The sequence below is a fragment of the Lepus europaeus genome, chromosome 20 (genome assembly GCF_033115175.1).
Source record: "Lepus europaeus isolate LE1 chromosome 20, mLepTim1.pri, whole genome shotgun sequence".
NCBI classification, from domain to species: domain Eukaryota; kingdom Metazoa; phylum Chordata; class Mammalia; order Lagomorpha; family Leporidae; genus Lepus; species Lepus europaeus.
The window spans coordinates 11,087,651-11,159,739 of record NC_084846.1 but is presented as its reverse complement, the minus strand read 5'-3'; the positions used below and the strand labels follow the sequence as shown (position 1 = coordinate 11,159,739).

The 72,089-nt window shown below is 45.3% G+C and overlaps 1 protein-coding gene and 3 pseudogenes across 1 annotated transcript; 3 read left to right on the top strand and 1 right to left on the bottom strand.

Moving 5' to 3' along the window:
- Nucleotides 1-16,333: 16,333 nt before the first annotated feature.
- Nucleotides 16,334-17,278, bottom strand: LOC133749299 (olfactory receptor 7A10-like; annotated as a pseudogene).
- Nucleotides 17,279-39,040: 21,762 nt separating this feature from the next.
- Nucleotides 39,041-39,986, top strand: LOC133749298 (olfactory receptor 7A17-like; annotated as a pseudogene).
- Nucleotides 39,987-64,588: 24,602 nt separating this feature from the next.
- Nucleotides 64,589-65,706, top strand: LOC133749697 (olfactory receptor 7A10-like). Its single transcript, XM_062178992.1, has 2 exons — nt 64,589-65,067; nt 65,439-65,706. Exons 1-2 carry the CDS (start codon nt 64,589-64,591, stop codon nt 65,704-65,706), a joined length of 747 nt encoding a protein of 248 aa, XP_062034976.1.
- Nucleotides 65,707-70,951: 5,245 nt separating this feature from the next.
- On the top strand, nt 70,952-71,737 carry LOC133749297 (mRNA export factor-like; annotated as a pseudogene).
- The last annotated feature ends 352 nt before the right edge of the window (nt 71,738-72,089 follow it).

Genomic DNA, 72,089 nt, shown 5'->3' with positions numbered 1-72,089 from the left:
ACCACAGCAGCCGCAGACACACCCCTCGAACATCCGCCAGGCACCATGTTGTCAGGAACTATTTTAGGTAATGCCCAATATTTCCCCCTTTTGTTTTATATTAAAGAGAGAAAGAGGAACTGAGCAGAGATTGTGCCTGTCTTAGGTTGTCCCCTACGACTGGGATCAGCCATTTAGGGAGCATGTCTGTCTTAGGTTGTCCCCCTCTGGTGAGCTTAGCCATCTTTGACTACTACTCCAGCTGTTAGGGGCTGCCCCAGGGGATCTTACCCATAATTTGCTACCACTTCAGCAATTCAGGGTATGATATATTATACCTCTATATCTTGGCAGTGGCCATGGGTGGATGTTTAGGGTTCCCAATCTGGCGCTTAAAGTGCAGCATAACCTGGTTCTTGAAGAGTGGCATATTGTTGTTGGACCACCATTAACTGGACCACAGTAATGCGATCTTGGACAAATTTAATAACCTTATACAAGGACAATGGAGACCAAGGGGCCCACAAGGGGGAGGATATAAGGAAGCCATCCTTATAACTAATCCTTAGCTTAGTTCATTACGACATTTTTCAAGGTCTTCTTGGAGGGTCTTGATCTTGTCCTGGATGATGCCGGAGCAATTAGCATAAAGGCAGCACTCCTCCTTTAAGAATAAACAGATTCCTCCTTCCTGAGTGGTGAGCAGATCCAAACCTCCATGATTTTGGAGGACCATTATGGATATCCAGAGGAATTGTGGAAAGTGTTTAGTTCAGTAATGAGGTGTTGGACAGCAAAGCCCACGATGCAAATCAGAAGAGTGACAATAAGATATCCAGTCATGATGAGGCAGAGAGTCCAATATGGTCTTTTCATCCCTGTAAGAGAAAAGAAAAGTTACTCCTCAGGAGGGGGTCCTCCTGGGTGGTCTTCAGCAGAGGGGAGATGTTTAAGGTTTCTTGCAGGTATCTATATGGGATTAGAATTCCCCTGAGGGAAGACACATCCAAATCCTCTACCAGCACTTATCAGAGGGTCTGGTCCTCACCAGCAGCCTGTTAGTGGGTCCTTCCATTTTACTCTAACCAAAAGGTAGGGTACTTGGAGGGACCAATGTTTGTGAAAGGCTGACAAGGGCTGATGTTTTGGAAAATTTAAAATATTTAAGGTGAGCATGGCCATTCATAGCTGGTCTTGTGGGGATATGATTCCTCCTATTTGTTTTATAAGTTGGTCTTTTAAAATCTTATTTTGTCTTTTGATTATTGCTTGTCCTTGTGGGTTGTGAGTAATTCCAGTAGAGTGTTGAATATGCCATCTGTTGAAGAATTCTTGTGTTGTCTTACTAATGAAACAGGGGCCATTATCAGTCTGAACTTTTACTGGTAGCCCCCAAATAGCAAAACATTGTAGAAAATGACTAACAGCATGTTTAGCCTTTTCACCGGAGTGAGAAGTTGTCCAACATGCAGGGAAGTACATGTCAATGGACATAAAGATATATTTAAGCTTGCCAAATGGTGCATAGTGTGTAACATCAGTTTGCCATAAGTCCTCTCGGATTTACTCCAGGTGTTTGGAGAGGTGAGGCTTGTAACAGGGGAAGATATGATTTGCAGGTTTTTATAATCTGTTTAAGGTCTTTAATGGGAATAGAAGGAAATCTATGACATAACCCTCTCCAATTTAGATGTGTAAGGTCATGAAGACCTGGACTGAGCTGTAAATAAGGAATGGTTTGAATTGGGGCCATCAAGACCCCATGTGTAGCCAATTGATCTGCTGTTTTATTGCCTTATGACAAGAAACCTGGCAAATTTTGATGTCCTCTCAAATGCTGTACAAAGAGAGGTTGACTTCTTTGTCTCAATAAGAACCTTACCTGGATCATTAATGGGGTGATAGGAGTGTTATCTAACCTAATATGGGACAAAATTAGAGTGGGCAGGAGATTGACCACATAGAGACTATCTGAGAATAGATTTAGTGGCTCTCTAATATGGGACATGGCCATGGCTACAGTATACAGTTCCTTAAACTGGGCATATCCCTCAACAGACTCAAAATATAATTGAGGCGATCTTTTTAGGGCACTTGATATAGGAGGGTAAACTACTACTGCAGAACCAGCTTGTCCCCCATCTGTAAACACATTGATGGCCTCCTTTAGGAGCCTGGGAGAGAAGAGGGTAGGAGATATCCATGGCAGGAGGGAAAAGGAAGTTACCCACCTAGTTGGATCATAATGGCAGTCAATTTTTCCTAGAAAATCCTCTAGAGCTAAAGACACCCTAGGGTTGTTTCTTTGTATCCATTCAAAATCTGAGGACTGGTAGGGGACAACAAGCATCTCAAAATCTTTGCCATGATGTCTAACAGAGATATACCTCCCCTTAATGATGAGGTTTGCCAATTGGTCAAGATGTGAATACACTCTAAGGGTTCCTCCAATGGAGGTGTGTATCCATTGGAGAGGATTTCCTTTTTGGATGATTATAGCCATGAGCAGTTTGGCTCCTGAAAGGATCCAAAGGCTCACGGGACACTTAGGGTTATATCTAGCTAGTTGGACGTTATTAAGGGCCGATTGGACCTCTTGTAGTATTTTGAGGTGTGTTACATTTAGACTGATAGTCTCAGTAAGGTCCTTGTCTTTTAATAAATCAAAGAGAGGGAGGAGATCCTCAGTAGAAATATGGAGCCAGGGTATCAGCCAATTTACCTTGCCCAGCAGTTTTTGTAGTTCCACTAATGAGTATTTGGGCTGTATTGATAGCTGAGGTTTAAGGGGGAGATAGAGTCCATATTGAGATGTGTCCCCAAGATTTTGAATGGGGCATGGTCTGGACCTTATTGCTGGAAATATGGAGACAAGCTTGAGCTAAGAGTTTTTGTAACTGTCTAAAAGTGGGCCCTAATTGTTCTGGGTTAGCAGATCCAATAATAAGTGTGATCCCCTCCTGTTGTAAGGGGTGCAAAGCCTGGGAGACAAAATGTTGGCAAAAGGCAGGACTATTGGCCATTCCTTGGGGAAGAACTGCCCATTCATATCTTTCATCTGGACACTGAAAGTTTGTGGAGGGTAGGGAGAAGGCAAATTTTTCACAATCATTAGGATTTAAAGGGATAGAAAAGAAACAATCTTTGATGTCTACTACTATAAGTGCCAAATTTGAGGATATAGAAGGGATCCAAGGCAGCCCTCAGAGGGGAGTTCCCACCTGGGTTATGCAGCATTGATCTTTCTAAGGTCTTGTAGCATTCTCCATTTTTCCAGAAGTCTTTCGAACAACAAAAACAGGGCTATTCCATGGACTCATAGAGGGCCTAATATGTCCCAGTTGTAATTGTTCTAATATGATTTCTTTTAATATTGACAACTTGTTTCAAGGCAGAGGCCACTGTTCCACCTATATAGGTGGCCCTAGGAGCCATTGAATTGCAGGGACAAATAGAACAGTGGCCTCTAGGATTGGGGGTGAGGTCTGACCCAGGGGGCTGGAACACCAGTTCTAGAAGCCCCAAAGAGTCGGTCACCCCTGTAGTTGCTTAGGGAGCCTGGTAACTTAAATTGCTGTTGATGTTCTTCCTCCTCTAGGAGATCCTCATAGAATGCCTTATAATCTGTAGTAATATATACTTCAGCTTCTCCCAGTATATCTTGTCCCAACAGGTTAGAGGATAGACCAGTGGACACAAGGGGGCACACTTCCCCCTGGCTACCATCCACATCCTCCCATTTTAGGAAATCTTTGGTTCCTTCTGACCTGGTATTTCCCCCAACTCCCATCAGATGGGGCCCTGGGACTAGTTCCTCCACGGTGGAGGAAATTCTTTTCTCAAAACTGTGTGGTTGGCCTCAGTGTCGACCAGATGGTGCGATTTCTTTCTGGCTATGAAAATATCCATCTTGGGCCTAACTCCTGGAATAATGGGGACAGTCCAATGGGCATAGGGGGCACATTTGGGAGTAGACCTAGACCTTTTATCTCCTGTGGCTGGTGAGGTCAAGGTAGAGCCTGAGGAGATACCTCCTTTATGTGACAGGGCTGGAGGGTGTCCTTGTCTAGTTTAAAGGTTTCCCTTCAATATCAAATTTTGATTTACAGTCCTTTAGCCAATGGAAACATTTGTGACAGCAGGGACATGGAGTCTTAGGTTTTGTGCCTCCTTTTCCTCCAGAGGGTGGAGAACAAGGCGGTGCTTGAACAGCAGGGTGGCTATTGGGACATTCCCTCTTAAAGTGACATGACTGACCACATCCAAAACAAGTTCCCCCTTTTCTCCCAGTGGCCAGAGTGAGGGCATTAGAAAAGGCCTCAGACAGTAAGGTTGTCTGGGTCTGTAAGGCAGCCATCAAGTACTGAGATTGATGGGCTTGTGTCCCCACATCCTTGGTGGCCACAACCCATCTACCCATTGACCTGTCTTTCATACCTGCACAAGCAAGTTTATGATCTGTGGTCATGCCTTCCCATACTAACATCTTAACAAATTGATCTCTCAGGGGCCCTGGGGGGGGGGGAACTTCCTCTGGAGGCTCTTTTGAACCACTCTATAAAGGTGGCCAGGTCCTCAGATGACCTTTGAATGATCCCAGCTATGGGTGGTTCAGAGGGGCCTTCCTCCAGCTTTTTCCAGGCAGCCAGTCCTATGGCCCTTACTTGCTCCTGGTAAGGAGCAGGAATGGCAGCCTGTTGCAGGCCAGTAGCATATTGGTCACTTGATCCAGAAAGCATACCAAAAGTTACTGTTATAGGAGGATTAGCAGCCTGGTTTCCTTCCACCTGTGTATGACACTCGTCATTAAAAAAGGCACACTACTTTATGTATAGAGGACCAGGGGGTACAGCTTTAGCCAAATTTTTCCACTCTTGGGTAGTACATGATGAGTGAGACCCTGGAGAATAGTCTCAGCCCATGGAGAATTTGGCCCATCTTCAGAAACAGCCTTTTTAAATTCTTTTAGCTCATGGGCTTCCCAAGGATTCCATGGTGCAGGCCGATTGCCTCCTGGATTGATGTTACCAGAAAAGCCATGCAGGGTGAGGGTGAGACTCCACCTGGTCCATAAAATGGTGGCTGTAAGCCATTTCAGTCAGAAGGACAAGATGGTGGCAGGCGATCCAAGGGAGGAGAATGGCCATAAGGGGGTGGCCACATGGGCAGCACAAGGCCGGATGTCCCCTCTGTAATTGGAGGTGTGGTGGGTTGAGGCCGCGCTGGGCCTTTAGCAGTTACTGCCACACCTGAAGGCTCTATCTTAGTTTCAACTGCCTCTGGGGATTTATGAGCCTCCTGACATTCCTCATCAAAGGCCACCCAGCTCATCTGTTTCATATCAACTGGCTTAGGTGTGCAAGATTTTTTGTGTGGTTTTTCTTTGGTTGGGGTCAGTGGAAAGCAAGCCTTAAGGGCAGACAGGTAAGGGTAGGTCCCCAATGGAGGAACAGTCCCAAGGTTGATCTCCTATTTTTGAACCAGCTGGTCCACCCGGTCTCAGTCCCATATCGACCAGTCAAAAAGATTGGCAGCAGTGAGCCATGGTGCCGCTTCAGTAAGGGCTTCCCAAACCTTAGCGGCTTCAGAATCAGAAATTTCTAAGCTTTGAGTCTTTAGCATGTATCTCAGCACCTTAAGCACTGGGTCATCAGACTTAGCATGTGATTGCCCCATCCTTTCAGGGATACCTTACCTCAAACCTCACTTAGTTGCAACCACCGGTACTTTCACTTCGGCCAGAGTCAGTCCTTCTCTCAGGCCAGAGTCAGTCCTTCTTTAGGGTTCATTCATGTCTGTGTGTGTCTCACATTGGGCACCAGTTGTTGGGGTCTTAAGCCTGAGGCTGGCACCTGACCAGCAGGGAACAGTACAAGCATTCCCTGACAAGGCGAACAGGAATGGTAAGGTCGATGGGTCAAGAACACAGCAAGAACCCGTGAGTTCTGTCAAAGCAGGAACTACTTTATTGAGGAAGTGTACAGGCTTATAAGGCTTACAAAAGACATGTGCAGTGGGGGAGCCAATCAGCAAAAAGATCATTGCAGGCATGGGTGGACCATGCACAGGGGCATCTTAAGCAAAGTATAGGGATCATGTACTGTCCACATGTCCGGAACTAAAGTGGACCTATCCCTGCCGGTGGTCTGATCTTACCTAGCTTAACCGCGGCAGCCACAGACACACCCCTCGAACATCTGCCAGGCGCCATGTTGTCAGGAACTATTTAGGCAATGCCCAATACTGTGTATTCTTCTGATATCAAGTAAAATGAAAATAATTTTTTTTGACAGGCAGAGTGGGCAGTGAGAGAGAGAGAGACAGAGAGAAAGGTCTTCCTTTTACCATTGATTCACCCTCCAATGGCCGCCGTGGCCGGCATGCTGTGGCCGGCGCACCATGCTGATCCGAAGGCAGGAGCCAGGTGCTTCCTCCTGGTCTCCCATGCAGGTGCAGGGCCCAAGCACTTGGGCCATCCTCCACTGCACTCCCTGGCCACAGCAGAGTGCTGGCCTGGAAGAGGGGCAACTGGGACAGAATCTGGCACCATGACCAGGACTAGAACCCGGTGTGCTTGCGCCACAAGGCAGAGGATTAGCCTATTGAGCCATGGCACTGGTGAAAATATTTTTATAGCCTAAAATAAATCCCCTCACATTCTTTAAAAAAATCCCTCCACAGCTACCACCTTATTTTTCTCTTCCCTTCAATCCCAAAGACCTTTGGATCCATGTTCTTCTTTAAAAGATGATCTGGGAAAGCAGTAAAAGATGGCCCAAGTATTTGGTCTCTTGCACCCACATGAGAGACCTGAAAGAAGCTGCTGGCTCTTGGCTCCTGGCTTTGGGTTGGCTCAGTTCTGGCTGTTGCAGCCATTTGGGGAGTGAACCAGAGGGTGGAAGACAGAAGACTCTATCTCTCTCTCTGTCTCTCTCTCACTATGCTTCTCAAATAAATAAATAAATGTTAAAAAGAAAAGAGTTTACTCTCTGCTTGTCAATCCCTGCTCTGCCTTGGATTCCATTACCATCATTTCATAGCCAACAATTAGTCTCTTGTTGATGGTTTCAATGGACACTTTTGCTTTTTAAACATCACAGATAGAAATAAATAATTAAGTGTGCAAGAAAACAGTAAAATCTCTATGTGAAACCCACTGCTTTGGCCATCGGTGACTTCAAGTAAACATTCTCAGCTTCCACTCTTGCTGAATCTGTCCTGCAGTCTCCATTTTTGGTCTCACCTGAATGGGTTCTGTAGATTCAGGGTCTCCGTGTGGGAGAGCGACTCCTCCCTGGATGGCTGATGATTGAGACTGAAGCTCTGTTCCCCCAAACACAAGACAGCACTAGTTCCTGAACCAGAGCAAAGTCTGAAAGCAAATCACCATGTGCTGTCCAGGCCAAGTTTGCCCATTTGCCAAGGAATGACAGCGTGGTATTTACAGTTCCCTTTCTCTGCTCATTAGTCTCATCTTCTTGATGCTCCTGTCTCTAAGCACCTGATTCCCCTGTGCAGACACTGGTCTGGGCAGAAAAAAATTTCTGCTGATTCTCTGTTCCCAAGGGACCAGTTAGAAGTTAAATGAACTGGCCAGCACCGCGGCTCACTAGGTTAACCCTCCACCTGTGGCGCCGGTGTCCCAGTTGCTCCTCTTCCAGTCCAGCTCTCTGCTGTGGCCCAGGAAGGCAGTGGAGGATGGCCCAAGTGCTTGGGCCCTGCACCTGCATGGGAGACCAGGAGGGAGCACTTGGCTCCTGCTTCAGATCGGTGCAGCACGCCGGTCATAGCAGCCATTTTGGGGGGTGAACCAATGGAAAAGGAAGACCTTTCTCTCTGTCTCTCTCTCTCTCTCTCACTGTCTAACTCTGCCTGTCAAAAAAGAAAAGAAAAGAAAAGAAAAAAAAATAAGTTGAATGAACAAATGAACCAAGTTCTGAAGATTCCTTCTCTGTGAATTCTCCTGCCCCCAGAGGTCAAATCTTTTAGCAATTAGTCTTTGTTGAGTTAAAGATTTATCCAAAGTCTGAGACAGAAGAACGTACCTGTTCCTTAGGGTTTTCAAACCTGTGTTGGGGATGCAGCCACTGCTATTCACAAAGATTGGTAGTTCCCTCTTCAGGAAGGGGGAAGTTCTGGTGGGTATTTGGTGGAGCCATTAAGATGCTGTTGAGATGTTTGAAACCCATATCAGAGTCCCTTTGTTTAAGTCTAGATTCCACTTTCAATTCAGGTTCTGTTGATGCACATCGTGGGAGGCAGCAAATGATGGTTAAAGAAGCTGGGTTCATGCCACTTACTGGGGAGACTCAGGTTGGGTTAGTGGCTCCTGGTCAGCCTTATCCACTACTGGCTCTTGTGGGCACTTAGGAACTGCACCAGAGGGTGGAAGGATCTCTCCCTCCCTCTTCTCAGCCTTTCCCAAAAAAGTCAAGTTGACCATTCCATATTTAAAACACTTTTAGACCTCTTTAAAAAGAAAGTAAGAGGAAAAAACTTTTTCTCTCTTATAAAATGAAGGGTTCTCCATTTTTTAGCTTCAAGACACTTTTACTACAGTTAGAGAGAGAGGGAGAGAGGGAGAGAGGGAGAGAAGGGGAGAGAGAGAGAGAGAGATTTCTTCCATCTGCTGGTTCACTCCCCAAATGGCTGCAATGACCAGGGCAGTGCCAGGCCTGAAGCCAGGAGCCAAGAGCTGCTTCTGGGTCTCCCATGTGGGTGCAGGGCCTCAAGGACTAGGGCCATCTTCTGCTTTTTTTCCAGGTGCATTCGCAGGGAACTGGATTGGAAGTGGAGCTGCCAGGACTGAAACTGGCACCCATATTGCATGCTGGCACTGCAGGCCGGGGCTTTAATCCACTGTGCCATATTATTGGCCTCAAAGGTTACCTTTTCATCCTGTTGTTTCCATTGTTGTGCAAAAGTTTTTATATTTTATACAGTCTCATTTGTGTGTTTTTGCTTTTGTTGAATCTGTTTTTAGGGTCATAACTGAGAAGTAATTGATAAATCCAGCATCATAAAGCTTTTCTTCCTTGTTTTTTTTTCTCCCCCTAGGAGTATTATAGTTTTGAGTGTTAGTTTCAGTCTTTAATCCATTTTGAGTTAATTTTTGTGTATAGTGTAAGGGAAGTGTCTAGCTTCATTCTTTCTCATGTGGATAGATGTAGTTTTCATAGACCCATTTGGTGAAGACACTGTACTTTCCCCATTCAGTGTTCCTGGCACTCTTGCTGAAGATCACTTGACTGTATATGCCTGGGTTTATTTCTGAGCTGTCTACGCTACTCCACTGGTCCTTCTGTCAGAATCAATGTGAGGCCTTCAGTTTTGTTCTTATTTGAGTTTGTTTTAGCTATTTAGGGTCTCTTGAGATTCCATATAACTTTTCCAATTGATTTTTTAAAGGTTTCTACTAAAAATGTCATAGCAGTTTTGATAAGGCTTACATTTAATTTGTCAATTACCACTGAGTAGTATTGACAATCTAAGAAGATGATGTTTTCCAATATATGAATATGCCTATGTCTTTAATTTCCTTTTTAAAAAGATATATTTATTTGTTTGAAAGGCAGAGTTAGAACATGAAAGGTCTCTGTGAGTGAGACTCCAGTGGAAAGAATGGGATACCAAAGAATGCACCTTTCTCTGAAGGGAGGAGAGAACCTCCACCTTGCTTACGGCCCTACCCAAGTACTGATGGAGTCTGTGGACTCAAGAGGCCTCCACATCCCTGGCAGCTCATTTAAAGATCCTCAGGTGATCACTGACATCATACACAAGAGTGTCAATTGTTAAATTAACAACAGAAGTCACTGTGCACTTGCTCCCCATTCAGGACCCCGTCCCTAATGAGCTATATTATGAGAATTAACTGAAAAACCTGTTTCAAACAGTTTTTTATATTTTGTGTGTATGTGTGCAAACTGTTGAAATCTTTATGCAGTATAGAGTTGGTCTCTGTACATAAAGTGAATTGAAACTGAGTCTTAATGGAGAATGAGACTGGGTGGATGAATGTTTACATTATGTCATGATCAAATCATGGTGCTTAGCATATCCATCACTTTAAACACTGATCAGCTCTTTGTGTTGGGGACATTAAGGGTCCTCTCTTTGGAATTTTTTTTGAATATCCAGTACACTGTTGTTAACTACAGTGAAGTATATTCCAGACATGCTTTTGTTATCCAACTGAAACTTTTACTCATTAACCAAGCTCTTGCCGTCCTCTCCTGCCACCTACACTCCCTGGTCTTTGCTAACCACTATACCACTGTCCACATCTATGTGACCAACGTTGTAAGATTCTACCTAGGAGGCTGGTGCTGCAGCTCAATAGGCTAATCCTCTGCCTGTGGCGCTGGCACTCCGGGTTCTAGTCCTGGTTGGGGTGTCGGATTCTGTCCTGGTTGCCCCTCTTCCAGGCCAGCTCTCTGCTATGGCCCAGGAGTGCAGTGGAGGATGGCCCAAGTGCTTGGGTCTTGCACCTGCATGGGAGACCAGGAGAAGCACGTGGCTCCTGGCTTCGGATCAGCACGATGTGCCGGCCACAGCGCGCCTGCCGTGGCGGCCATTGGAGGGTGAACGAATGGCAAAAGGAAGACCTTTCTCTCTGTCTCTCTCTCTCTCTCTCACTGTCCACTCTGCCTGTCCAAAAAAAAAAGATTCTACCTAGTAGTGTCACCATGTGGTGTTTGTCTTTCTGTGCTTGGCTTATTCACGTACTATAATGAACTCTGTGTTCATCCATGTCTTCCAGAATGAGAGTCGTTTACATTGTTTTTATGGCTGAATAGTATTCATTATGTTTATGAATCACATTGAGAAGTTTATTTCTTATATTTATTTGAAAGGCAGAGAGACCAAGAAGAAGAGGCAGACAGAGAAAACAAAAGAAAGATTTCCCTTTCATTGGTTTACACTAAAATGACCACAGTGGCCAAGTCTGGGCCATGATAAAGCCAGGAGCTCAGAACACGATCCAAGTGTCCCATGAAGGCAGTAAATACCCAAGTACTTGAGCCATCACCAGCATTATCAGAAAGGTGTATCAGAAGCAGAGCAAGGACTCAAAACCAGACAGTTGGGTCTGGAATAAGGAATTCGGACTTCCCAAGCAGCATCCTTTTTTTTTAAAAACTTAATTTAATAAATATAAATTTCCAAAGTACAGCTTTTGGATTACAGTGGCTTTTTCACCCCATAACTTTCCTCCCACCTGCAACCCTCCCATCTCCCACTCCCTCTCCCATTCCATTCACATCAAGATTCATTTTCAATTCTCTTTATATACAGGAGATCAATTTAGTATATATTAAGCAAAGATTTCAACAGTTTGCACCCACACAGAAACACAAAGTGTAAAGTACTGGTTGAGTACTAGTTATAGCATTAATTCACACTGTACAACACATAAAGGACAGAAATCCTATATGGGGAGTAAGTCCACAGTGACTCCTGTTGTTGACTTAACAATTGACACTCTTGTTTATGGTGTCAGTAATCACCCGAGGCTCTTGTTATGATCTGCCAAGGCTACAGAAGCCGCTTGTGTTCACCAATTCCTATCTTATTTAGACAAGGCCACACTCAATGTGGAAGTTCTCTCCTCCCTTCAGAGAAAGGTACCTCCTTCTTTGATGGCCCATTCTTTCCACTGGGATCTCACTCGCAGAGATCTTTCATTTAGGTCCTTCTTTTTTTTTGCCAGAGTGTCTTGGCCTTCCATGCCTAAAATACTCTCATGGGCTCTTCAGCCAGTTCTGAATGCCTTAAGGGCTGATTCTGAGGCCAGAGTGCTGTTTAGGACATCTGCCATGCTATGAGTCTGCTGTGTATCCTGCTTTCCTTGTTGGATTGTTCTCTCCTTTTTAATTCTATCAGTTATTATTAGCAGACACTAGTCTGTTTATGTGATCCTTTGACTCTTAATCCTGACAGTATGATCAATTGTGAACTTTGACTAGTGAGATGGCATTGGTACATGCCACCTTGATGGGATTGAATTGGAATCCCCTGGTATGTTTCTCACTCTACCGTTTGGGTCAAGTCCAATTGAGCATGTCCCAAACTGTACATCTAAAAGGGATAAAGTATTAACTTGTTCATTGACTGTCAGGACAAGGGCTGATCAAGTCACTGTTTCTCATAGTGTCCATTTCACTTTAACAGGTTTCCTTTTTGGTGCTCTGCTAGTTGTCACTGGTCAGGGAGAACATATGATATTTGTCCATTTGGGACTGGCTTAATTCACTCAGCATGATGTTTTCCATATTCGTCTGTTTTGTTGCAAATGACCAGATTTCATTATTTTTTACCCAAGCAGCATCTTAACTGCTGTGCCCAATGCATGCCCCTTGGCATCCTTTTATGTCATCTTTTGTGTTTCCCATAAAAAATACCCAAACCCTCTGAGAAAATTTTGCATTCTTCCTTGTTTGGATGTAAATTTCACTGAAGGCTGGTATGTATGGCAGCCAGATCAGTTTTGGATCCTCCCCCTTGCAAAGGCATGGCTTGGATACAACTGTCCTTCTGTCCTTTCAAACTAGTGGACTTCACAGTGCTGCACCTGCTTTGTGGAGAAGATCATGGCCACCACTTCTTCTGGTATTGTTTGTATTTCATACATACAGGTGTACCTGTGTTACATGTTATGTCCACATGCATGTCTACATGTCCATACATGTGATTGGTTGCCATTTTCATGGCACAAGATTGATTTAGAAGCAAATGAACACTCATAACGTAAAAAATTAACCCACTTGGCCTTAAAGACCATCTGATTTGTAACAAATTGTAATTGTTAGTAATAAAACTAATTTGACAATTTTGGTTTAATGAAAAGCAGTGATGTCTTAAAATGGCAAAATACTCATGTATTTAGTTTTTGGGTTTACAAACATAATTGCTTCACTTTTGCATGCTGTTAAATTGGTTAGCAGGGAAATAACAAATATCTAGGATTGTTTAAGGCCTCTTAAGATTTCCACAAGAAATTGAAGCAGAGCTGTTAAGGACAAGTAAATTATTTGAATGTGAGGCAGGGGGAAGAATGAATGAATTAATTCTTGATTATTTCAAATCTTTTTCATGGCCTGCACTATTCAGGTCACGTTGTGTTAAATAAAGTACTAGATACTCATTAGATCTCAGCCATTTCTGGAGAAGTTAAAATAATGAACCTGAATTATGAAAGTTGAGTCTAGAGCTGATATACATAAGGTACTCCTTGTTGTACAAACAGCTTCTATTTGGATTCTTGTTAGAAATTGCAGTATGAGAAATGTGTGTGTACAGCTAGAGATGAAGAACCACTGATAGTCGCCAGAATGCTGGCTCGTAATTCTAAGTAATATATGTTTACTAAACTGGGAAATAATAAGGGAGATGATTCTGTGTGGGAGGGAAGAAAGTCATACTTATGAAGTAGATTATGGGGACTGGCACTGTGGCATAGTGGGTTAATGCCCTGGCCTGAAGCACCAGCATCCCATATGGGCACTGGTTCTAGTCCCAGATGCTCCACTTTGAATCCAGCTCTCTGCTATGGCCTGGGAAAGCAATAGAAGATGGCCCAAGTCCTTGGGCCTCTGCACCCACTTGGGATACTTGGAAGAAGCTCCTGGCTCCTGACTTTGGATCAGTGCATCTCTGGCTGTTACGGCCTTCTGGGGAGTGAACCAGTGGATAGAAGACCTCTCTTTCTGTCTCCACCTCTCTCTGCAACTCTGTCTGACAAATAAATAAAATAAATCTTCAATAAATGAAGTAGATTATGGAATGGAAGGCAAGTGTGTCTGAGCTATAAGAGAATGGTTTTGGGGATGGCACTGTGGCTTAGTGGGTAAAACCACTGCATGCCATGCCAGCATCCCATATGGGCACAGGTTTGAGTCCCAGATGCTCCACTTCTGATCCAGCTCTCTGCTATGGCCTGGGAAAGCAGTAGAAGTTGGCCCAAGTCCTTGGACCCCTGTACCCATGAGGGAGACTGGGAAGAAGCTCCTGGCTCCTGGCTTCGGATTAGAGCAGCTCCATCTGTTGCAGCTAATTAGGGAGTGAACCAGTGGTTGGAAGACTCTCTCTGCCTCTCCTCTCTCTGTAACTCTTTCAAATAAATAAATAAATAAATAAATAAATCTTTTTTTAAAAAAAGATAGGACAGCCTTCTTTTAATGTTGAGTCTAGCAGGGAGCAGCTCAGTCATAAGACTTTGGTACAGAGACAGGCAACTAAAATCCCCTGCCATGTAATTCATTGACCACTTATAAAGAGACCTTGAACTACCTAAGTCTAGAGGAGACGTTTCCTTAGTATGTGTTCAGGGTATGTATGATGTGATGATTATGTGGGTGATTGTCACTAAGAATGAATGCAAGTGCTGTGTGGTGCGCAGTTAGAAAGAAAACTATCCTGGTGCTGCAAAGAATGTGGATGGGGCTCTCAGGTACCTGCCCCATGCTGCTGCCATAGTGAGCCCAGGCCCTGTACCATGCCAGGGGCACGTGGCTGTGGGAGCCTGGGGAGGCTGGGAACAGGAGGCAGGAATGGCCATTGGCAGTGATCCAGAGTGCAAAGTTGGGGCTGGCCAGCCCCCAAACTTAAACATGGAGCACTGTGTGTGTCTTAACCTGCTTTTTATTGATACATGTCATTAGGGGCTGATGCTATGGCGCAGTGGGCTAAGGCTCCACTTGTGGTGCTGGCATGCCATATGGGCACTGGTTTGAGTCAGATGATCCACTTTTGATCCACCTTTCTGGTAATGAGCTTGGGGAAGCAGCAAAAGATGTCCCAAGGGCTAGGGCCCCTGTAGACCTGGAGGAAGCTCTTGGCTCCTGGTTTTGGATTGGCTCAGCTCTGGCCATTGTGGCCACTTGGGGAGTGAACCAGCAGATGGAAGATCTTTCTCTCTGTCTCTCTCTCTCTCTCTGTAGCTCTACTTCACAAATAAATAGATAAAATCTTTTTTTAAAAAAACCACGTCACTACTCCATGTCTACCCATAATCATGGAATTGACAAGTGTGCCTGGATATATGAATGAAGAACAGTGATCAACAAGTCCAATAAAAGAAAATGCTATTACATTAGCACCATCAAAATCAAGGGGGAAGGAATGATTTGAAAATTAATGGTGTTTTAAAATTAGTTTGAAAATTAATGGGGGTTGGCGCTGTGGCATAGCAGGTAAAGCTGTCGCCTGCAGTGCCAGCATCTCATATGAGTGCTGGTTTGAGTCCCGGCTGCTCCACTTCTGATCCAGATCTCTGCTATGGCCTGGGAAAGCAGTAGGAGATGGCCAAGCACCCACATTAGAGACCTGAAAGAAGCTCCTAACTCTTGACTTCAGATGGGTGCAGTTCCGGCCATTGTAGCCAATTGGGGAGTGAACCAGATGATGGAAGACCTCTCTCTCTCTCTCTCTCTCTCTCTCTCTCTCTCTCTCTGCCTCTTCTTCTCTCTCTGTGTAACCCTGTCTTCCAAATAAATAACAATCTTTTTAAAAAAATAGAGAAAATTAATGGGCTGTTACGATCAGGAGCAAAATAAGGTCAAATTGTTTTCTACACATGTTTCTATATGGTGGAATTTGCTTTTATGTTTAGAAGTGGAGGGGAAGTGAGAGCATAGGACTCCCCAGTGATCAGACCCCAAAGACACATTAATGTGAACAGTTGCCCATGCATGAAAATACCTTCACAGGGACTAAAGAAACTCAGCAAGAAATCCCAGCATCCAACAGGAGCACTCTGATAGTAAAAGACAGTGTTAGGGATAGCATGGGCAGTTTTTATTATGATTAATTTAAATTATTTATTTTATATTTGAAAAGCTGAGACTGAGAGATGAAGAACAAGAGATCTTCCATGCACAGATTCACTTCCCAAAAGTCACAAATGACCAGACTGGGTCAGTCCAAGCCAAGAACCAGATTCTGTCCAGTTCTCTTTACTGGGGGTGGGGGGAAGAGCCCATCTCTTCAGCTGTTCCTGTTAAGACCCAGAGTGTACATTACCAGGCAGCCAGGCTGGAAACAGTGAGGGCTCAGATGCAGGGATCTGAGATATGGGCATATCAGATGTTTTCTCACCGCTGTGCCAAGTCCCTGTCCTTATTTGTACATTTAAATTAAGCCTTAATCTGTGGAGTACATGTAGATGAGTGTGCATTTGTGGGAAATCTTAGGGGGGGACCCATGCAACCTAGACTTAATTTATTTACATATTTAGACTCAGTTTTGCCCATGGAAGTATCTGGAAAAATTACAGTAAGATAACACCAGACTTAAGAGTAAGAATTCCTTTCTCTGTGGTTTGATCCCTGCAGCCCCTGGCACATCTGTAGCCCTAAGACAATTGTGCATTCAGTTTCCCTTCCAAAGATCTCTTCAGGGCCCTCTTTATGTCTTCATTCCTCAGGCTGTAGATGAAGGGGTTCAGCATGGAGGTGACCACCATGTACATCACTGAGGCCATTGAAGTTGTGTGTGGGTTTTGGGTAACAGCAGAGCTAAGGTAGACACCTATTCCTGTGCCATAAAATATGGAGATGACAGGGAGGTGAGAGGCACAGGTGGAGAATGCTTTATGCTTCCCCTGAGCAGAGGAGAGTGCACGGTTGGAGGAGACAATCTTAGAGTAGGAGTACAGGATTCCAGCCAGGGAACCTCCACCAAGGAGCACAGATACAAAATACAAAATGAGATCATTAAGGAAGTTATCAGAGCAGGCACTGTGGATCACCTGGTTCAGTTCACAGAAAAACTGGGGGATTTCCAGGTGTGTGCAGAAGGACAGCCACAGCACCAAGTAGGCTGTGTAACAAGGCATGCAGGACACTGATGACCCAGCACACCAGGACCAGCTGCACACAGAGCAGGGGGTTCATGATGACCGTGTAGTGCAAAGGCTGAGAGATGGCCATAAACCTGTCATAGGCCATCATAACCAGAAGGAAGTTGTCCAACTCTAAAAACAGCAGAAAAAAGAACATCTGGGTGATAAGCCTGCATTGCTGATGGCTTTGCTCTGTGTCTGGATGTTCACCAGCATCTTGGGGACGGTGGTGGAGGTGAAGCAGATGTCCACCAAGGACAGGTTGGAGAGGAAGAAGTACATGGGTGTATGAAGGTGGGTGTCTGAGAGGATGGCCATGATGATTAGTAGGTTCCCATCCACAGTGAGCAGGTACATGGAGAGGAAGAGTCCAAATATGAGGGGCCGCAGTGCTGGGTCCTCTGAGAATCCCAGGAGAAGGAATTCTAAACTTTGTGTATCATTCCATGACTCCATTGGTTGAGATATCTGCAAGAAAGAGATAGATGCCATGATTAGTTTTTCACACAAAGAATCATTGCTCACATAGGTGAGATGCTACAATTTATATTTTGCAGGCAGAAATTTGGTTTCTGTGTTGCATGGATGGATCTGTTCCCACTTTGGAATTTCCTGTACTTTTTTCCTTTCCACTTAACATTTTCTTTTTCTTTTTCTTTTTTTATTAGACAGGCAGAGTTAGACAGTGAGAGAGAGAGAGACAGAGAGAAAGGTCTTTCTCCCCTTGGTTCACTCCCCAAATGTCCACTACGGCCGAAGCACTGCACTGATCCGAAGCCAGGAGCCAAGTGTTTCTTCCTGGTCTCCCATGTGGGTGCAGTGGCCCAAGCGCTTGGGCCATCCTCCACTGCCCTCCCACGCCACAGCAGAGAGCTGGACTGGAAGAGGAGCAACCGGGACTAGAATCTGGCACCCATATGGGATGCCGGTGCTGCAGGCAGAGGATTAACCAAGTGAGCCACGGCGCTGGCCCCTCCACTTAGCATTTTCATTAATGTTCATTTATACATCATATTCTTTTTTAAAAGTTGTATGTACTTATTAATTTGAAAGGCAGAGTTAGAGCAGAGACAGAGAAGCAGAGAGAGAGAGAGAGAGAGAGAGAGAGAGAGAGAGAGAGAATCTTCCATCCACCATTTCACTCCCCAAATGGCCGCAATGGCCAGAGCTGGGCTAACCTGAAGCCAGGAGCCCGGAGCTTCTTCTGGGTCTCTCACATGGGCTTAGGGGCCTAAGGACTTGGGTCATGTTCTACTGCTTTACCAGGTCATAGCAGAGAGCTGGATCAGAAGTAGAGCAGCCAGGACTCGAACTGGTGCCCATATGAGATGCTGGCACCACAGGCAGTGGCTTTACCAAACTTTTTTAATTAAGAAATTTTTAAGCAGCAGTGCAACTTTATTTCTGAGCATGTTTGAAGCCCTATGCATTTTACAAGACCCCCGTTCTTCCTAATGAAATTCCATGCATAGCAATGATGCACATGGAATATCAGGTTGAATTCTATGAATGGACAGAAAGGAGGCATAAGAGAGAATGGATGAAGAATGTTATTATCTAGTGTATGCGTAGGAGAAACTAAGGAAGCCGTGGGTCACAGACAAAGTGTCACAGGTGATTTTCAGAAGGATGGGACTTGTGAGGAGTCCACCTGTGCAAAGTCCATGGGGTAGGAGCTCTTACCTACCACCAAGACTGTAAGGAAGCGAGTGAGGTGACATCAATGAGCAGGATGGAGACTGGTTGGGATGTGGGGTCAGAGGATGACAGGGACTGAGGAGCTGCTTCTAAAACTGTGTGAGCCTTGTGCAGCTTATTAATTTTCAATCATTCTGTATGTGTATTTTGGCTTCTGTTTGCTGTTATTGAGAGACAGACAAATTGTACAGATTTGTAGGGTATCATGTGGCATGTCTGTACTTATATACATTGTGTGTGTGTCCAATTGGGTTAAATAAATGTATCTAAGTATCTGTCACTGCAAACATAGTACAGTCCTTTGAAGTAGAACCACAAAATTCTATCCTTGGGCCGGCGCTGTGGCGCAGCAGGTTAATGCCCTGGCCTGAAGCTCCAGCATCCCATATGGGCACCATTTCTAGTCCTGGCTGCTCCACTTCTGATCCAGCTCCCTGCTATGGCCTAGGAAAGCAGAATAAGATGGCCCAAGTCCTTGGACCCCTGCACCCCTATGGGAGACCCAGAAGAAGCTCCTCACTCCTGGCTTCAGCAGCTCAGCTCCGGCCATTGCGGCCAATTGTGGAGTGAACCAGCATATGGAAATCCTCCCCCACCCCCCTCCTCTCTCTTTGTAACTCTGACTTTCAAGTAAATAAATAAATCTTTAAAATAATTCTATCCTGTTGTTTTCTAAGTAGAAAAACATTTAGGACTTTAACACTATCTGTAGCCATCCTACTTAATACTGCTGTCTAACTGTGCGTTAGTAACTGCTCATCAGTCTTTCTGTGTCCCCTCTCTCCCCACCCTCAGTTAAACACCATTAGTCTTCCTCCCTTCCTCCCTCCCTCCCTTCCTTTCTTCCTTCCTTCCTTTTCTTTCTTTTTATCTTCTCTTCTCTCTTTTTTCTTCCTTTCTCTCTCTCTCTTTCTTTCTTTCTTTTCTTTCTTTCTTTCTTTCTTTCTTTCTTTCTTTTTTATTTAAAAGGCATTTAGTGAAGTGAAATGCATTCCCTCCAATACAATCTGTTGATTGACTTCTTGCCTCACTATTTTAAGAGTAACCTCAGAATATATGAACCTCAGACTATAGAACCCTGGTATGCCAGCTGTGCACACTTCTGTCAGATCACACAGCAGGTGCACACAGGGAATACACATAGACAAACATGCAAACACAGAGACCCCACAACCTTCTGCTGTGGTGTTGTTACCATACCCTTTCATCCCTGGCCGCACAGAGACACAAGTGGATGTGACACACGCTGAACAAATCAGTTTCCCTTTACTATAAAGGAAGTGCAAATGCCATACAAAAGTGCTAGTTTGAAAACTTCCTATGAGCAAACAACATTGGGGTTCTATTTTGATATCTACATTTTCTTTTTATTAGTGTGTTTTTAGTTTGTATATTTCAAAGGTAATGAAAGAGAATGAGAGTGAAAGCAAGAGGCAGAGAGAGATTCCCAATCTGATAGTTCACTCCCAAAATGCACCCAATAGCTGGAGCTGGGCCAGGTTGATCCAGGAGCATAGAACTCCATCCAGGTCTCCCATGTGGTTAACAGGGTCAAAGCACTTGAGCCATCATTTGCTTCCTTCTATGGTGATCAATACCAGGAAGGTTTATTCTGGAAAAAAATGAATGGGACTTGAACCCAAGCACTCAGATATGGAATATGGATGTCACCAGCAGTATCTTGAGCACTGGGACAGTCAGCTGTCCTTCCTTGTTCATTCACAGATGCAATGATTTCAGGTGGTGTTGGAGAGACTGTGAGGAAGGACCAGGGACCTTGTTCCTGGAGGCTTTGCCATCTGGTGGCCTCCCTTGTATGCAGCCAGAGCAAAACTCACTGTGTCCAGTGGGCAAAATAGTGATTGCTTATGGTTTGAAATATTTTTTTCAGATGGAGAACAAGAGACAAATTAACAAAGTAAAGAATCAATGGATGTCTTTCAAGTGTTTGCAGAAAAACTGAATTAAAACATGAGTATATTTTGGTGTAATTTTTGTGTGGAATTCCATGCATAGATTTTTTTTTCTCCACCATATGCATTTTACATGGATTGGTCAAAGCCCTCCTTGTACGCCTTGTATGCCTGCATTTCAATTTTCTTCCACCTCAATAAACTTGCTCAATTCATTTGTCATGAAATTTATGAAGTCTCCCCAATATGGAAATTTAATAGATGACAAGGTTGGACTTCAATTCAGTTGGTAGAGATTGCATTGTTGAATGAAATTTGGCATTGGTGGTTATCTTCTGGAGCAACACGAGAGCATAGCGATTAAAAGGGGGACAGGCAGGAGCAGTGATGCAGCTGTGGACGGTACAGGCCAGTGCTGGACCAGGTGGAGGCAAGTGCCCACTTGATGTGTAATTGTGAGTGAAGGAAGTGGGAGAGGAGCTGGAGAATACTGAACAGGTGGTAGAGGGCACTCGGCCTGGGACTTGAGTTCCACTCAAGCCTTGTTAAAAATGTATTCACTGGAATGAGTGTCTGTGGATCATATAGAACAAAAAATTTTTTAAAAACTCATGTATTGGGGGAGAGAGAGAGAGAGAGAGAGAGAGAGAGAGAGAGAGAGAGAGTCAGATCCTCCATATGCTTGTCCACCAGCTAGGATTGGGGCAAGCCCAATCTAGTAGTCAACAAGTCATTACAGGTCTCCCATTAATATGGCAGGGACACAAGGACTTGAGGCATAGCCACTACCTCCCAGGACACACATTATTGGGAATTTGTAATCAAGAGGGGAGTCTGGACTCAAACCATGCATCTGATATGGAACAGAAATCCCAAATGTCTCTGCTGATCTACCAAATGCCCTATAAAAGAAAAGTGTTTTTGGGGCTGACACTGTGATGCACTGGGTTAAAGCCCTGGTCTGAAATGCCAGCATCCCATATGGGCACCTATTCTAGTCCCGGCTGCTCCTCTTCCCATCCAGCTCTCTGCTATGGCCTGGGATAGCAGTAGAAGATGGCCCAAGTCCTTGGTCCCCTGAACCCATGTGGGAGACCTGGAAGAAGCTCCTGGTTCCTCGCTATCTGGGGAGTGAATCAGTGGATGGAAGACCTCTCTCTCTATCTCTACTACTCTCTATAACTCTGTCTTTCAAATAAATAAAATAAATTTTTAAAAATAAATAAATACCTTTGTAATCCATAAACTGTACTTTGGAAATTTATGTTTACTAAATAAAAGTTAGGAGATGTACAATTTGGGACATACTCAATCGGACTTGCCCCAAATGGTGGAGTTAGAAACGTGCCAGGGAATTCCAATACAATCCCATCAAGGTGGCATGCCATCTCACTAGTCCAGGTGATCAATTTCAGTTCACAATTGATGGCTCCGATAGGTCTAAGAGTCAAAGGGATCACACAAACAAGACTAGTGTCTGCTAATACTAACTGATAGAATCAAAAAGGGACATAAGGATCCAACATGGGAAGCGGGATACACAGCAGACTCATAGAATGGCAGATGTACTAAACAACACTCTGGCCTCAGAATCAGCCCTTAAGGCATTCGGATCTGGCTGAAGAGCCCATGAGAGTATTTTAGGCATGGAAAGCCAAGATACTCTGGAAAAAAAAAGAAGACCTAACTGAAAGATCTCTGGGAGTGAGATCCCAGTGGAAAGAATGGGGCCATCAAAGAAGGAGGAACCTTTCTCTGAAGGTAGGAGAGAACTTCCACTTTGACTATGACCCTATCAGAATAAGATCAAAGAGGGCAAACCCTAAAGGCTTCCATAGCCTTGGCAACTCATGACTAGAGCCTAGGGAGATTACTGACACCATAAACAAGAGTGTCAAATCGTTAAATCAACAACAGGAGTCACTGTGTACTTACATCTTATGTGGGATCTGTCCTTAATGTGTTGTCCAATGGAAGTGATGCTATAACTAGTACTGAAACAGTATTTTTACACTTTGTGTTTCTGTGTGGGTGCAAACTGATCAAATCTTTACTTAGTATATACTGAATCGATCTTCTGTATATAAAGATAATTGAAAATGAAAAAAAAGAAACCTGGTGTTAAATTGGAAATTGCATAGAAAATTAATTAATTTTTTAAAAATATTATGTAGGATCTCTGTCTTTAATGTGCTGTACACTCTTATTTAATGCTATAACTAGTACTCAAACAGTATTTTTTCACTTTGTGATGCTATGTAGGGGCAAACTGTTGAAATCTTTACTTAATATATACTGAGCTGATCTTCTGTATATAAAGAGAATTGAAAATGAATCTTGATGTGAATGGAAGGGGAGAGGGAGCGGGAAAGGGGAGGGTTGTGGGTGGGAGGGAAGTTATGGGGGGGAAGCCATTGTAATTCATAAGCTGTACTTTGGAAATTTATATTCATTAAATAAAAGTTAAAAAAAGTTAAAAAAATAAAAAGTGTTTTTTGAAACTAAAAATTTATGGAGCAGAGAATGAGAGTGAGGATGCAGTTAGGAAAACTCTAGTGGCAGAGTACATCTGTGTGAAACAAAATTGCAATGACAAAACTAATTTTTAATTTTAAAAACAATCATCTACTGCCATCTACAGGGATATGTAGTTGATGGTGAACTGTCAAGATTTTACATAAAATAATGTATCTAAAGTCTTAACATGTGATAAAGGAATAAAATTTAAAAAGTTCTCCCTTCACTTATGCAAAGATGCTGGATCCAAACATGACCCTGAGTGGAAAAAGTGATGTTGAGTTAAGGGTAAACAAGAATGAAGTGCAAATGATGGTGAAAGTGATGCAACTTTTAGAAACAGACATAATCAGAAAAGATGAAAGGAACATGAGGAGTGACAGAGACGTGAAAAGAAAGTAGAAGTGCATAGATCCAAGAAAAAGAGTGTTCTGAACCACAGAGCAAGCTGTAGGACCAGTGATGAGGGGACAGCAAGGAGAGGAATCATCTACTCTGTTCTCAGGAGGGTAAGTCTAGTTGATCTGTGTTCCAGTGAGTAAAGAGATGGTGAGCTCTGAGAAGACAGAGAACACAGAAACAGTGCTATAGATAGAAGGATATTCATAATTTGTAGTGCCTTTTGTCTTATCGACTGATTTGGGGTTATGTTAGTGGTTGTTGTTTAGGCCCAGTTCAATCCCAGTTTCTTTTTTCTCTGTCTTGAATTCCAAAATCATGCCCAGGGTTTTCTTCTTGCAGGAACAGAGTGTTGCCTCTCCATTGTGTTCTCATCAAAGCTGTAAAATTTCAGGCTCTCTGTCTGCTGCCTCTACCCCAGAAGGTGAATCTACAAGGCAAGAATATGTCTAAATCCTACTCAGATAATACCATAATTTGAATGACCCTATTTTTTAAAAAAAATTCTCTCTTCAAACTGATAGATACAATGCAACGCTAACCACAATCGCAATAGATATTTTTTTCATGGTTTTTTCATCATATATATTTTCTTTTTTTTATTAAACTTTTATTTAATGAATATAAATTTCCAAAGTATAGCTTATGGGTTACAATGGCTTCCCCTCTCCCATAACTTCCCTCCTGCCCGCAACCCTCCCCTTTCCCGCTCCCTTTCCCCTTCCATTCATGTAAAGATTCATTTTCAATTCTCTTTGTATACAGAAGATCAGTTTAGTATATATTAGGTAAAGATTTCAACATTTTGCCCATATAGCAACATAAAGTGAAAAAACTACCATTGGATTACTAATTATAGCATTAAATAGCAATGTACAGCACATTAAAGACAGAGATCCTACATAATTTTTTTTTCAAATTAATTAATTTTCTATGCCATTTCCATTTTAACACCAGGTTGTTTTTTTTTTCATTTCCAATTCTCTTTATATACAGAAGATCACTTCAGTATATAATTAGTAAAGACCTCATCAGTTTGTGCCCACACAGAAACGCAAAGTATAAAAATACTGTTTCAGTACTAGTTATAGCATCACTTGGCTTTAGACGACACATTAGGGACAGATCCCACATGGGGTGTAAGTACACAGTGACTCCTGTTGCTGATTTAACAATTTGACACTCCTGTTCATGGCGTCAATAATCTCCCTAGGCTCTAGTCATGAGTTGCCAGGGCTATGGGAGCCTTTAGAGTTCGCTGACTTTGATCTTATTCCGATAGGGTCATAGTCAAAGTGGAAGTTCTCTCCTCCCTTCCGAGAAGGGTACCTCCTTCTTTGATGGCCCCGTTCTTTCCACTGGGATCTCACTCACAGAGATCATTCATTTAGGTCTTTTTTTTCCCATGATATCTTGGCTTTCCATGCCTGCTATACTCTCATGGGCTCTTCAGCCAGATCCGAATGCCTTGAGGGCTGATTCTGAGGCCAGAGTGTTGTTTAGGACATCTGCCATCCTATGAGTCTGCTGTGTATCCCACTTCCCATGTTGGATCTTTCTCTCCCTTTTTGATTCTATCAGTTAGTATAAGCGGATACTTGTCTTGTTTGTGTGATCTCTTTGACTCTTAGAGCTATCAGAGCTATCAATTGTGAGCTGAAATTGATCACTTGGACTAGTGCGATGGCATTGGTACATGCCATCTTGATGGGATTGTGTTGGAATCCCCTGGCACATTTCTAACTCCACCATTTGCGGCCAGTCCGATTGAGCATGTTCCAAATTGTTCATCTCCTCCCTCTCTTTTTCCACTCTTAGATTTAACAGGGATCACTTTTCAGTTAAAATTTAAACACCTAAGAATAATTGTGTGTTAATTACTGAGTTCAACCAATAGTACTAGAACAACAACAACAACAACAAATACTAAAAAGGATAAAGTATTACATTGTACATCTAAAGTCAGGACAGGAGCTGATCAGTTCATTGTTGCTTATAGTGTCCATTTCACTTAACAGGTTTCCCCTTTGGCGCTCAGTTGTCACCGATCAGGGAAAACAAATGATATTTTTCTCTTTGGGACTGGCTTAATTCACTCAGCATGATGTTTTCCAGATAGCTCCATCTTGTTGCAAATGACTGGGTTTCGTTGTTTCTTACTGCTGTATAGTATTCTATGGAGTACATGTCCCATAATTTCTTTATCCAGTCTACTGTTGATGGGCATTTGGGTTGGTTCCAGGTCTTAGCTATTGTGAATTGAGCTGCAATAAACATTAATGTGCAGATGGCTTTTTTATTTGCCAAATTAATTTCCTTTGGGTAAATTCCAAGGAGTGGGATGGCTGGGTTGTATGGTAGGGTTATGTTCAGGTTTCTGAGGAATCTCCAGACTGACTTCCATCGTGGCTTAACCAGTTTGCATTCCCACCAACAGTGGGTTAGTGTCCCTTTTTCCCCACATCCTCTCCAGCATCTGTTGTTGGTAGATTTCTGAATGGGAGCCATTCTCACCGGGGTGAGATGGAACCTCATTGTGGTTTTGATTTGCATTTCTCTGATTGCTAGTGATCTTGAACATTTTTTCATGTGTCTGTTGGCCATTTGGATTTCCTCTTTCGAAAAATGTCTATTGAGGTCCTTGGCCCATCTCTTAAGTGGGTTGTTTGTTCTGTTGTTGTGCATTTTCTTGATTTCTTTGTAGATTCTGGTTATCAATCCTTTATCTGTAGTATAGTTTGCGAATATTTTTTCCCATTCTGTTGGTTGCCTCCTCACTTTCCTGACTGTTTCTTTTGAAGTACAGAAACTTCTCAATTTGATGCAATCCCAAATGTTAATTTTGGTTTTGACTGCCAGTGCTCCTGGGGTCTTTTCCAAGAAGTCTTTGCCTGTGCCTATATCTTGCAGGGTTTCTCCAATGCTCTCTAATAATTTGATGGTTTCAGGTCGTAGATTTAAGTCTTTAATCCATGTTGAGTGAATTTTTGTGTAAGATGATAGGTATGGGTCTTGCTTCAAGCTTCTGCACGCGGAAATACAATTTTCCCAGCACCATTTATTGAATAGACTGTCCTTATTCCAGGGATTAGATTTGGATCTTTGGTCAAATATAAGTTGGCTGTAGATGTTTGGATTGATTTCTGGTGTTTCTATTCTGTTCCATTGGTCTATCCATCTGTTTCTGTACCAGTACCATGCTGTTTTGATAACAACTGCCCTGTAGTATGTCCTGAAATGTGGTATTGTGATGCCTCCGGCTTTGTTTTTGTTGTACAGGATTGCTTTGGCTATTCGAGGTCTTCTGTGTCTCCATATGAATTTCAGCATCATTTTTTCCAGATCTGAGAAGAAAGTCTTCGGGATCTTGATGGGTATTGCATTGTAATGTATAAATTGCTTTTGGGAGAATAGACATTTTGATGATATTGATTCTTCCAGTCCATGAGCATGGAAGATTTCTCCATTTTTTGGTATCCTCTTCTATTTCTTTCTGCAAGGTTTTGTAGTTTTCATCGTAGAGATCTTTAACGTCCTTGGTTAAGTTTATTCCAAGGTATTTGATTGTTTTTGTAGCTATTGTGAATGGGATTGATTTTAGAAGTTCTTTCTCAGCCGTGGCATTGCCTGTGTATACAAAGGCTGTTGATTTTTGTGCATTGATTTTATATCCTGCTACTTTGCCAAACTCTTCGATGAGTTCCAGCAGTCTCTTAGTAGAGTTCTTTGGGTCCCCTAAATACAGAATCATATCATCTGCAAAGAGGGATAGTTTGAGTTCGTCCTTCCCGATTTGTATCCCTTTAATTTCTTTTTCTTGCCTAATAGCTCTGGCCAAAACTTCCAGAACTATATTGAATAGCAGTGGTGAGAGAGGGCATCCCTGTCTGGTACCAGATTTCAGTGGAAATGCTTCCAACTTTTCCCCATTCAATAGGATGTTGGCCGTGGGTTTTTAATATATTGCTTTGATTGTATTAAGGAATGTTCCTTCCATACCCAGTTTGCTTAGAGTTTTCATCATGAAAGGGGTGTTGTATTTTATCAAATGCTTTCTCTGTATCTATTGAGAGAATCATATGGTTTTTCTTCTGCAGTGTGTTAATGTAGTGTGTTACGTTGATTGTTTTGCGAATGTTGAACCATCCCTGCATACCGGGGATGAATCCCACTTGGTCTGGGTGGATGATCTTTCTGATGTGTTGTTGCATTCTATTGGCCAGAATTTTATTGAGGATTTTTGCATCTATGTTCATCAGGGATATTGGTCTGTAATTCTCTTTCAATGTTGCGTCTCTTTCTGGCTTAGGAATTAAGGTGATGGTGGCTTCATAGAAAGAATTTGGGAGGATTCCCTCTTTTTTGATTGCTCTGAATAGTTTGAGAATAATTGGAGTTAGTTCTTCTCTAAATGTCTTGTAGAACTCAGCAGTGAATCCATCTGGCCCTGGGCTTTTTTTATTGGGAGGGCCTTTATTACTGTTTCAATTTCTGTGTCAGTTATGGGTCTGTTTAGGTTTTCTATGTCTTCCTGGCTCAATTTAGGGAGGTTGTATGTGTCCAAGAATCTGTCCATTTCTGATAGATTTCCCTGTTTGCTGGCATACAATTCCTTGTAGTAATTTCTGATGATTCTTTTTATTTCTGTGGCGTCTGTTGTTACGTTTCCCATTTCATCTCTGATCCTATTGATTTGGGTCTTTTCTCTTCTTTTTTTAGTTAGTTGGGCCAATGGGGTGTCAATTTTGTTTATTTTTTCAAAAAACCAGCTCCTCGTTTGGCTGATTTTTTGTAATGTTTTTTTGGATTCAATCCTGTGATTTCTTCTTTGATTTTAATTATTTCTCTTCTCCTACTGGGTTTGGGTTTGGTTTGCTGCAGATTTTCTAGATCCTTGAGATGACTTGAAAGCTCATCTATTTGGTGCCTTTCCAATTTCTTGATGTACGCAGCTATTGATATAAACTTTCCTCTTAACACTGCTTTTGTTGTATCCCATAGGTTTTGGTATGTTGTGCTGTTATCCTCATTTACTTCCAGAAAATTTTTGATTTCTCTTTTAATTTCTTCTATGACCCTTTGTTCATTCAGGAGCATGTTGTTCAATCTCCATGTGTTTGCACGTGCTCTAGGGATTCCTGAGTTGCCAATTTCCAATTTCATTCCTTTGTGGTCTGAGAAGCTGCATGGTATGATTCTAATTCTTTTGAATTTGCTGAGACTTGCTTTATGGCCTAGTATGTGTCAATCCTAGAGAGGGTTCCATGTACTGCTGAGAAGAATGTAAAGTCCTTAGATGTAGGATGAAATGTTTCTGTAGATATCTGTTAGATCCATTTGGGCTATAGTGTCATTTAAATCTACTGTCTCCTTGTTGATCTTCTGTCCTGTTGATCTGTCTATCTCTGAGAGTGGAGTATTGAAGTCCCCCAGTACTATTGTATTGGGGGTCTAAGTCTCCCTTTAAGTCCCTTAACAAGTCTTTTAAATAAACTGGTGCCCTGTAATTAGGTGCATATACATTGATAATCATTATATCTTCCTGTTTGAATGGATCCCTTAATCATTAAATAGTGCCCCTCTTTATCTTTCTTAACAGTTTTTGTGGTAAAGTTTATGTTGTCCAATATTAAGATGGCTACGCCCGCTCTCTTTTCATTTCTTTTGCGTGGTATATCTTTTTCCAGCCTTTCACTCTCAGCCTGTATGGATCATTGTTGGATAGATGGGTTTCTTGTAAGCAGCAAAAGGATGGGTTTTGTTCCTTAACCCAATCAGCCAATCGGTGTCTTTTAACTGGACAGTTCAAGCCATTAACATTCAATGTGACTATTGAGAAGGAGTAACTTTGCCCTGCCATTAGCCAAAGATACTTTCTAATATATGGTTTGAGATTCCTGTGATCTTTTGGTGTGAGGTTTCCTACCTTTACCTTCTTTCATATTGGTGACCGTGTTTCTGTGTTTCTGTATGTAACACATCTTTAAGCATCTTTTGCAGGGCTGGACGAGTGGCGACAAATTCTTTCAATGTCTGTTTGCTGTGAAAGGTCCTTTATTTCACCTTCATTCATAAATGAGAGCTTTGCAGGATATAATATTCTGGGCTGGCAGTTTTTCTCTCTTAGCACCTGGGCTATGTCTCGCCATTCTATCCTAGCTTGTAGGGTTTCTGAAGAGAAGTCAGCTGTGAGTCTAATTGGAGATCCTCTGAGAGTAATCTGGCGTTTCTCTCTTGCACATTTTAGGATCTTTTCTTTGTGTTTCACTGTGGTGAGTTTGATTACGACGTGTCGTGGTTGAGGATCTCTTTTGGTCATGTTTATTAGGGGTTCTATGAGCTTCCTGTATTAGGATGTCTCTGTCTTTCTCCAAACCTGGGAAATTTTCTGCTAGTATCTCACTAAAAAGGCCTTCTAATCCTTTCTCTCTCTCCATGCCTTCAGGTACTCCTAGAACCCGAATGTTGGGTTTTTTAAGAGTATCCTGTAGATTCCTGACAGTATTTTTTAGATTTCTGATTTCTTCTTTTCTTTGATTTGATTGTTTCCTTTCCTGTTCTCTGTCTTCTAAGTCTGATATTCTCTCTTCTGCTTCGCCCATTCTGTTTTTAAGACTCTCTAATGTGTTTGTCATTTGATCTATTGAATTCTTCATTTCATTATGATTTCTCGTCACTATCACCATTTCTTGTTCCACTAGTTGTTTCATTTCATTTTGATTCCTCCTTAATATTTCATTTTCATGAGAGAGATTTTCTATCTTGTCCATTAAGGATTTCTGTAGTTCAAGAATTTGTTTTTGAGAACTTCTTAATGTTCTTATCAATTTTTTGAGATCTGCTCTTGCATTTCTTCAATCTCCTCATCTTCATAATCTTGAATTGGGGTGTCTTTTTCATTTGGGGGCGTCATAGTGTCTTCCTTGTTCTTGTTAGCTTGGTTTTTGCGTTTGTTGTTTGGCATGTTGGAGATATTTGGTTTCTTCACTGTGGTGTTTTTTCTTGTTACACTATGGCTCTATATTAAGTGGACTGTCTGCTTTCAGTGGTGCCTTAGAGGCTTGAGATGAGTGTGGACTGAGAGCTGTGTTTGGTTCCTCAGGGCTGAGGGTGTGTCAAAGATGACACTCCCAGGTTAGGTGTGGTAAATCTCTCTCTTTTTTGATTCAAAAGGGAAGTAATTCCTCACAGCTGAACGTAATTGGAGGTAATTAGCAGGCAAATGATATACCCACAGGAGCCAGAGATCGGAAGCTCTTTCCCACGGACCACACAGGGAATCTCTGCTGCCCTCAGTGTGGGCTCAATTCTCCTGCAATCTCCCACTGGGTTGCCAAGTTAGATGCTAATCTCCTGTTATTTCACCCCTCCCCCCAGAGTCAGGTTTTCCTGCTAGGCTCAGGGCCGGTGCAGACCTGAGGTCGCCCTGCTTATGACGTATGTCCAAAATGGCGCCTGCTCTTTGTTTTGCTCGTCTTTGAGAGGTGAGCGGAGAGAGAGAAACTTGTGTCCGTATCGGTCGCTTTTTAAAGTTTTTTTTCCTCTCTCTCTTCTAGTTAGCCTGGTGAACTTTTCCCCACGAAGTTTCAAGCCTCGTTCCTTCTAGCCTCCTCTTTCCGCTTGCCCGCTGGTGTCTCGGGCTATTGTGGTTCGGCTCACCTCGCGTTCCAGCGCTGGTTCGTTGAGTCTGCCGCTGTGTCCCGAACTTGGGCTCCCACGCTCTCCACGCAGGTCCACTGTGAATCACTGGTTCCGGAAGAGTTTCCTATGCTGTTTCATCCCCTACTCTTCCTTGATCCTGCTGTATCTCCACTTATATTAACCTGTCTCTCTCTCCGGACTAATAGTGTGCTCCCTGCCTATTCCGCCATCTTGCCACAAGATCCCGCAATAGATGTTTTCTTGGATCTTCACAAGCTGATTGTAATCTATATGACAATGGAAGAATACCCAAACTCCATTTAAAATGTAATACTATATTTGTTCTTCCCTATATTGTCCCTTTGTTTGCCTCAAGATGCTTATATTCTGATTTTCAGCAATTTGATTGTGATTCGGGGGTAAGAAAAATGAAACTAAAGGGGATCACAACCTCTGTTTAGGAGTGAGCCTTTGCCTTGCCCCAACCCAGCTCTGTGTGGGGAGAGGTCTGCTGGGCCCAGGATGAAAGCTCACATGGCAAGGCACTAAGTATCTTGCTAGTTATCCGAAGTCTAACGGTGTGGCTTCTTAGCAGAATGATGGTTGATTTTCGTTTTATCTTTAGGAAAGTACTGAAGACATTAGAGCTTTTTCAGTCTTGCTAGAATAAGGGACAAGGGACCTAGGCATGATTTACAGGCCAACTGGTAAAGTTCTTATCTAGTTCAGCCAACACGTGATAATGTCTGATTATGTTTCAGAATTGTGTAAAGGTTTATGTAATGGTGGAAGCAGAAGAAACCATGGGTTCACTGATCAGTATTCAAGCAAAACACTCATATATCCATTCTGCACCTGGTCCTGGTAACACAAAGATGGATCAGACACATTTCTTGTCTCAAATAATTTAGACATAAACTTAAGTGCATATATTAATAAATATTCATATACTATACACATGTATATATTAATATATATTATACATTGTATATACTATATTATTATAATTATTATGATTATTATATATTATTATAATTATATATATTATATATAAACATATATATTATATATAATAAATTATATATAATATATATTATAATTATAACATTACTATATATACTGAATTATATATACTATATTATACTGAATTATATATACTATATAATATAATATAATATATTATATATCATATAATATATAATATATTAATATATTATATTATATTAACATATTATATGATATATTATATTATATCATATATATTATATATGATATAAATATACATAATATATTATACAGATATTATATAATATATATTAATATTATATTATATAATATATTAATATATTATATAATATTATATATTAATATATTATATCAATATATAGTTTGTTATATATCAATATAATACATTATATATTAATATATTACATATATTATATTAATACATATATTATATTAATATAACTTACTAATATATTATTATATATAATATAATATATTATATACTATATTATATCATATATAATTATGCATTATATTAAAATATAATATAATAATAATATAATATAATAATATGATATTATATATTATAATTATATATGTATAATATATTATAATATATAATATATAATGTATATACAATATATATTATACATATACTATATAATATGTATTAATATATAATATATTTTATACAGTATATTATATTCTATTATAATACATATTACTATATTTTATATATGATACGCATATATAATATTGTAGAATATATATAATATATATTATATAATATTATTTATATATTATATTTATATATTATATGTATTAATATATATTATTTATATATTATATTACATTATATTATATTATATTACATATAATATATTTTATATAAAATATATATTATATTATCAATATATTAATACATATTATATATTATATATTATTATACATTCATATATAGGATATTAATACATATGATATATATAAATATACTGATATAATATATAATATATAATATATATTATATTATACAATATATTAATACATATGTATTAATATGTATTACACAATTAATATGTATACATATGTATTTATATATGAAAATATTACATATACATGTAATATATAATATATAAATTTTATATATTATATAAATATTATATATTTATTATATAAATTATAAAAATTATATATATTATGTAATATATAATTTTACATTATATATATTACATATACATGTGATATATAATATATTAATACACATGTATTAATATATTAATACATATATATTTTATATGCAATATATATTAATACATATGCATATTAATACATATTTTGCTATAAAATAGACAAAGATTATTTAGATTCTAGATACGTACTCAAAGTGCGAGAAGTTTCTGACTCCTTCATAAATCTTTCTTATTAGATGATTTATGTAGGTTGGGTGCAGCCAGTGCACAATCATTTCCAAAATCTGTCATGTAACCATGCCCTCTTCACTGGTGGTATCCAGGGTAGGTCTAGTACCAAAGCTAGATCCAGAGATGGCAGGAAAGGTGAGTTCACTCAAATGGAGCAGTACTTGAAATAGTAATCTACAGAAATAAGGTTTGGGGTAGAAGTTGGGACAAAGAAAAACAAGACTAAGGCCTGTAGAGTGTGGAATGGATTTTGAAAGATTATGCCTGAGCTCATATAAACATTGCATAGGTATTCTCAAAACAACCAGGGGGAAAAAGCCGTTCAGGCCACAGAAAAAAACAAAGTTGAGGAATACACAAATAGGAAACTACAGAAATGTCCACACAACTCCCATGTTCAGTACTGTGTCTCCCTGATGTACCCAGTCCTGAAATCCTTATTCTGAGTGAAGGAGTGACTGAAGAATACATAGTGGGAAGATCATTGCCTGTAGAGTCAGTGTGGAGACACTACTAAAACCAGAGCTGGTGTACTCTGTGTGCCAGACCTACTTTTGCTGCTTTTAAAGTATGCTATTTCATACACAATAGGTAGAGGGTGAAGTTGAATGAAACAAAGTAAAATGTGGTTTCCAGGTGCTGAAGGGATGGAGAAATGGAATTTTACTTGGTGTAAAAAGTTCTAGAGATGGGCTGGCGCTGTGTCACAGCAAGTTAATGCCCTGGCCTGAAGCACCAGCATCTCATATGGGCACCAGTTGGGACTTGGCTGCTCCACTTCTGATTCAGCCCTCTGGTATGGCCTGGGAAAGCACTGGAGGAAGGCCAAGTCCTTGGGCCCCTTCACCTGAGTGGGAGTCCCATAGGGACTCCTGGCTCCTGGCTTTGGATCAGCACAGCTTGCAGCCAATTGGGGAGTGAACCATCAGATGGAAGACTTCTCTCTCTCTCTCTCTCTCTCTGCCTTTCCTCTCTCTGTGTAATTCTGACTTTCAAATAAATACATGTTTTAAAAAAAAGTTCTAGAGATGAGTTTCACACATTGAACATATTTAATTCTCTTTAACTATATTTTTACTAAAATTTACATTGTGTGGTATTTTATCATAATTTAAAAAATTAATATAAAATCACCAAGTTGCTTGACTTAGGAAATGGTGATTCTGACTTGTTCATTAATGATACTGAACATGTTGATAAGAAAGCTTTACCAAATATGAAACATCAGTTTTATATTTGAGTTAAAAAGGAGTTTCATTGTGACCACCTGTTTTTAGACGATCACCCTAGGTCAGGTCCAGTCTTCTGGGTCTGCCCCACATGACCTTTGTCTTGCTGTACCATAGTCAAAGTGGAAGTTCTCTCCTCCCTTCAGAAAAAGGTACCTGTTTCTTTGATGGCCCCTTCTTCCACCAGATTTCACTCACAGAGATCTTTCTTGTAGTTTATTTTTTGCCACATTGTCTTGTTTTCCATGCCTGAAATGCTCTCATGTGTTTTTAGCCAGATCCAAAACCTGATTCTGAGGGTTGATTCGGCCAGAGTGCTGTTTAGGACATTTGTCATTCTATGAGTCTCCTGTGTGTCCTGCTTCCCATGTTGGAATGTTTTCTCCTTTTTTAATTCTATCAATTATTATTAGCAGACACTTGGTCTTTTTTTAAAATTTTTTATTTAGTAAAAATAAATTCCCAACGTACAGTTTATGGATTACAATGGCTTCCCCCCACCACAATTTCCCTCCCCTTCACACCCCTCCCATCTCCCGCTGCCTCTCCCATTCCATTCACATCAAGATCCATTTTCAATTATCTTTATATACAGAAGATTGATTTAGTATATATTAAGTAAAGATTTCATCAGTTTGGACCCACACAGAAACACAAAGTGTAAAATACTGTTTCAGTACTAGTTATAGCATTACTTCACATTGGGCCCTAATTTAAGGACAGATCCCACATGAGAAGTAAGTACACAGTGACTCCTGTTGTTGACTTAACAATTTGACACTCTTGTTTATGGCGTCAGTAATCTCCCTAGGCTCCAGTCATGAGTTTCCAAGGCTATGGAGGCCTTTAGGGTTTGCGGACTCCGATCTTATTCCGACAGGGTCATAGTCAAAGTGGAAGTTCTCTCCTCCCTTCAGAGAAAAGTATCTCCTTCTTTGATGGCCCCGTTCTTTCCACTGGGATCTCACTCGCAGAGATCTTTCATTTAGGTCACCTTCTTCTTCTTTTTTTTGTTTTGCCACAGTGTCTTGGCTTTCCATGCCTACCATGCTCTCATGGGCTCTTCAGCCATATCTGAATGCCTTAAGGGCTGATTCTGAGGCCAGAGTGCTGTTTAGGACATTCTGCCATTCTATGAGTCTGCTGTGTATCCGCTTCCCATGTTGGATCCTTCTCTCCCTTTTTGATTCTATCAGTTAATGTTAGCAGAAATTAGTCTTGTTTGTGTGATCCCTTTGACTCTTAGACCTACCAGTGTGATCATTTGTGAACTAAAATTGATCACTTGGACTAGTGAGATGGCATCAATACATGCCACCCTGATGGGATTGTATTTGAATCCCCTGGCACATTTCTAACTCCACCATTTGGGTCAAGTCCAATTGAACATGTCCCTAATTGTACATCTCCTCCGTCTCTTATTCCCACTCTTATATTTAACAGTGATCACTTTTTCAGTTAGGTTTTAAACACCTAAGAATGATTGTGTGTTAATTACAGAGTTCAGCCAATAGTTCTAGAACAAAACAGAGAAAAAATACTAAAATGGATGAAGTATTACATTGTACATCAGCAATCAGCACAAGAGCTGACCAAGTCACTGTTCTGGTATATCCTGCTGTTAAAATCACCCAATAAGCTCCTTGTAATGAAACCATAGAGGTAACAAAGGCGTGGTCCCATTCTAGCATTGCATTGTCTGTACATAGTGGAACATATTCCTACAGACTGGAACATGCCATTATGCAGCTTGCATTTCAGATCCAGATTTTTTAAAAGTTGGTAATGAACTAAAGAGAAAGGGGGCCACTAAGAAATGTTGGCATCTGGCATTCCCTTGTTATTCTTGGGGACACATTGGGTATGCTAAGGCAGATCAACACTCCATGTAGAAATGTAACTTGGCTAGTACTGTGGCCCAGTAGGTTAAGCCTCCACCTGTGGCAACAGCATCCCATATGGATGCAGAATTGTGTTCCAGCTGTTCCTTTTCCAATCCAGTTCCCTGCTAATGCACCTGGGAGAGCAGTGGAAGATGGCCCAAATGCTTGGGCACCTGCACCTATGTGGGAGACCTGGGAGAAGCTCCTGGCTCCTGGCTCTTCAATTCAACTCAGCTCTGGCCATTGCAGCCATTTGGGGAGTGAACCATGGGGTGAAAGACCTCTCTCTGTCTCTCTCTCTCTCTCTCTCTCTCTCTGTGTCTCTCTCTCTCTCTTTCTCTCTCTCTCCCTTTCTCTGTAACTCTGCTTCTCAAAGAAATAAGTCATTAAAGAAAAAGATGTGTAATCTCTACAATAGGTGATCATTGTCTACCTCCTCCCTTGATGTCACTAACCACCCATTCACTCCTCATATCCCATCTCCAGTGATTCTTCTTAGGAAATTATGTCCTACTTCCTCTCTACCAAGACTAGCTGAGCTCTCCAGGGCTATTCTTTTACAGCATCTGATGCCTTTCTTCCAAGGTATACATAACACAATATATCCCTTCATTTTGAATGGCAGTTAGCCACCTAATCAGCACATTCTCTTGCTCTGAACACAAACCGAAAAGATTTCTCGTATTGGTCTAGTATTTCAAGTTGATTTTATGGGTGCTCTTGGGAGTTCCCATGGGTGAGTTATACACAGTATATGATTTAAGTTGCAGATCTCTGTGCCAACAGTCTCCTTGTGGGCTAATAACCTTAAGCTATTCCCCTCGGGACTTAAAACTGAAACGAAATTGATATAACTTCATATCTGGGTTGACCCTGCGATGTCAACATCTCCCCCACAGAGCCCATGCCATAAGCCTTCCAAAAACAACACCACCATAAGGAAATCAGAGGGGAAGTTTGGTGAGCAATGTGGTGCTCCTTGGGGAATTGGAGTTCAGCTGAGCATTTGGAAGATCTGCCCTGAAGTAGGGAAGTTCCCTGCTCACAGACACTGAGTAGAAGGGGCAAGAGCAGCAGTGAGGGGTGCTGGGGAAGAGGGGCCACTTTGGGGCCAGCATTCTGTACACTACATCTCATCATCCCTAGAAATACACACACATTTCTCAGTCCAATTTCTATGAACAAGCCAAATATATTTGGTTTCTTTATACCACAGACAAAGCATATTTGAAGGCATATTGACTTTAAACTCATGCCCAACCGTATATATTGCTTTATTTAGCACAGTCAGACCTTAATATCTTAGGTATGAAAAAAACATTGTGAAATGATCAAGTCCACTTATTAAAGCTTCCCCATTTACATTCACTTAATTTACTGCTTTTTAACAATGGTGTTTTAATTTGTTATAGATATCTTATGAGCCATAGCACAATCCTAGCTAGAAATCATCACATGTTATTTTCCTGGCAACGATTTTAACAGCAACAACCCTAAAATTAAATATGAGTGTTCTGCTGATTGGAAGACATCACTGTCAGGGCTGGCACTGTGGCTTGCAGGTTAAGCCACCACCTGCAGTGCTGGCATCCCATGTGGGCATAGGTTTGCAGCCATCTGTGGAGTGAATGAGCAGATGAAAGATCTCTCTCTATCTATAACTCCATTTCTCAAATAAATAAATAAATAAAATCTTTAAAAAATTTTTTAAAAAAAGAATTGCATCTATGAACTACATTAATCCGCTCTTTACATTAAAATAAATCAGCAAATCAATTTAAAAACAGAATGAGGTGCAAGAGGCTCCCGTGAGGATGATGGAGTCTGTGTTGATGCTTCAGAAGCACCTCAACCTCAGTATCCTGTGTCCCCTCCCCCACCACTCTCCCTCTTGCTCATCACCACTGCCATCCTCACTTCCTGTGGAATGTTCCTGTTCTGTAATAACAGCCACCAGGGGGCCTTGGTGCTCCTCATGTCCTTGAAGTGATCAATACTTCCACAAATCACCTCATGGCTGTGGATCTCTGGGCAATGACCTCCAGTTTCTAGTCCTACTTGGACAACTGGAAAAAAACACCCTGGACCCATTCTCCTTTATAGCTGCTTTCATTTTATTCACAGCATTTATCTGTTCTCTTATATTCCATCTCCATCACTGGAATGTAGACAATTTTGTTCTTCCAAGATATTGGACTTCTGACTGGCCAGTGCCTGAAACATGATTGGAAGTCAATTTATACAGTTCAACTGTAGGAGATCACTACTTATTAAAATAGTAGAATACATACATGTGCTTTAGGGAAAATGCTAAGTGGGAAGGAAACTCTTCTCAGAGATGCTAATAAGATGTTTCAAATGGACTAAGTGAGTCCTACATGGGACCAGATCCATGCACAGTATATATAAATCAGTGTTTGCCTGCTACATATAAATGGTAGATTTCCCCTATGTGAGCAATGGCTCCTCAGTAATCATGTAATTATCTCTTTCCTGGTGGTCGTCTCAACCAATGGCATCAGGGGACAATTCACAAACTTCAAGATTTCTTCTCCTGGGATCCTCAGAGGACCCAGCACTGAAGCCCCTCATATTTGGGCTCTTCCTCTCCATGTACTTGGTCACTATGGCTGGGAACCTGCTCATCATCCTGGCCATCCTCTCAGACGCCCACCTCCACACACCCATGTACTTCTTCCTCTCCAACTTATCTTTGATGAATGTCTGCTTCACCTTCACCACCATCCCCAAGATGCTGGTGAACATCCAGACGCAGAGCAAAGCCATCAGCTATGCAGGCTGATCACCCAGGTGTTCTTCTTCCTGCTTTTTGCAGAGCTGGACAATTTTCTCCTGGCCGTGATGGCCTGTGACAGGTTCATGGCCATCTGTCGCCCCCTGCACCATACGGTCATCATGAACCCCTGGCTGTGTGTGCAGCTGGTCCTGGTGTGCTGGGTCATCAGTGTCCTGCATGCCTTGTTACAAAGCTTAATGTGGCTGTGGCTGTCCTACTGTGTACCCCTGGAAATCCATCACTTTTTCTGTGAACTGAGTCATGTGACCCAACTCACCAGCTCTGATACTTTTCTTAATGACATGGTCATATACTTCACACCTGTGCTGCTTCTATTGGTTCACTGGCTGGGATGCTGTACTCCTACTCTAAGATCATCTCCTCCATCTGTGCAATCTCCTCTGCTCAGGGGAAGGATAAAACATTCTCCACCTGTGCCTCTCACCTGTCCATTGTCTTCTTATTCTATTGCACAGGTCTAGGTGTCCACCTCACTTCAGCTGTTACCCACAACTCACACTCACCTGCCATGGCCTCAGTGATGTACACCGTGGTCACCCCCATGCTGAACCCCTTCACCTACAGTCTGAGGAATAAAGACATAAACAAGGCTCTGGAAACTATCCAAGGGTCCATTGCTCTGGAGCTAAGGAAGCACTGATAATTGTAGGACTCCAATGCCTGGGCCAGAAATCCTGATTCCATGACCAAATTGTGAAAGTAGAATTTTCTTCTTAATTTTGGTCCCTGGAGTTGGTGTTACTCTGATTTCCACCCGTCTAACTTAAGCAACTTGCTCTTTACACCTTCTGCTCTCTTTGGTATCTAAACATCTTTCCTTCCCTTACTTTCCTGCTTTCCCAAAGACTTTCCAAACACAGAAACAGTTGGAATTCACCATTGTCTCATGGGATGGTAGGCTATCAAAAGAATAAGTTCTCTACACACGATGTGTTCATACTGAGCAGATTCTTGTTTGTTTTACTGAAAAACATGTTATATGTTTTGTTACTCCCATAGTGAGACTACAGCTGGCAACTGAGGTCATTTACTGAGTGTAGGTTAAGCAAACTGAGGCCGCTGTCTTTCTCCTTTTTCTCCATCATTCCTGGTGTATCACTAACAGCTCTTCATGATAGCGGGATTTAATATATCTGTGTTTTCTAACTGGTCATTGGCTTTGATTCTCTCCTTTAGGGTCCTGTTTCTGTTTCAGATCCAAGAGTCTCCCTCAACCAGTGCACAACAGGCGCCTTCTGGAATCTACTCCATCATGTTCCTTAGATGTGTTTATTATCATCTATCAATTATGAAACCATATCAATATGTAATGACATATCAGAGGAGTGATCATTTTTTAAGTTGCTTATTTATTTGAAAAGCAGATAAACAGAGAGAGAGAGAGCGAGCAGATTGGAAGTGGAGAGAGTTGGATTGGAAGTGGAGCAGCTGGGACTCGAGCAAGTGCCCATATGGGATGCTGGCATTGCAGGCAGAGGCTTAGCCCACTAAGTCACAGCGCTGGCCCCCGAGCTGGTTCTGACGTCACACCTCTGCCTCCCTGTGCTGGCCCCAGTGCATCGGTGGTGCGGTTGTGCACAGATGTCTCTGATCTGAACGCTGGTGCGCTTGGCGCGTAGGCGTCTCTGGACCCCACTGCAACTGCGTGCAGCACCCAGAACTGTGCCCCGAAACTGCTGTTTGGTAGAGGAGATCTCTTCCTCCGCATCCCCTGGACTGGGGGTGAACGCAGGCAACGGAGCAGGTCTACGCGACCCCGCTGACCGCTGCCCAGGACAGGCAGAAGCTAGGCCCTGCCGGGGCTCCAAGTCACATGGAAGATGTCAAATCCGCGGAGAAAGGTCCTGAGAGACACTGTGAGTCATTACCGCTGTGACGTCCCCGAGTTTCCTGCTCTTCCTAATGCCGGACCTTCCTACACCCAACTTCCTGCTCCCGTCAGGGCGGCCTGAGGGTCCTCAGATGAACCAGACCGGGCGGCGGCGGGAGGGGGGTCTCCTCGGGTCAGGCCTGCCGGGCCTCCCTGGCGGTGCTGGGGGCCGCGCCCCTCAGGGGGGGTCAGCCACGCAGGGCGACGCCTGCTTCCGGTCGCCCACGGCCTCCGCCAGGGCGCCGCCCCGAGCAGAGGAGACCCCGCCGCAGCCCCGCGCCCAGCGCTGCTCCCGCCCCGGACTCCGCCTCCGAATTTGCCCCGAGCGCGTCCCGTCGCGCCGCGCGCCCTCTGACCCGGAAGCGCTCGGCGGTGGGTCCGCCCCCGGCGCGGCGCCCCCTCCCCACCAGAGCGGCCGCCGTGGGCCAGAAGCGGGAGACAGGGCGGCGCTCCTGGGCGAGGGTGAGGCGGCGGCGCTTGTTAAGGCGCCGGGGGACGTTAGGAGCGCGGGTCCGGCACGGGGCGGGGTGAGGAGTGGTCCCGGGGTGGTGGGCGGGGCCCGGGGCCTGAGGGGGGTCCTGAGCCCGGGCCTGAGGGGCTTCTGAGGGGATGGGCGGGCCCCGGGCACAGGAGCCGGGGTGAGTCCCGGGGTAGTGGGCGGGGCCCGGGGGCGGAGGGGGGCGTTCCCAGCTGGGTGGTGGGCGGGGCCCGGTGTGTGTGTGTGTGTGTGTGGGGGGGTGTCCCACCTGGGTGGTGGGCGGGGCCAGGGCACAGGTGCAGAGGTGATTCCTGGAGTGGTGGGTGGGTTCCCGGGGTTGAGGGCCCCAGGGACTCCTGGGGAGGTGGGCGGGGCCCAGGCACTTGGTGGGCCTGGGACCACACACTTGGTTCCTGGAAGTTCCCTGGGTCTGGGGCATGGGAGGGATTCTTGTTCTGGGTGAGGATTCCTGGCCCAGTCCTGGGGGACAAAATAAAAAAAGGGGGGCAAATGTGCTGGCCTTGCTGGGAACTTGGAGGAGCTCTGTTTTTTTGTTTTTGTTTTCTTGTGTTTTTTTGGATTGATTTATTTTATTTGAAAGACAGAGTTAAAGAGATAGATGTTGTATCTGCTGGTTCACTCCCAAAATAGCCACAACAGCCAGGGCTGGGGCAGGCTGAAGCCAGGAGCCAGGGGCTCCATCCGGCTCTCCCATGTGGGTGGTAGGGACCCAAGCACTTGGGCCATCTGCTGCTTTCCCAGGAGCATTATCAGGGAGCTGGATTGGAAGTGGAGCAACTGGGACTAGAACCGGTGCCCCTATGGGATGCCGGCACTGCACCTGCTGCACCACAGCACCATCCCCGGGAGATGTCCTGTGAATCTGCTTCTGTCTCTCCCCGTGGTCCTGCAGCAGCTGTACCTTGCTTGGGAGGAGGGGCTTGGGAGCTGACGCTCCTGGGTCCCAGTCTTGCTCTCAGTGAGGATGAGAGGCCTGGAGGGGACTTGGAGCTCACAGCTTGATGGTGAAGAAAGGAGGAAGTGACAGGGAAGAGAGTCAGAGGCCAGTGGAGGTTGGGAGTGGGGCTCTGTATGTGACAGGAGGCAAATGACTCTACTCCTGCAAAAAAAGTGGAGGTGGAAACAGCCTGGGGACCAGCCAGTGAGAGGCTGCTGGACACATCCTGGCCAGGTGTCCAGCTTCCCAGAGGCTCCCCGAGAAGCGTCAGAGCCTGTCCTTGGGAAGCAGGGGGTTGGCTGCGCTCTCCCTACTTCCTAGGGGGAAGGAGGAGCATTAGCACGCCCTCTCCCAGGGCCCATGACAGGGGTAACCTGGACCTGAGCTTCCCACCTTCAGCTGACCTGGACCAAGAGCAGGCAGGGCCTGGCCAGTGACTGCTTGTGGTTATTGAAACTTTTCCTTTTTTGTCTTAACCCGGGACAAGTGATTTTGAAGACCAGCGAAAAGTGGATGCTACAGATGCCAACCACATGTGGCTGGTCCAGCCTGGGCTGTTTTTTTTTTTTTTTTTTTTTTAATCCACCCTAGCCACCTGAAGGAGGGCAGCATCAGGACAGTGGCAAGGCTCATAAGGGAACACCCACAGCAACAAAGTAACAGCTAGCCCCTGTCAGGGAAGGGGGCTCTGAAGGCCCAAATGGTGGCTCTACTGTCACTTCAGAGGGACCCCGAGCTGAGAAGAAGGAAGTCTGGGGCTGCTTGTGTCATGAGCGCCATCTGCAGGGTCCCACCTGGCTTGAATCCTCACCCGACAGCCCTGGTTTAGAACCTGGCATTCATTGTGCACAGGATTTGCTGTGACTGAGGCACGGGTTAGTGCTTAATGGCGAAGGCCATCCCCTCCTAGTGACCCGCAGCGTCTGGTGGGAAACAGGGGTCTGAGCAGGAGGCCATGCTGGGGGCAGGCATCCAGACGAGCAGTGGCCCTGTGGGTTGTGCCGGCACTTTGAAGGAAGGTTCTGGAATTCTCAGCACCCCCCCCCCCCCCCCCCCCCCACCGCAAGTCTCTGATTGTTTGCTCTCCAGACATTTCTCCACCTTGGGTTTGGCTCTCAGGGATTTATGCCTGGAGGGGTCCTGGCCCGTCCCTCCCCTATTTGCATGAGTTCTCTCTGGAGTGCACAGGCAGCACATGGTGTCGGCCTGTCAGGCACAAGAACAGTAGACACTGAAAATGCATGGACAAGTGGCGGCTCCATCCTGGTGGTGCTTTTTACGGGATCTGTGGGACCGACACTGTCGGTGCCCCCTTCCCACCCCACTGAGTTTTGTGGGAGCCAAGACTGGGTCTTGGTGGAGCTCGGTGTCCCCAGTTCTGACACAGGGCTGTGAAGCAGCAGACAGTAAACACTACGGACCAAGAACTTTCTATTCGATTTCCATTTTTCTATTCAATTTTCAGTTTTCTGTTCAATTTTCGTTTTTCCCTTGTTTTTTTCTTCAGTTATCAGCTGACAATGGGAGCACGCCTATTCGACAGTTTCTGGAACATTTCCTCCAGCGACTCCAGATGTACCCATGGCTCTCCAAGGAGCCCACTCTGGGGGACATGTGAGGTGCCATCTTTCTTTTCTGAGGGGTCAGCCCCACCCACTCCCCTGCGAGCTGTGGAGCAGACACCTTCTCCCTTCCTGGTCGTGGGTAGACAGACATGGTGGACCGTGGGAGACAGGGTTCAAAGGCATGCAGCAGAGCAGGAGGGCTTCAGAGCCCTCTGTTCTGTCCATCCAGACATGGGAAGGCCACGTGGAGTGTCAGGGATGCCGTGAACGTGTTTGTCAAGGCGGGAGCCACAACACTGTTGGTAGACCTTCTGCTGTAGCTAAGATACCTGTCCCTCTCTTAAAGGTATGTATTTTATAGTTTTTAACAAATTTGTAAAGGTTTATTCATTTGAAAGGCAAGTGACAAACAGTGAGACAGAAACAGATTTTCCATCTGCTGGTTCACACTCCAGATGGCCACCATGGCCAGCGCTGGGTCAGCGGGGAACCAGGCGTCAGGAGCCAGGAGCTTCATCTGGGTCTCCCATGTGGGTGTGGATCTCCAAACACTTGGGCCGTCTTCCACTGCTTTCTCAAGTGCATTCACAGGGAGCTGGATCAGAAGTGGAGCAGCCGGGACTTGAACCATTGCCTATATGGGATAACAGCATTGCAAGCAGTAGCCAAACCTGCTCTAATGCAATGTCACCCCAGTTTTTTATTTCTAGGAAACAGACTTTGATCAGTGGTATTAAGTGTTTGTATTTTAAGGACATCTGTCATTTAGAAATGTAGGTTTGAGGCCAGCATTGTGGTATAGTGGGTAAAGCCACCTTTTGCAATGCCAGCATCTTATATGGACAATGACTGATGTCCCAGCTGCTCCACTTCCAATCCAGCTCCCTGCTAATGCATCTGGGGAAGGAGCAGAGGATGGCCTGAGTCGTTGAGCCCCTGCTGCCCGCATGGAAGACCCAGATGAAGCTCCTGGCTCCTGGCTTCTGGGTGACCCAGCATTGGCCACTGTGACCATCTGCAGGGTGAACCAGCAGATGGAAGATATATCTCTTTCTCTCCCATTCCATCTCCCTCTCACTTTCTCTTTGTAACTCTTTCAAAATACATTTAAAGAAAGAAAGAAATCTATGTTTCAGGTTCATCTGTGTTCAGTAGAGATTCCTTTTCATGGATATTTTGCTTTTCCTGAGATGGATGTGAGTGCTCCTGGATATTCAATGATAATCAAACCCCCGATGGACTGTGTGACTGTGTGACACAGAGAGACGAGACCCTGCCTGAGCACAAGTCAGTCACAGCATTCAAGGTAAACGGACTTCAACTTCTGGGATGATAGTCGGAGTTCTGTGTGTCTGTATCCAGGAGATACTTGCTTCCTCTTACCCTTTCATCCATTTCTCCCACGTGGGTACAAACTTGGGCCATCTTCTACTGCTTTCCCAGGCCACAACAGAGAGCTGGATTGGAAGTGGGGCAGCCAGGACTCGAACCAGCGCCCACATGGGATGCTGGCACTGCAGGCAGAGGTTTAACCAACTACGTTACAGCGCCGGCCCCAAGACAGAGGGGGTTTTATAAAAGCTCTCATTGAATAGGGAAAGCCTGGGCTCTGAGGTCTTCAGCAGTCAGCACCACCCTTTTCCTGGCCTCCGATTCTGAGGACATGTGTAAGCCCTGAGCCTTCCAAATTTCCCTCCTCTGTTGGCCGTGGCCCTGTCCACTTTCCACGGTTGGGTTTCCTTTGCCTTCAGGAACACATGGAGCATCGCCATCTGCTCACCGCTCACCTCCTCACTGAGTTTTCGCCCCCTGCTTCTCTGCAGGCTGGAACCTCACAGGGGTCTGCATCCGGGCCCTGGACTGGGCGCCTGCACATTCAAGTCATCGAAGCCCCTTTTCCTGAGGGCTGTTGGGTGGCTTGAAGTTCCCAGGACACTTTCCCAGGCTTTGTCTGGCTGCACCCAGAGCCCTCTTTGCTCTTTGATGTCGGGCGCAGACAGAGCCTGAGGACCTGGCCAGATGCCCCCCTGGATGGGACGCGGGTCATGAGCCGAGTGTGAGCTCCTGGCTTGTCACAGCCAGCTTGTGCCTTCTCACAGGCTGGGGACAGGCTGGAGGGGTTTGACTGAGACATGGGAGTGAGTGCAGTTCCTGGCTTTCTTTTCTGCCTCTCTGCTGTGTTCCCTTTGTGGCCTTGGCCATGACCGGAACCTGCCCCGGGCCTGTGCGGGGCATTTTCTTGTTGCTCATGATGGGAGGTCCACGCCAGTCTGGTCCCTGGTTTTGCAGCCGAAGCTTACCATGCCATGAATGTGCCAGGTCTGACTGGGGTGTGGCTTTATGCAAAGGGCTCTGGGTGTTTGCTACCCCTGCCCTGGAGGCCTCCCTTATCCCCCTGCCCACTCCCACTCTGTCACCTGGGCCTCCAAGCTTGGATACTTTTCAGCCAGTACACCTCAGAGAGCGCTTGGCATTCTGATCCCAGGGTCCCCGGGGCTAACCAGCTCCATATCCCACAGGAAAAAGGGTAAAGAGGGAGCTACCCCTTGATAACAGAGGTCCCCCACAGGCTGAGAGCGGGGTCTCCCGGTCCTCGCTGTCAGCGGTACAGTGCCCTTCTTGTAAACCCTGATGTCTGGGTGGTGCTGTTGGGAGATGCTTGTGCCCTGGGCAGGCAGGGCTGTGTGCTGGGGAGCGGTGGGCCCAGCACTGGAGGGCACCTGGCTAAGAAACCTCAGCCACAGCGCAGGGCACCAGGTACGCCCTCCGCTCCTTCCATGCGCTAACCTGTACACCCTGCTATAGGTGTGGATCCTTCTTCAGGCAGAGTTTGCAAGCCCCATGCTTTTGATTGCATTATCCTTGGGACCACGTTGTTTTAACCACACAGTACCAAGCTGGGCATGGGGTGATGGGGGCAGGTTCTGGGTGGCTGGATATGAGAGAGCACCCCAGAAGTGCCAGGGAGCCAGTGAGAAGACACCCCGCTCCCTGGGGTGGGGGTTGGGGGGCTGGGCAGTGGCAGCGCTCTGACTGCAGCACTGGACTGGATAAGGGTCCTTGAAGAGGTTCCCAATGGATGCCAGTAGAAAGGGCAGCAAAACTGTTCGACCTGTGAAGGAAGGATCACGGAGCAGCTATGGCCACAGGGAGCAGAAGAGGAGTTTGTTACAGGGGCTGGGGAAGGGGCCCCCCCCCCTAGGACATAAGGGGGTGGGGGGAGCTGCAGCCACAGTCCTGGCCCCTGACACTGCCATGTGCTCACTCCCATGGCTGGTCCCCAGGCTTCCCAGGCCAGCAGCCCAGCTACTGGGAAGGCCGGACAGTGGGGCATGGCCTGTGGTCCCACAGGACTCAGAAGGCAGGACAGAAGTGCCCTCCCCAGAGCCTGCCTGTGACACGGCCGTGAGTCTTGGGTACTCAGCAAGTGGGCGCCGGGTACCTTGTGCACAGCCTGGCAGGACGGAACCAGGCCTGAGCCCAGATCCTCATAGCTGGCTCGGGCTCCACTTTGGGACCCCATCAAATGTGGTCAGATGGGTCATGGGTGGTCCAGACAGCGGAAGGTGGTGACTGTGGGTCTGGTCTCCCTTGGAGATGCTGTGACTTGGTGAACCCTACTCGGTTAATCCTCCTCCTGCAGCGCTGGCATCCCATATGGGTGCCGGTTCTAGTCCCGGTTGCTCCTCTTCCAGTCCAGCTCTCTGCTGTGACCAGGAGGGCAGTGGAGGATGACCCAAGTGCTTGGGCCCCTGTACCTGCATGGGAGACCAGGAGGAAGCACCTGGCTCCTGGCTTCGGATGGGCATAGCACCAGCCGCAGCGGCCATTTGGGGAGTGAATCAACGGAAGGAAGACCTTTCTCTCTGTCTCTCTCTCTGTCTATAACTCTGCCTGTCAAGTAAATAAAACAAAAAGTCCATTTTGATACAGTTTCACAAGGCATAAAATCAACCACTGACTTTTTGAAAATTTATTTATTATTATTATTTTTGGCAGGCAGAGTGGACAGTGAGAGAGAGAGACAGAGAGAAAGGTCTTCCTTTTTCCGTTGGTTCACCCTCCAATGGCCGCTGCGGCCGGCACACCGCGCTGATCTGAAGCCAGCAGCCAGGTGCTTCTCCTGGTCTCCCATGTGGGTGCAGAGCCCCAGGACTTGGGCCATCCTCCTCTGCACTCCCGGGCCAGAGCAGAGAGCTGGACAGGAAGAGGAGCAATAGGGCCAGAATCCGGTGCCCTGACTGGGACTAGAACCCGGTGTGCCGACGCCGCTAGGCGGAGGATTAGCCTATTGAGCCGCGGCACTGGCCTAAAAATTTATTTATTTGAAAGAGTTACAGCGAGGTAGAGAGAGATAGAGAGTTCTTCCATCCACTGGTTTATTCCCCAAATGGCCACAATGGCTGGAGCTGTGCTGATCTGAAGCCAGGAGCTTCTTCCAGGTCCCCCATGTGATTACAGGGGCACAAATATTTGGGCCATCTTCCACTGCTTTCCCAGGCCATAGCAGAGAGCTAGATCAGAAGTGGAGCAGCTGGGACTCAAACCAGCACCCATATCGGATGTTGGCATTGTAGGTGGTGGCTCCACCCACTACATCACAGCGCCAACCTGACCACTATTTTACTTCCATTTTCATTTGGTGCCTTCACAGTGCTGGCACCCACCACCTCTTTCAAGTTCCAGAACGTTCTGCCCTAAAAGGAAGCCCCAAGTCCATTGGCATTCATCCCCTCACCCCCAGCCCTGCAACCCTTGTGAGTTCCTGGCACTCATCTTGCCGCCCTGGGCCCTGTGCACCAGTGGGCTCACGGAACAGGTGCCCTTCTGTGTCTCACATCTGCTGAGCACATCTGCTGAGGTTCATCCATGTGGACGCCATGTACCCTGTGTGGCCAAGGCCACTTCCCAGAGTGCTGGCAGCAGAAAGGAAGGCCTGGGCTCAGGCCGGTGCCACAGGTCCCCCAACCCAAACCTACAAGGGGGCCAGCATGTGACCTAAAGGGTAGAGCCACCGCCTGCAGTGCCGGCATCCCATATGGGCGCCGGTTCAAGTCTTGGGCTCTCTACTTCTGATCCAGCTCTCTGCTGTGGCCTGGGAAAGCAGTAGAAGATAGTCCACATCCTTGGGTCCCTGCACCCATGTGGGAGACCCAGAAGAAGCTCCTGGCTCCTGGCTTTAGATCAGTGCAGTTCCTGCCATTGCGGCCAATAGGGAAGTGAACCAGTGGATGGAAGACCTTCCTCTCTCAATCTGCTTCTCCTCTCTCTGTGTAACACTGACTTTCAAATAAATAATTTTTTTTTTAAAAAAAGTATGTGACAAATAAATTTGCTGGATGAGAATGGAAGACCCCTCTCTCTCTCGTTGTGTGTGTGTGTGTGTAACTCTGACTTTCAAATAACTAAATAAACCTTTAAAAAAAAAAAACCAGAGTTGTGAACCAGATTCAGAAGGGACTTGGGAGATCCATCCCACAGCCCCTCCCCCCCCAAGCCAGCCCCTCCCCCCCCAAGCCAGGTCAGAGCCATTCCCCTCCCCCCACCACCGTGGGGGCGTTGCCATGGTTGCTGAGTCATGGGCTCTGTGAGGTGCCTTGGGTTCTGTGTGACCCCACAGGTCCCCTCCTCACTTCTCAAGTCAGCCATCACTGAGCCAGAAGCATTTGGTTGGACTTCGCTGTCCAGATTATATTCCAATTGCTGTGAGTTAGCGATTCTGGTACCCAGGTGTGGGGGAGCCTGCGGGGAGCTGATGCTGAGCTGAAGAGCTGTTTCTCGGTGAGGGGTGGAAGATGGGAAGGCAGGGCTGCCCCAGGCAGTAGGGGCAGGGGTAGCGAGAGTGGCTGAGGGGTAGACAGGCACCACCAGCATGCCTCCGAATGGGATGCCCATGGTGTGAACCTTAGGGTGCAGATCCTGACACTGTGTTACAAGGGTGGTGGTCAGGGAGGAGCCTGTCAGTGCATCAGGTGGGAGTGGATAGCAGGTGGCTGAGGCCCCTCCCAGGAGTGGGTAGAGGCCAGGATACACACTGGTGGGGCCACACAGGGCCCCTCGCCCTGAGCAGTGTAGCAGAGTAGCTGACCAGGTGCTGGCCCCTCCCACTGAGACAGGACAAAGCCCTCTGCCATCTCCCCTGGCCAGGAAGATGAAAACCAGGGTCCAAAATGGGGCACAGATGTGACCGAGAGACACTGGGCCCCAACCACATAGCAACCGGTCTCTGAGACTGCCCTAGAATCCCAGAATTGGGATTCCAAGAGGTTCATGGCAAGCACTCGACAGGATGAGCCCACTGGGGTCCGTGCAGTGCTAGGGTGGAGGCCAGGCAGCCAGACAGCCTGCCAGAGGTGGCCCCTGGCCAGGCATGGGGAGGGGCTGGAGGCCCCCAGCCCAGGATGCAGGGTGACATCAGCAAGAGGGGTTCTGAGTCCTGAAAAACCATGCAGTGCACATATGTGTGTTCGTGTACTGTGATGGTATGCAGTGTGTATGTGTGTGTTTTGTTTGTGATACGTGTAGTGTGTGTGTGATGTATGGTTGTAGTGTATGTGTAGCATATGGTATGTATAGTGTGTGTGTGGTGTGTAGTGTGATGTATGTGTGGTGTATGGTGTGTATGGTGTGTGCGTATGCTCTGTGATGTATATGGTATATGTGGTGTGTATGGTGTGTGTGTGGTATATAGTGTGCGTGTATGGTGTGTATGGTGAGTGTGGTATATGGTGTGCGTGTATGGTGTGTGGTATGTGTGTGGTATATAGTGTGCGTGTATGGTGTGTATGGTGTGTGTGGTATATAGTGTGTGTGTATGGTGTGTGGTATGTGTGTGGTATATGGTGTGTATAATGTGTGTGTGTGTGTGGTGTGTATGGTGTGTGATGTATGGTATGTTTGTGGTGTGTATCATGTGTATGGTGTGTGTGTATGCTCTGTGGTATGTATGGTGTGTGTTATATGGTATGTAGTATATGGTGTGTGTGGTGTGTATGGCATGTGTGTATGGTCTCTGTGGTGTGTGTGTGTATGCTGTGTGGTGTGTATGGTGTGTGATGTATGGTATGTATGTGGTGTATGATGTGTATAGTAAGTATGGTGTGCATGGAGTGTATGTGGTGTGTGTGGAGTGTGTATGGCATGTAGTGTGTATGGTGTGTGTGGTATATGGTGTGTATAGTGTGTATGGTGTCTGTGTATGCTGTAGTGTATATGGTGTGTAATGTATGGTGTGTGTGGTGTATGCTGTGTATAGTGTGTATGGTGTGTGTGTAGTGTGTGGTTTGTGAGGTATATGGTGTGTGTGTGGTGTGTATGGTGTGTGTGTATACTGTGTGGTTTGTATGGTGTGTAATGTATGGTGTGTGTATGGTGTATAATGTATGTGTGGTGTGTATAGTGTGTATGGTGTATATGTATGCTGTGTGGTATTTATGGTGTATAATGTATGGTGTGGGTGTATGCTGTGTCGTGTGTAATGTCTGGTGTGTGTGTAGTGTGTTCAGTGTGTATGGTGTGTGTGGTGTATGGTGTTTGTGTGGTGTATGGTGTGTGATGTATGTTGTTTATGTGGTGTGCAAAGTGTTTGTAGTGTGTGTGGCATGTGGTGTGTGTGATGTGTGTGATGTATGGTGTGTGTTAGGTGTGTATAGTGTGTATGGTGTGTGTGTAGTGTGTATGGAGTGTGAGATATATGGTGTGTGTGGTGTGTATGGTCTGTGTGTGGTATATGGTGTGTATAGTGTGTATGGTGTCTATGCTATGTGGTGTGTATGGTGTTGTGTGTGGTGTGTATGGTGTGTGTATGCTGTGGTGTGTATGGTGTGTGATGTATGGTGTGTGTGTGGTGTGAGGTGTATGGTGTGTATTGTATGTAAGGCATGTGGTGTGTGAGTGGTATATGGTGTGTATGTTGTGTATGGTGTGTGTGTATGCTTTTGGTGTGTATGGTGTGTAATGTATGGTGTGTGGTGTGTATGTGGTGTATGGTGTGTGTGGTGTGTGTTGTATGTAAGGCATGTGGTGTGTGTGTGGTATATGGCGTGTATATTGTGTATGGTATGTGTGTATGCTTTTGGTGTGTATGGTGTGTAATGTATGGTGTGTGGTGTGTGTAGTGTATGGTATGTGTAGTTTATGTGATGTGTATGATGTGTGTGTGGTTTGTATGGTGTGTGGTGTATATGGTGTGTGATGTATGGTGTGTGTGTTTTGTATAGTGTGTATAGTGTCTGTGTGCTGTGTGTGTGGTGTTTATGGTGTGTGTGTATGCTGTGGTGTGTATGGTGTGTGGTGTGTATAGTGTGTATGCTGTGTGTGGTGTATATGATGTGTGTGTTGTATGGTGTGTATAGTGTGTGTGTGTATGCTGTGGTGTGTATGATGTGTAGTGTATAGTGTGTATAGTGTATGTGGTGTGTATGGTGTGTGATGTATGGTATGTGTGTGGTGTGTATTGTGTGTGTGTGGTGTATGGTGTGTATAGTGGATATGATGTGTGTGGTGTGTGTGGTGCGTATGGTGTGTGTGGTGTATATGGTGTATGGTTTGTGGTGTGTATGGTATATGTGTGGTGTGTCTGGTGTGTGGTGTGTGTGTGCACCCTGAGGTGGGGATGGACAGACAGCTCCCTGGATGCCCTCACACACCCTTGGCAGCCTCTGTCCCCAGCCTGCGGCACAGAGGAAGCCCAGAACAGGAGATGATACGAGAGCTCTGGGCATGTCTCCGAACATCCTGAGGTCTTGACTTTGGCCAGCAACCCCCTCCCCCACCAAAGCAGTTGGCATTCACACCCTGGGGACCAAGGGCTAAGGGCCACAACGCCACCTGGCTGTCAGTGTAGAAACATAAACCACCCCCCTGCAGCCCCGTGGGAAGTTTCTTCCAGGAGCCGACCCGTCCTATCTGGAAAGTGGAATCCTGCACCCTTCCTGCTACAGGAAGGATGATGGGTTTGGGGGGAGGCGCCAGGATGAAGCACCCCCCCCACACACAGTACCACCTCTTAGGACTGAAGAAGACACCTGTTCTGCTCCACCAAAAGATGCATGCGAAGGACTCTTTGTAATGTCCATCATGGCGTATATCTTCGTAAAGCAGATCACAGACCCCAAGAATCTCCGTACTGACTACCAATACAAAGGTCCTTGGGCACCTGCCAGCCAGCTCCCAGCACTGCCTCCCTCTGGGGTCCAGGATGCTGGGGCAGCTCCCAGCACTGCCTCCCTCTGGGGTCCAGGATGCTGGGGCAGCTCCCAGCACTGCCTCCCTCTGGGGTCCAGGGCACTGGGGCGGCTCCCAGCACTGCCTCCCTTGGGTTCCAGGGTGCTAGGTCAGCTGTTTCCCAGCCCATAGTCTATCGAGCTGCAATGTGGTCACCCCATCTTGTCCCAGGAAAAGAGGCTGGAGCAGAAACAGACCCTGTTGTTGTTTTAAGGGTATCTGAGGCTCTGGACCTCGTCTGAGGACAACTACCCCTTGTCTACACTGCAGCCCTGTGTCTACACCTCTGCCCTGTGTTCACACTGCTGCCAGCAACTATCTGGCTATCTGGCACCACCAGGGCTATTAGGGGGCTGTGGTGCCAGGCATCAGGTATGGGAGAGGGGCCTTCCCTGCCCCCTCAATCCCCTGCACAGTCAGTCCTAGGATGTTTAAGTTGTGCCGGTCCCTGGTGGGCACGGGCAGGCTGGGGTGGAAGTGGGGCTGTCCTGGAGGAGTCAGCCATCTAGGAAAGGGGCCAGACAGGAAACTGGGGACACCTGAGCTGAGCAGGTCCAGGAGCCCCAACCGTGAGTACCGCTGTCTGCATCGAGCAAGGGGGAAAGATGTGCCTATGTCCCAACCCCAGGGCCTGTGGCAACTCCCCTGATGCCAACCGAGGGTCCCTGCAGATGTGACTGAAGGTGGGTGGTCCTGTGGGCCCAGGCCCAGTGGCAGCTGTTCTATGAGACACAGGAGAGACAGAGGCACCAACCCAGAGAAGCCAACGTGCCACAAGCCTGGGAGAACCCACAGCCCCCAGGAGTCAAAAGAGGTGGGAAGAATCCAGGGCCAGGGCCCCCAGAGGGAACACGGCTCTCCCACCAGGCTGCAGACATGGGGGTGGACGGTGCTAAGGCTCCCCCATTTGGCACAGTGGCCATAGGATGCAGGCCTCAGAGCCCCTCCCTTCCTGGTCCTTGTGAGACCTCTCTCCCCAAGGCCATAGCAGAGCAGAGACAGCAGCGTCCACTCCTGCTGTATGTATGCAATTGCCTGGCTTTGCTGTTCCAGAAAATTCCACAGGGAGTCAGGGAGGGTGCTTCCCAACCAAAGTGTCTCTCAGGCTGCAGAGGGCTACCAGGTCACTGCTAGAGGGGACCCTTGTGGCTCGGCTGCCTCCCAGTCCTGTCTAGTGTACCACACAGGCCACGCCACCAAGGGCCATGTCTGCCAGGTGTCCCTTAGGGGAGCCGAGCAAGGAAGCGAGCACCTCGCCCCTTGGAGCTCAGTCCCACTGTGCTCCACCTCACACAAGCCCACCTGTAATGTTCTCAACATGGGCTTTCTGGAAAGCCATGTGGCTTTGAGTGTAGGTGACTCTGGGGGTGCAGAGGACAGGGTCCTAGGAGCGAGCAGGGTAGGACAGTAGCCATCCCATTCTGTTTGGAGGATGGCTGGGTGTGGCATGACAAGGCTCAGGTGTGTGTGTATGTGTGTCAGTAGCAGGGAGGAGGGAGGAGACCTGGGGACTTTGCCTCACCTTCCTGAGCCAGAGTGGGGTTATAACAGCAGCCAGGTGGTGCCGAGGGGCTGGTGGGAGCCCAGGGCACTCCAGTAAGGCAGGGCATACACCTGGGCATCCCTTGGGCCAGGGATGGTGGAGGTTGCTTCGCTCCACCCTACCCGGAGCAAAGTTCCTCCCCATGGCCCCCCCCGGGCTCACTTGTGTCTCCCCTGTTCTGGCAGAGGTTGGAGAGGACACCTGGTTGCTTTTCCTGCCCATGTTCACCATGTGTGCACTCTCAGAGCCTTTCCTGCAGTGGTGAGTGGGCTCTCAGGCTCATCTAGATGGTTTCTCTTAGAAGAGCACCCCCCCATCTGGACAAATGATTCCTCCCTGCATCTCTGATAATGGAGAGGGAAGCTTTAGAAGTCACAAGACTGCAGGAAGGAGCACAGCATTGGTTCCAGAGTCAGATCAAGACTCCAAAAGAACCACTGTGTTTTGTCCAGGTCAGGGTTGTACACTTGATGGTCCACAGCAGAGGGTGGTATTTACAGCTCCCTGTCTCTGTTCATTAGGCACAGCTCCCTTTTGGTGTTCCAGCCTCTGCACTCCTGATCTCCCTGCAGGGACACTGCTCTGGGAAGAAAAAAAAAAACTTTTATTCCCTGCTGATTCTCTATCCCCAAAAGACCAGGTAAGTAGTCAGGTGTGTACTTAGCTGTCATCATTCTTTCTCTGTGAACTCCTCTGCCTCCTAGAGGTCAAATCTCCCACCAATTTATTTTTCTAGAGTTAATGTTTTCTCCAGGGTGGAAGAACTTACCTTGTTAGTTGCCTACAGCTTTCAAACATCTCTTGGGAATGCAGCTCCTGACATCTACAAAACTTTGTATTTCCCTCCCTCTTCAAGAAGAGAAAACTATGGTAGACTTTTGTTGTAGCCATTAATATGGCTTTTGGATGCCCAAGACTCATACAAGGGGTCCCTTTTTTCAAGTCTAGGCTGCGCTTTCAATCCAGGTTCTTCTGATGCTCTCTGTGGGAGGCAGGTGATGGCTCACATAGCTGGGTCCTTGGCACTCACATGGGAAAACCAGATAGTTAGTGGGTCCTGATCCACTTTCCCACTCCTGGCTGTCATGGGCCATTGAGGATTGCACCGGGGATGGAAGATCTCCCTCTCTCTTGTTCTCAACCTTTGATAACAAATTAGCATTGACCAGTCCATATTAGCAAACATTTCAAAACGCTTTTCAAAAAAAAAAGGAGAAACTATTTCTCTGATGTAAAGCATCTTGGTATTTCTTAGCTTCATCACACTTTTGCCAGAAAATGGAATATTATAGCACACTTGAAGAACTGCCGTTTATGCGGCTCCAGCCTTTGCGACCATCTGGGGAGTGAACCAGCAGATTGAAGACCTCTCTGCCTCTGCCTCTGCCTTTCTGTAACTCTTCCTTTCAAATAAATAAATAAATCTTTTTCTTTAAGGGAAAGGGTTCATTGGGGAAAACCCAGCAGGCTGGAGAGAAGGGGTGAAGAAGGAAAAGAGAGAGGAGAATGTAAGAGAGAGAGAGAAGAGAGGAGCTTGTGAGGAGAGAAGAGAGATAGCAGAGAGAAGAGAGATGAGAGGGGGAGAGGAGAGGAGAGCAGAGAGCGAAGAAAAGAGCGAGAGAGAAGCCAAGAGAGAGAGCGAGAGAGAGAGAAATAAATAAATCTTTAAAAAAAAAGAACTGCATTAGCCAATGTTTGTCAATTAGAAGAGATGAGCTGATATATGGGTTTTTTTGTTTTTAGTTGACACATATGTAGGGGGCAGTGTAATGTCTAGATGATGTATACATTGTGCCATGATCAAAGCAAACGCATCACCTTAAACACTGATCATTTCTTTGAGTTGGGAACATTCAGAATCCTCTCTTCCAGCTATTTGGAACACAGGGAGCATTATTGTTAACTGTGGTCCCGCTACTGGGTGGTAGTTGTCAGAAGGTTCTCTTCTCATCCAACTGAAACATTGAATGCACTAACCAAACTCTGCCATCACACCCTGCCACCTGCTCACCCTGATCTTTGCTAACCACTATTCCATTGTCTACTTCTATGAAATCAACTTTCTGCTCACAAGTGTCATCATGTGGTAATTCTCCTCTGTGCTTGGCTTATTCACTTATTCTAATGATCTCTGGGTTTGTCCGTGTTTTTCCAAAATGAGAGCACTGCATTCTGCTTTTAGACTGAATACCACTCATTGTACTGATGTGTCACATTTAAAAGCTCATCTGTTGATGTTTATTTGAAAGGCAGTGAGACAAAGAGAGACAGAAAAAGACAGATATTCCATTCATGGGTTTACACTAAAATTATCACACAGGTGAGTCTGGGCCAGGATAAATCCAGGAACCCAGAACTCAAGCCAGGTGTCTCATGTGGACAGTGGAGACCCAAAAACGTGGGCCACCACCTGCTGCTCCTAACATGTGCATTAGCATGAAGTTGAATCTGAAGCACAGCAGAGATTGAACCCCATACTGTATGGAATGGAATATGGGCCTCCTAGGAAGTATCTCCACTGCTAGGACAATACACACCCCTTGACATCCATCTTTGTCATCATCTGTGTTTCCCATTAAAAAAAAACACCCAAAATCCTTGAGAAAAATTTACTTCCTTTCTCCATTTGACATAAATTTCCTACTTTGTCCTCTGTAAAGGGCTGTAACTCTGTCAATCAGAGCAGCTTTGGTTTCTTCCACTTGTAAAGGTATGGTTTTGATGGAATTGTCAAATAAGGGAACATTATGGTCCAGACCTGCTACATGGAGAAAATCAGTTACCAAACTTTGTGGTCATGTGTGTATTTTTTTCAAAGATTTATTTGTTTAGTTGAAATACAGATTTACAGAAAGGTTGAGATGTTGAGAGAGAGAGAGAGAGAGACCTTCTGTCTGATGGTTTACTCCCCCAAAGGGCTGCAATAAACACTGCTGGGCAGAGCCAAAGCCAAAGCCAGAATCTCAGGGCTCCTTCTAGGTCTCACACATGGGTGCAGGGGCCTAAGCATGAGGGCCAACTTCTGTTGCTTTCCCTAGTGCATTATTAGGGAGCTTGGTCTGAAGTCTAGCAGCCATGACTTGAACGGTGCTCATATAGGCTGTTGGTTCCATGCAGCAGCTTAATCTGCTATACAACATTGCCAGTCTAAGATATTCTGGATGTTTCCATGCATTCAGGTGAACTTGCAATGTGTGTTGTGTTCACATGTATGTTTATGTTCATATACATGATTGGCTGTAGTTTACATGGTACCAGGTTGACTTAGAAAGAATTGCACACACATAAATTAATCCCCATGCTTATAAAATCGATATACATTGTGTGTTGGCTAGTGATCCTGAGCATTTTCTCATGTGTTGTTTTACTTTTGAATTTCCTCTCTTGAAAAACGCCTGTTCAAGTTATTTGCCCATTCTTTAGCTTGAATATTATGATGTTGTTGTTGAGTTTCTTGAGCTCTTGGTAGATTCTGGTTATTAATCCTTTATCAGTTGCATAGTTTGCAAATATTTTCTCCCATTCTGTCAGTTGCCTCTTCACTTTGCTGAGTGTTCCTTTTGCAGTGCAGAAACTTCTCAGCTTGATGTAATCCCATTTGTCAATTTTGGCTTTGATTGTCTATGCTTCTGGGGTATATTCCAAGAAGTCTTTGCCTATGCCAGTGTCCTCCAGAGTTTCTCCAGTGTTCTCTAGTAATTTGATGGTATCGTGTCATAGATTTAGGTCTCTGATCCATTTTGAGTGGATTTTGTGTAAGGTGTAAGGTAGGGGTCTTGCTTTCTACTTCTGCAGGTGGAAATCCAGCTTTCCCAGCACCATTCATTGAAGAGACTGTCCTTGTACCAGGGATTGCTTTTAGCTTCTTTGTCAAAAGATAAGTTGGTTGTAGATGTGTAGATTGATTCCTGGAGTTTCTATTCTATTCCATTGATCTACATATCTATTTTTTTTGCCAGTATCAGGTGGTTTTGATTATAATTTCCCTGTGGTATGTCTTGAAATTTGGTATTGTGATACCTCCAGCTTTGTTTTTGTTGTGTAAGATTGCTTCTATATGAATTTCAGCATCATTTTTTCTATGCCTGAGAAGAATGTCCTTGGTATTTTGATTGGGATCTCGTTGAATCTGTAAATCACTTTCTGTGGTATGGACATTTTGATGTTATTGATTCTTCCAATCCATGAACTTGCAAGATTTTTCCATTTTTTTGTGTGTATGTCATCTTTTTCTTTCTTTAAAGATTATTTTTGATCATGGAGATCTTTGACCTTCTTGGTTAAATTTATTCCAAGGGATTTAATTTTTTTGTAGCTGTTGTGAATAGGATGGATCTTAGAAGTTCTTTCTCAGTCATGGCATGTTAATACACAATGGATACTGTTCAGCTATTGGAAGAAGGACATTCTGTCATTCTAGACAACATGAGTGCCCTTGGAAGACATCATGATAAGAGCAATAAGCCAGGTACAGAAGGACAAATACCACATGCCTCACTGGTAAGTAGAAACTTGCAGAGTTGGTCTCATAGAAATAGACAAGGAAAGAATAGTTAGCAAATGCCAGGGAGTGTAGGGGAAGAGGAGCCTGGGGGTGGCTGGTCAATTAGTACAAGGTTCTGATGGATGAGAGGAATAAATTCTGGTGTCTACTGCACAGTAGGATGACTACAGTTAACAATAAGGCTCAGTATATCACAAAATAGGTACAGGAGAGGATTCTGAATGTTCCCATCTTAAAGAAATTCTCATTTGAGGCGATTGATAGGCTAATCACACTGATTTAATGAAAACACTGTGTATACATGTACCCAGTGTTCAGTGTCCCCCATAAATTGTGTTAAATAAAATAAAATACAAATACTTCTCTTTTAACTCACAGACATATGGAAAACTAAGTGACAGCTGCCAAAATGCAATATAATTTCTAATTCATGGTGGGAAGAACCACTATATTCTTAAAGTCATATTTATAAAAATAAATTGTTATAGAAAATTTCTAACTCATTACAAGTGAGGAGCCCTTGTTTTATATAGAGAAACAGCTTTCCCCTTCTTGAAGAGGGAAATACCATTGTTCCTGACATGTCTCCTGCTGCGTCCCCAACCAAACTGTTGGATTGGAGAGCCCTAGGGACTTCTTGAAGATGAGTTCTTCCATCTTGCATTCTGGAGAAAGTGTTGAATCAAATAGGGTCAGTGGCTGAAAGCTTTGCCCTCTGGGAGGCAGGAGAATCCACAGAGAAGGAATAATCAACTCTGAGCACACATGACTTCAACCTGGTCTGTTGGGAACAGAGAATCGGCCAGAAAGTTTCTTCCCAGACCAAGGTCCCTACCGGGAAGTCAGGTGCTCATAGGTCAGAGCCCCACGAGGAAGATGTGCCTACTGTACAGAGACGGGGAGCTGTAAATTCACCATAATCTTCCTCTGGCTCAGGGACTGATGTTTGACTCCTTCCTGCTGTCTGTGTGGGATAGAGCTTCATTGTCCATCATCAGCCATCCCTGGAGGAGTCACACCTCTGCCCAGAGACCTTCTTCCCAGAGAACCCATACAGTGATTCTGAGAGCCCAGCAGGCCCTGCAGGAAAGGCCCAGAGTGGAAGCTGAGAATGCTTACCCAAGGTCACCTGATAGGCAATCCAGTCTATTTCAGATAGAGAGATTGATGTATTCGTTGGCTCTCATGCTGAATTATTGCATTTATTCATGGTGTTAAAACACAGGAGTGCCCACTGAAACCAGCAACATCGGATTCATTGTTGACAATTAGATGATCCTAGTGGAAGCCTGTTGGAGCAGGAATTAAGAAGCATGAAACAGTTCTAGTAAAAAATAGAACAGGGATCCAAGAATCTTGGCAATTAAGGGGTGTAAAGAAAGAGGGTGGGGGCTGACACTGTGGTGTAGTGGCCTAAGTCTCTGTCTGCAGTGCCAGCACCCCAAATGGGTGCTGGTTCTAGTCCCAGCTGCTCCTCTTCTGTTCTAGCTCCCTGTTATGCACCTGGGAAAGCTGCATAAGATGGCCTAAGTCCTTGGGCCCTTGCACCCTTGTAGGAGACCCAGAAGAAGCTTCTGGCTCCTGACTTTGGATTGGCCAAGCTCCAGCCATTGCAGCCATTTGGGGAGTGAACCAGCAGATATAAGATCTCTCTCTCTCACTCGCTCTCTCTCCCTTTCCTTCCCTCTCCCTCCCTCCTCCCTTCCTCCCTCCTCCCCTCCCTCTCTCTCTGTGTGTGTGTGTGTGTGTGTGTCTGTAACTCTGCCTCTCAAATAGATACATAAAATCTTAAAAAAAAAGAGAGTGGCAGCTCTGGAGGGAAAGACAGGCAATTGAGGACATTTCTGTTTTAATATTTATCTTTATTTTACTTGAATGGGGGAGAAACAAAAAGAAATAGACAAAGACATACAAACAAAAGAGGGAGCCACTCTCCTCTAGTTCATTGTGAAAATGCCTACAACAGTTAAGACTGGGCCAGGCCAAAGAAGTTGCATGCCCAGAACTCAGTGTGGGTGTCCTGTGTGACTGGCAGAAAATCCACACAGCTGAGTCATCATTGCAACCTCCCAGAGGGTACATTATTGGATGCTGGAATCAGGAGCAGAGCCACGACTCACACCCAGCTACCTGATCTGGGATGTGGGTGTCCCAGGCAGCATCTTAAATGCAGCACCAGACATCCAGCTCTGCTGTTTTTAATATTTGAAATGGTGCAGATTGATGTTTTCTGGTGAGGAGACAGATTCCAACCAGGAGATTGTCTTTCAATCTGAGAACATTGCTGTCTGCCATTTCATGTGTATGAATGTGTGTTTGCATGTGTGTGCACATGTGTATGAGTGTGTTAATGTGTGTGCATGTGTATATGTGTGTTTGTGTGTGTGCATGCGTGTGTGTGTGAGTTTTTGAGGGATAGTCAAGTGTGTTACCAAGTCCATAAGACTGTCTTACTTCCCTACCCCTGCCTTTGCTTTGTCGATGCAAAATGTTGTTTACCTCATCCAAGCTGACAAATCATCTTGTGTATATGTATATCCATCTTCTCTTCCTGTTATTTCCTACAGTGTCTCTGGGCTTTTCTAGTTATATCTATTTCTGAAAGTTGCATTGCCTCCACCATTATTTGGCATGAATTCTTTTTTTTTTATTTGACAGTTATAGTGAGAGAGAGAGAGAGAGAGAGAGAGAGAGAGAGAGAGAAAGGTCTTCCTTCCATTGGTTCACCCCCCAAATGGCTGCTACAGCTGGAGCTACACTGATCTGAAGCCAGGATCCAGGTGCTTCCTTCTGGTCTCCCATGTGGATGCAGGGGCCTAAGCACTTGGGCCATCCTCCACTGCCTTCCCGGGCCACAGCAGAGAGCTGGACTGCAATAGGGGCAATGGGGACTAGAACCCGGCACCCATATGGGATGCCAGTGCTGCAGGCGGAGCATTAACCAAGTGAGCCACAGCGCCAGCCCCATCAGTTCTTCTTTATTCTTCACTCAGCATCAGCTTTTCCACTCAGAGTCATGTTGGGAACTTCACATAAGTGAAGTGATAACATTAGATTCATTTCCTGCTTGCTTTGTTAAAAAAAAACTTATTTATTTATCTGAAAGGCAGAGTTACAGAGAGAGATAAGGAGAGAGAGAAAGATAGAGATAGATAGAGAGATAGAGAGAGAATCTAGCATCCACTGGTTCACTCCCCAAACAGCTGTAAAGGCCAGAGTGGGCCAGGTTGAAACCAGGAGCTTCTTCCAGGTCTCCTACATGGACACAGGTGCCCCAAGTACTTGGACCATCTTCTGCTGCTTTCTCAGGTGCATTAGGAGGGAGTTGGATCTGATGTGGAGCAGCTGGGTCTTGAACCAGCACCCATATGGGATACCGACATTGCAGGCCAGGCTTAACCCCTCTACACCACAATGCCAGGTCCTCTCTCCCTCCCTTTTTCTCCGTTTCAAATAAAAATGAACAAAAATAAAAGGGTAAAAATGACCGTACTAGAATAGAGTCCCATGTTTATTTGTTCATGGGAGGTTTTCAAGCTGGAACTTGTGGGTGGCATTTACACTTTTCTGCAGGAAAGAACTTGATTTGGCCCGCATGTGTCATGTTCATGTATTGCCCTACCCGTGCAGCCAGGGATGAGAAGGGCACAGTATCTGCGTCTATGTTTGTCTCTCTGTGTTTGTGTGCTTGTGTGTACCTGCTGTGAGGTGAGAACAGTGTTCAAGCTGAGTTACCTGGAATCATTATTCCAAGGTGACACTTAATGTTACTCAGACAAGAACTCAATCAACATATGGTACCTAGAAGGAATCCCATTCTAATCACTGGGTGCCTTTTCAAACACAATGATAAAGTCTAATGGTGGATATTAGAGAATGCAGAGGGAAATATGGGCCAGGGGTGGAGAAAGCTTGTTCTGTGTTCACTAGGTTATAGTTAGGGAGAAGTAAGACATTGGTGGGTTCTATTGCATGGTAGGGCAACTATAGATCATGGAAATGCATGAGAAAAATCTCTGTTTAAATTTTTTAATATTTAAATGATTTTTAATCTTAGAAAACTGAAGAAATACATAGAAAGAATAGTAAAAATATGTCATTTCAAAAATGTGAAAGAAAGAAAGAGTGGTGGAGGGAAGGAGGGAGAGAGGGGGAGAGAAGAAGGAGTAGGAAGAGAGAGGAGAAAGGGAGAAGGAGGAGGAAGAGGGAGAGGGGAGGGAGGAAGGGAAATATGCTATTCTTAGAAATGTATCCATGAACTGCATTACATCGACTCTTTATGTTAGAGTAAATAAAATAAAGTTTATAAAATGAATGAGGTACAAGAGACTCCCCAGAGGATGATAGAGTCTGTGTTGACACAGACATCCTGTGTCCACTCCCCCACCACTCTCCCTCTTGCTCATCACCACTGCCATCCTCACTTCCTTTGGAATGCTCCTGTTGTGTAATAACAGCCACCAGGGGGCCTTGGCCCTCTTCATATCCTTGACATGATCCACACTTCCACAAATCACCTCGTGGCTCTCGGTCACTGGGCAATGATCCCCAGGTTCTAGTCCTACTTAAACAACTAGAAAATAACACTGTGACCCATTCTCCTTTATAGCTGCTTTCATTTTATTCAAAGCATTTATATGTTCTCTTATATTCCATCTCCATCACTGGGATGTAGACAATTTTGTTCTTCTAAGATATTAAACTTCTGACTGGCCAATGCTTGAAACATGATTGGAAGTCAATTTATACAGTTCAACTGTAGGAGATCATTACTTATTAAAATAGTAGGATATATAGATACATTTTGGGAAAATGCTAAGTGGGAAGGAAACTCTTCTCAGAGATGCTAATAAGATGTTTCAAATGGACTAAGTGAGTCCTACATGGGACCAGATCCATGCACAGTATATATAAATCAGTGTTTGCCTGCTACATATAAATGGTAGATTTCCCCTATGTGAGCAATGGCTCCTCAGTAATCTTTCCTGGAAGTCGTCTCAACCAATGGCATCAGGGGACAATTCACAAACTTTAAGATTTCTTCTGGAATCTCAGAGGACCCAGCACTGCAGCCCCTCATATTTGGTCTCTTCCTCTCCATGTACTTGGTCACTATGGCTGGGAACCTGCTCATCATCCTGGCCATCCTCTCAGACACCCACCTCCACATACCCATGTACTTCTTCCTCTCCAACCTGTCTCTGGTGGATGTCTGCTTCACCTCCACAACCATCTCCAAGATGCTGTTGAACATCCAGATGCAGAGCAAAGCCATCACCTACTTAGGCTGGATCACCCAGATGTTGTTCTTCCTGCTTTTTGCAGAGCTGGACAATTTTCTCCTGGCCATGATGGCCTGTGACAGGTTCATGGCCATCTGTCACCCTCTGCACTACATGGTCATCATGAAACCCCAGCTCTGTGTGCAACTGGTCCTGGTGTGCTGGGTCATCAGTGTCCTGCATGCCTTGTTACAAATCCTACTGCTGCTGTGGCTGTCCTACTGTGTACCCCTGGAAATCCATCACTTTTTCTGTGAACTGAATAAGGTGGCCCATCTTGCCTGTTCTGACACTTTTCTTTTTGTTTTCTTTATTTTTTGACAGGCAGAGTGGACAGTGAGAGAGAGAGACAGAGAGAAAGGTCTTCCTTTGCTGTTGGTTCACCCTTCAATGGCTGCCGTGGCCGGTGCGCTGCTGCTGGCGCACCATGCTGATCCGAAGGCAGGAGCCAGGTGCTTATCCTGGTCTCCCATGTGGGTGTAGGGCCTAAGCACTTGGGCATCCTCCACTGCACTCCTGGGCCACAGCAGAGAGCTGGACTGGAAGAGGGGCAACCGGGACAGAATCGGATGCCCCGATTGGGACTAGAACCCGGTGTGCCAGCACCGCAAGGGGGAGGATTAGCCTATTGAGCCATGGCGCTGGGCATCTGACACTTTTCTTAATGACATGGTCATATACTTCACACCTGTGCTGCTTCTATTGGTTCACTGGCTGGGATGCTGTACTCCTACTCTAAGATCATCTCCTCCATCCGTGCAATCTCCTCTGCTCAGGGGAAGGATAAAACATTCTCCACCTGTGCCTCTCACCTGTCCATTGTCTTCTTATTCTATTGCACAGGTCTAGGTGTCTACCTCACTTCAGCTGTTACCCACAACTCACACTCACCTGCCATGGCCTCAGTGATGTACACCGTGGTCACCCCATGCTGAACCCCTTCACCTACAGTCTGAGGAATAAAGACATAAACAAGGCTCTGGAAACTACACAAGGGTCCATTGCTCTGGAGCTAAGGAAGCACTGATAATTGTAGGACTCCAATGCCTGGGTCAGAAATCCTGATTCCATGACCAAATTGTGAAAGTAGAATTTTCTTCTTAATTTTGGTCCCTGGAGTTGGTGTTACTCTAATTTCCACCCGTCTAACTTAAGCAACTTGCTCTTTACACCTTCTGCTCTCTTCGGTATCTTTCCTTCCCTTTCCTGCTTTCCCAAAGACTTTCCAAACACAGAAACAGTTGGAATTCACCATTGTCTCATGGGATGGTAGGCTATCTTAAGAATAAGTTCTCTACACACGATGTGTTCATACTGAGTAGATTCTTGTTTGTTTTACTGAAAAACATGTTATGTGTTTTGTTACTCCCATAGTGAGACTACAGCTGGCAACTGAGGTCATTTACTGAGTGTAGGTTAAGAAAATTGAGGCCGCTGTCTTTCTCCTTTTTCCTCTTCATTCTTGGGTGTATCACTAATGGCTCTTCCTGATAGCGGGACTTAATACATCTGCGTGTTTGCTAACTGGTCATTGGCTTTGATTCTCTCCTTTAGGGTCCTGTTTCTCTTTCAGATCCAAGTGTCTCCCTCAACCAGTGCACAACAGGCGCCTTCTGGAATCTACTCCATCATGTTCATTAGCAGATGTGATTATTCTCATCTATCAATTATGAAACCATATCAATATCTAATGAAGAACAGGAGAGTAGGGTTATTTTAAAAAGATTCATTTATTTATTTGAAAAGCAGACATAGAGAGGTCTTCCATCAGCTGGTTCACTCCCCAAAGAGCTGCAATGGCTGGAGCTGCACCAATCTGAAGCTAGGAGCCAGGAGCTTCTTCCGGGTCTCCCACATGGGGAGAGTGGCCCAAACACTTGGGCCATCTTCACTGCTTTCCCAAGCCATAGCAGTGCTGGATTGGAAGTGGAGCAGCTGGGACTCAAACCAACGCTCATATGGGATGCTGGCACCACAGGCAGAGGGTTAGCCCACGTCTCAGCGCCGGCCCCACCGAGCTGGTTCTGACGTCACACCTCTGCCTGCCCTGTGCTGTCCTCAGTGCATCGGTGGTGTAGTTGTGCACAGATGTCTCTGGTCTGAACGCCAGTGCATTTGGCGCATAAGCGTCTCTGGACCCAATTGCAACTGCGTGCAGCACCCAGAACTGTGCCCCCGAAACAGCTGTTTGGTAGAGGAGGTCTCTTCCTCCGCATCCCCTGGACTGGGGGTGAACGCAGCCAACGCAAAGGAGCAGCTCTATGCGACCCCGCTGACCACTGCCCAGGACAGGCAGAAGCCAGGTCCTGCTGGGCTCCAAGTCACATGGAAGATGCCAAATCCGGGGGACAGGTCCTGAGAGACACTGTGAGTCATTACCGCTGTGACGTCCCGGCGTTTCCTGCTCTTCCTAATGCCGGACCTTCCTACACCCAACTTCCTGCTCCCGTCAGCGCGGCCTGAGGGTCCTCAGATGAACCAGACCGGGGCGGCGGCGGGAGGGGGGGGGTCTCCTCGGGCCAGGCCTGCCAGGCCTCCCTGGCGGTGCTGGGGGCCGCGCCCCTCAGGGGGGGTCAGCCACGCAGGGCGACGCCTGCTTCCGGTCGCCCACAGCCTCCTCCACGGCGCTGCCACGAGCAGAGGAGCCCCCGCCGCAGCCCCGCGCCCAGCTCTGCTCCCGCCCTGGACTCCGCCTTCGAATTTGCCCGGAGCGCGGTCAGTGGCGCCGCGCGCCCTCTGACCTGGAAGCGCTCGGCGGTGGGGCCGCTCCCGGCGCGGCGCCCCCTCCCCACCAGAGCGGCCGCCGTGGGCCAGAAGCACGGGACAGGGCAGCGCTCCTGGGCGAGGGTGAGGCGGCTGCGCTTGTTAAGGCGCCGGGGGGCGTTAGGAGCGCGGGTCCGGCACGGGGCGGGGTGAGGAGTGGTCCCGGGGTGGTGGGCGGGGCCCGGGGGCTGAGGGGGTTCTGAGGGGATGGGCGGGTCCCAGGCACAGTAGCCAGGGTGAGTCCCAGGATAGTGGGCTTGGCCCAGGGGTTGAGGGGGGTGAGGTCCTTGCTGGGTGGTGGGCAGGGCCCCGGGCACAGGTGCAGAGGTGGGTCCTGGAGTGATGGGCGGGGTTCCAGGTATGGGCTTTACAGAGCCCCGGTTAGTGGGTGAGGGGGGTCCTGGTGGATGGGGCAGGGGGCTTAAAGGGTCCTGGTATGGTGGGCTGGGTCCGGGAGCTTAGGGGTCCCAACTAGGTGATGGAGGGGGCCCTGGGCAGGAGACTTACAGGGTCCCAGGATAGTGGGTGAAGGGGGTCCTGGCTGGATGTGGCCATGGTCACAGGTATGGGGCTTAGAGGGTCTTGTGGTAGTGGGCGGGGCCCAGGGGCTGGGGTTGGTTCCTGGGCAGGGACCTGAGGCGATTCTAGGGAGGTGGGTGGGGTCCTGGGGACTGAAGCTGAGGCATGTCCCTGGATGGTGGGCAGGGTCCCAGGTGTTGGGCTTAGAGGGTCCAGATAGTGGGTGGAGCCCCAGCACGGGGGTTGGAGATGAGGCTGCCCCAGCGTTCCGTGTGGAATCCTGGACATAGGAGCTGAGTGGAGTCCAAGGTTGATGAGTGGGGCCTGGTAACTCAGGGGTTCCTGGCTGGATGGTAGCTGGTGTTTAGGGGCCCAGGGACTCCTAGGGAGGTGGGTGGGTCCCAGACACTTGGTGAAGGTGGGCCTTTCAAATAGAAGGACTATATTTTTGCCTTCTCTTTAATCCTAAAGTTGATTGGGTGCATGTCCTAACTTACTGGAATTGCTTTCAGAGTCTCAATTGCTTCTCTGCACCGGGGCAAATGGCAGGCTTGTGGGGGAGCTCCTGGCCGTTGGCTGGTGGTAGGCTCAGCTCCTTGCCATTGGCTGGTGGTAGGCTCAGTTCCTGGCAGTTGGCTGGTGGTAGGCTGAACTCCAGAACGTTGGCTGTTTCCAGAGCTAGACTATTTCCCTCCTTCTGACAAAATTTTGATACTCACTTTATGATGATCTTGTTATGCAACCATATGGAGAGCATATTCTTTTCTTGTTTCTATTCTCAGTAACTTGGAATTTTTCACACCCATTCATCTACTCAGCATTACCCCATGAAATCTTCAATTTCCTTTCTGTTCTGGGTAGTGGATCCCTCCCCATCTTTCATATAATACCATTAATTAGTGGTATTTGAATGTGCCCACACTCAAAAAATGCCATTGATATATTTCAATATTGATATATTTTATCTGTGCAAACATTCCAAACAATTTTTCCAATATGATTTTGGAACAATCCACGTAGAACAATCTTTTGGCTCTCTACCACTCAGTGTGATTTTCACACCCATTCAATGACTCTCTGTTTTCATTTTCTTTGTGTTTCTGGGACATTCCATTTTCTTTATATTTTGGTGACCTTAGCTGATCCATATTTAAAACAGAGCATTTTAAAGGAAACAGCATTAGGACTGCTAGGCAGCAAGGATCCAAACTAGCTTTTAGTAAGCCCTCAAACACTGACTGTAAGCCTGTGGTTCTTCCTCATTATGTAATTGTTAATGCTTTTCCTCACTCGGTTGCAATGGACATGTTTGATTCCATGTGCCTTTCCATTTGGGAAAAGCACTGTTGAACACGTATTTGTCTGGAACAACTACTTCGAATTTCTTTCTTTGTGTCCAGCCCTCTGGTGTGACATTCTTTCTGCTTTTCTTCCTGAGAACACCCACGCAATGTTTTCATGTTCACGTGGAGTTTTCAGAGGGCCAGCTTCACTTCTGGCTCATCTTCTCCTGATGCAGACCCCCGCCCCCTCTAACGTACCTTGAGCACTCATATGGAGTTCCAGGCTTCTGGCTTTAGCTTGGCTTGGCCCTAGTTGTTGTATTTGGGTGAGAAAATTGGTAGCTGGAACTCTATCTCTATCTCTTTCTCTACCTCATTGTCAATTGGTGTTTCAAGGAAATGTAAACAAATAGGCATTTAAAAAACCCATTCTGTCCTCTGTAGTTCCTAGTGGCATATATTTTGTGCACTGTTTTACTGAAAATATTTTGTGACTGAGTGTCCCATTCCAGCTCTGAACTCACCTGACCCAGCACCTCAGATTTGACTCTGCCATTGGGCCACTTCCAGATACCACCAGAACAGGGCTTGGGGTTGTGTGGCAGAAGCAGGAAGCAGTCACCTGCTGACTGGACCTCATGTAGGCCAGTCTACTGAAAAAGATTTTGGAGGAAGTCAAACATCTCACACTTTGAAACAGATGCCCAGAAGATAAACCGTCTGCTTATCTCACACACAAAATATATATGACTACATAATATCTGTTTATATTCCTTCAGGGCTTGGCAATTGGTTGCTGTTCAGCTCTGTCATGTGGAGAATCATTTTATAAACAAGTGAATGGAGGTTATAAGGCTGCTGGGACCCATGCAAGGACTTGGAGAGCTATCGTGTGAACACCACCATTGCAACCCAGTATACTACTAATTACTTACAAATGATGACATCCCAAGAGAGATGCCAGATGGCCTTCCTTTCCTCAATACTGGATACAACAGATTATATTGGTACAAGTTATTCCTGGGGAGGCTCTTGCTATCAACACTAAAGATGGGAACATTCAGAATATTCAATGGGCTGCCTATGTGCCTCTGATGTCACCAAGTGGTACTCTGCCACCTATATATCTTCCTCCTGGTTACATGTCTCAGGTGGAGGAAGACAATGGGATTCATAAAATCCACATTGTGCCTCAGACAATGTCATGTGTCCACACAAGTTTGATGCAAGTACCAGAGTTCATACTATCATTCTCTCCTATGTATCCACAGGCCCTGCACTGATGCATTCTTCAAATCAAGGAAAATTTCCCCAACCTTATGTCCCACAGCCCACATCACAGCAGCTGAGGCCACCACCACCAGCAACATTTATGTACCAGCAGAATAGTGGTAGGATATGAATTTCCTAAATAGTATATATTTTTAGTTTATTAAAATTAACACATTTAGACATTTATTAAAATGTCAAAGGAGGAAAACAATAACATTTCAAGGAATTTGGAGATTTCATGCAGCTATGTAAGGACTGATGATAATCCTTGGGTCTAAGGTTTTTGTATTGTGCAAAATACAAGTGTGTGTGTGTGTGTATACATATATATGATGTATTTTGATATAGCAGTGTCAAAATTCAGGACCTCAATAGCAACCAAGTGCTACAGATTGCACAGCATGATACTCCTATTAGAAGCAAACATTTGATCAAAACCCCAGTCTACAGTTGCATGATGTGTGATGACCAGTAGCTTGGATGAGACTCTCAAGTTTTGGGATACCTGTTCACCAAATGCTATGGTGATGTTGCAACACCCTGAAGAGTTTTACTGTACAGATGTGATACAGTATGACCATGGTAGCAACTGTGGAGACAGGCTGATTATCAGTAAGAGAATCAATCTTCTGAATTCAGGGGAATTGAGAACTCCACTGAAACATCAGTGTTGATGTGTGGCTATTTTTATAAACAAACAGAACAAGCCAACTGGTTTTGCCCTGGGAAATATTGCATGGAGAGTTGCTATTCATTATATCAATCTTGTAAATCCAGCCAAAGATAACTGCATCTCTAAATGTCATCTATCCAATGGAATCAACACTTCAGTGCCTCAACTTTGGCACCCTTGCAACTAGGGGACCTGTTTTGTCAATTATGGGACGAATATGCCAGAAGAAAACTAAAAGCTTCAGGACAGCTCAATCACAGAGCAACTTGCTGACTCAATCACAATGGAAACAGCCCTGCCTATCCTTGCAGCTATGACTGGTCCAAGGGACATGCGGTTTTTAATCCCTCAAAGAAAGACTGCATTTTCCTGCATAAGGGAGCAGAAGAGCTACAGCTTAGAGGTCAGAGGCATCAGAATGTTCAGAATTGTTCACACCTCTCTGTGCACATTTGAGTACCATGATTGGATGGCTATCATCCATGGAAGTTCATAGATGTTCATGGAGTTCATCCTGGGAAATAACGATGTCATTGTTCACCAGCCAATCAGTGACTCCTTCTCTCCATTACACGCCTGCTATAGGGATTTTCTGAAATTCCAAAGAGATAGAAGTTACTATAAAAGTTAGATTTCTGTGGGCAATTCCAGAGACTGTGTCATGCTTATTCAACAACGTATATATTCAAAATTATTGGAAAAGAGCCTATGGACCCTGTACTTTGTTATAAAATATTTGAGGATTAAAAGGAACAACAAAGTTTGAGCACAACCAGGTCAAGTCAGATACAACTACCACCCTCCAACT

What these genes read in the sequence shown, in the direction of transcription:
- LOC133749697 (XM_062178992.1), top strand. Translation starts at nt 64,589, where the DNA reads ATGTACTTGGTCACTATGGCTGGGAACCTGCTCATCATCCTGGCCATC. An exon ending in CTTGCCTGTTCTGACACTTT is followed by an intron (nt 65,068 to 65,438) that starts TCTTTTTGTTTT and finishes CTTTTCTTAATG; the next exon opens with ACATGGTCATATACTTCACA.